Consider the following 72089-nt stretch of genomic DNA (forward strand, 5'->3'; position numbering starts at 1 on the left):
AGTACAAAAGTCACAATGACTATTGCCAATGAAATTACAAAGTCCTCTATCTGAGATTGTTACAATACAATTCCATAAACATGATGTCTCTCACTCAAAGTACATTCCTTGAACATCCTTTTGCATAAAATTTTCTAATCTAGACATAGACTCTCAATATACAACTCCTAATATGGAACCATTTCCATATTTTCCATATGACAACTCATTCTTAATAGAATCTTATCTATTCATAATAATGTCGATATGGTCCATCCAATACTTTACTTCCAACTACTCACAAGCGACCAATCCTCGGCGAACTTTGGATCGTCATTTGATAGTTGTTTAATTATCTTAGTCAAAACCGATTCTTGTCCTTTTTCCCTCTAAATGCGCTAGACATTTGGAAAATTTTAGAATGGTTAAATATTATAACCCTTGCAATCGATCCTATACCCGAAGCGTATGGAACACGATGCATAATGTCTTACATAAAGATATGATACTTTATCAATCTTCTGTCATAATATTTAATGTGTCACGTTCTCACAATTCGAACTATGAAGAGGGATGCCATGATCATAATCGAAATTTGAGAACACACTATGTATCCTTGACTAAATTTATTAACATTCCACAACCTAAGCCTTTAGATTTGAAATGAAACATAATATTCTCTCCCTTAATTATAGCAAAACAACTTTTCAATCCTTACGACTTTGCAAGGTATAACTCTTGTTTTCTATAATTAATATTGCTAACTTGCAGTACTTGCCTTAATAATCATACAAGCACAACATTTATGCTCCCACTATCATGATGATTATTATCATATAAGCATAACACTTATGCTCCCACTAGCTTTGACATGTATTCAGAAAATAGCTTAACTTCCAGAAAAACAATACCTATTGAATTTCTTAAGTTTATATTTCTAATACCTAATGCTTTGATAATCCTTTTATCTAAGCTTCTCAAACTTATACACTTTTGCCTTAAATAGCTCACATGTGTGTCTAAACAATTCAGACTAATTGCCAAATCTCACAATTCGAATCATGGAAAGGGATACTGTAACCATAATTGAATTCGAGAATCCAATTTTCACAATCACTATCTTCTTAAAATCTCTCTTAGTGAAAGCATTTCCTCACAATCATTTTTATGAAGGAGGGAATCTTATGACACTTAGATTTTCATGGTGTATGTGTTCCTATCCATGTGAATTTGTCAAAACCAAAGTTTACGACAAATTCAAACTCATATGGACCAAACCTTCTCAATCTTGATTTCTTGCCTTATGGTAACACGAGTGCTCACCATGTCTTCCAAGTAGTTAAGAAGCTCACCCTTTCCTATCAATGTACTTTTCATTGATCAAGGTGCTTGCCTTTTATGCGTTCAAATGAGAACTCATAAAACTCATATGCATAATTAACTCGATTGGAACGGCACAGAAACAAGATAGTGTCAACACGATAGGTTGTAAACCTCAAGTCGTGTGCTAGTGATGTTTGATAAGGTTTATTTTGATTTGTTCTTGAACCCTTTCAAGACCATTAAGACTCCCACTGACTCCTTGACATATAAGATTCTCTTGTCAATAAACATTTCTTGACAAACAAATATTCAAGAGTTAGTGTAGCTTTTATCAAGAAAAAACACTTCACAAAATTGGTCCTCGTTGGTCTTTGTCCAAGACATCACAACTTACCAATTTCAAATGTGCAAGAATAAGAAAACCCTTTTCCAAATTCTACATTTGACGAATGTTATAAACCTTCTTAAGACTTGTCACTCATTGTCACAATCTTAACTCTAAGACTTGGTTTTGGAACGAAGTATGATTGACTTTTTGATTTAACCATTTCTTCGATTCTTGATTTCTCTTCTCAGACATACATTTGTACTAAGACTCACTTAGAGGATCAATTGAGATATGGTTCTTAATCATTAAGACCTATCATATAAAACATAATAAAAGATACTCTCTCTTCTTCTTAGAATAGAGAAACTTTTATCTTTCTGCCTACTTGATTCTTCTTATTCGTTCTGCTATTGATTTATACTCTTTTAATCAATTCAGAATTACACTTAATCTTATAAGTATAATCATATTTACTAAAACCTTTAGTAAATCATGATGAATATCTTTGTTACTCTTGTGGTGTACTTGATCAACACACAACTTTGTGTACTCGATCTCTTAGTCCTTCACTTGACACTTTGTCAACGAATTAGTCTAATTTCCAAATGTGAAAGTTTTTCATTCATCATACACGTTGCATGATTCCAAGTTTCTTTCCAATTGAAACTTTGGCGATAAGAAACTCTCCCTATTTGGTAAATTCTCGACATTTCCACAAATAACATAATTATGAATCAAATCCATCAATTTTTCATGCATTCCATTGTAAGGATAAATAAATAATATAAAACAAAATTTTATTTTATTGCGGAAAAATTTGTCCTTACAATGCAACTCATCGAAAAACTATGTTAATACATATTTCTTAGCAATCTTTTCTAACTCTAAGTAGTAGCTCAAGAATCCAATCTTCAAGCAATGCGATCGAAATCCATTTCTTCACGATTAGATTCTGCTCACTTCTTCCCTTAAGCTTCCTCTCCTTTTCTTTGATCCTATAAAACATCAATTGTAATCTTATCACATCATGTATTAAGAATCTAGAATAGGAACTTAAAAGAGTTAGTTAATGGATTTTACCTAAAGCAGAGCCATAAGTTTTGACTCTCCCATCTCTTAGATCTCTTAGGTAAATAGGGAAACTTCGTCTCCAATGCCCCTTCTCTTGGCAATAAAAGAAAATTGACTCTTTTGGAACAGCACATGGAACTACTTCAGACTTTGCCTTTTACTTATGATCAAACTTTTTGATCATGGCATGCCTTTCGTTGCCATTGCCTATATCCATAGAGGTCTCGAAGGCAGATTCACCAATCAATTTTGCTTTTCCAATGCGCCAAACCATCGTTGATTCAGCAGCAATAAGCATGTAGGTGAGATCTATAAGGGTCACATCGTAAAATCATCATACAGTACTCTCTTACGAACTCACTATACGAGTTAGGAAGTGACTGAAGAACCCAGTCAACAGCCAGCTCCTCACATACAACGGATCTAAACATTCTTAACCTATTAATGTGTGACTTCATCTCTAGGATGTGTGCACACACCGACTTTCCTTCTTCATGTTTACTTGCCAAAAGGGCTTGAGTGAGCTTGAACTTATCAAGCCTTCGAACTTGTGGGTTAGGGAGAATAATTGGAGGAGGTGGAGGAAGTGAAGCATGATCTCTTGTTCCTCGATCGAGTCGAGGAATATCATCTTCATGTGGAAAGCTTGTTCCACGGGATTTGGGAATACCATAGTTGTCATACTTTGACATCTAAAAAATGGGAGAAAACAAATTCAAGTTAGTTGATTATAATCCTCGATGTGACACCCAAATGAAACATCGAGGCTAGGATCCAACACAATACACTACAACCTAGAAAAGGGATGCCGTAATCTAGTTGCAGAATATTTGAAGGTAGGTAAATGACGATTTACCAATTTCCACCATGAAAAACGAAAAAGAAATTAAAGTTTTAAATATATTGAAAATTCCTAGATCTTTTGAGATTCATTGAACATTTCAATGGCATGTTTAAATCTCGATATGCCCCTCTAGTTTGTGACTGGGATACCGAGGATCACAAAGCGGGTGTGAATAACCATGCAAACTTACATGGTGCCCCCACATGTTACAGTCACCTATTCGATGTGTCGGTTAACCACACACGCTCCACCGAACTATGACAAACATTGAGTCACCTTTTCCTACCTTTGTTTAGAACCATTTAGTGTGCCGGTTAACCACACACACTCCACTAACGTCTTCGCAAGGGTACAAAGTGTAATTGCATCAATTCACTTTTGCCTAAAGTAACTAAGATTGGGAATTTGTAAAAGCATTTAGTTACTTTTGTACTTCATTATACTTATAATGGAAGGTTTCTGTCCTATCCTACCCATCCGACTAGCGACCCTCCACTAGTCAAGAGTGCGGTGGGTAAGAGTAGATACCCATTCAATCGCCATTTTATAGACAATTTCCTTAAACACCCCTTATAGACCAGCTTCGTGAATGAGACCTACTAACTGTAAGACTGACTTTTACTAATACATATATATAATATTAGACTTTTAATGTTATATATAGTATAAGGTGTATTTTACACTTTTTAAAATACTAGGTGGTCAAATTTAATAATTATACTTATAATTTAATTAAATTGTAAACCAAAACTTTATGGATTTATTAAATCTCTTTTAATTATACACCTTAATTAATTAATAAAACCATAAGGGTGTGATTTGAACTTTTCAAAACTATACTAGGGTTTTAGAATTTATCATTTCTAAATTAAACTTTTAACTTCCAAAACTTGAGGGAAAGTTTTGAAACATTTCAAAACATTAGGGTTTAACTTATTTAAATTTCAAAAACAAAACTTTTGAGTTCAAATTTAAAGTATAAAACCTAAAGGGGGGAAAATTGAAACTTTTTCACAAGATAATTCAAATCTAAATTACAAATAATCAAACTTTATCTAATAAAACAAATGATTATCTAAATTTTGACAATTATCTTCTATTTTGGTAAGGATAATCACCAAATATTGATAAAATTCGGATTTTATTACAAAAACATGTTTATGGTAATTATCCAAAGCTAAAACAGGAAGAAAATCGCGAAAACGAGCTGTCAGACCCTTTGACTCGTCGAGTTTGGACCTGGACTCGTCGAGTACAGCTGACTCGGCGAGTCAAACACTCAGAAGCAAAAAAATTCGATTTTCAGTGATAATTTCAATCAAATAAGCATCAATACAATAGAAACCAATCAAGGCTCTGATACCAATGATGGGTTTTAGCCATAAGAACATCTTATGTGCTCATGCAAACCATAATGCTTGGATCTAGGTTTCTCTATTGTACATGCAATGTATCCAAGACTTACAATCTTAGATCTAACATATTATAAACTAAAATTAGGGTTTAGAGAATTACCTTTGATTGTTATGTAGCAAAAACAATCTCAAATCCACCTTGTAATGACTTTAGAAAGCTTAGAGTCACAAATGTCACTCCTCTAATGGTTCACAAACACCAAGAGCAAGAGGATGAAGAACAAGGAGAGGGGAGGCTGCCCAAAACATGTGGAAACCCTAAGGAATAAGTTCACCACGTTTTTGAGTCTCAATGGTCCTTTAAATAGTGAGGCTATTAGGGTTATCTTAACAAGGAAACCCTAATTTGGATGCTTAGGCCCTAAGCAACCCATGGACTCCCTCCTTAGAGACCTAGGAAGATTTCTAATTGGTTTCCCCATAGAATTCGTCCACCCCTCTAATATGGAGTCCATTAGCCCAATATTCAACTATCACACAATTGACAGTTCTAGTCCCTTAAGTTTAATTAATGTCTTTTAGCCACAAACTTAATTCTTATTAATTCTTGACTAATATTAATTAAACAATATGATTTCTCCTTTAATATATTATTCTCATAATATATTAATAAATCATAATTAATCCTTTCTCTCCATAATTAATCCTATCAAGTTGCTTTGGTGAAGGTAACCCAAAAGGACCATGCACCATCGGGTCAAGTACATACCAAAATAGTTATGGACTTAGACACTAATCCAACAGTATTATCATAGGTTTATCTAGGATTTCTAAAAAATTGTAGTGCCTTTGACTCGTCTGACCAAGAAGAATGTGACCTTTCGGTGGGGTTCGGATCCACAGTTGGCCTTTAAGACCTTGAGATAGAAATTGTGTGAGGCCCTAATTCTTGTGTTGCCCGAGGGATTGGATGATTTTATGGTATAATGTGACGCTTCTATTTCGGGTTTGGGAGTTGTCCTCATGCAGGGGGGGACATGTGCTTGCATACACCTCGAGGAAACTGAAGCCTCATGAGGCGAATTACCCCACTCATGATTTGGAATTGGAGGTGGTGGTGTTTGCCCTCAAGATATGGAGGCATTACTTGTACGGGGCCCAATGTACTATTTACACTGATCATAACATTTTGAAGTATTTGATGGATCAGTCGAACTTGAATATATGGCAGAGGGGATGGTTAGACATGGTAAAAGCTACTTGTATGTTGGGCGTACTATCTTGTACATTGCATGTACCACCACAAAACCTTGTATATTGAGCGTACTGAGGTTATACATTGGGCGTACGCCTCTAGTGGGTGTTGGGCTTTTGAGCCATTTGGTCCCTACTTAGCCTTGGGCTTGGATCGATTAGGGTATTTGGGCCTTGGAAATTATTTTTAGCTAGGCAATGGGTGTCAAGGTTGGGCCTATTGGGCCTTATGGCACATTATTGTTTTGGACCTTGGATGTAGGCCCATTTAGGAAGAAAGACTTTTGGGCTTTAGTGGAGGAGTTTGAACTTAGGATTTTGGGCCCTTAGTTGGGTTTGTGTCATAATCCTAATTAGGGTAATTGTATATCTTTACAGTGTGAGATTTTGGATTGGTAGTCGAGTAGATTTCACTTTTAGTAGACCAGGTGAGTCTCTTCCCAGTATTACGGGTCGAAGGCACCAAGGTCAGCCCATTATTTGTTATGCAATATATTAATTGTTGTGTGTTGTATTTTATGACCGGGTTGAAATGCATCCCAAGGCGGAGGCCCAATATGATATGTCGGGTTAAAATATACCCCAGGACGGGGCCCACTATGTATTGTTGGGTTGGAAATAACCCCATGGCGGGAGCCCATATTTGTGTTGGGTTAGTACGAACCCCAAGGTTGGGCCCACTTGTATGCTTGGTATGTGTTATTTGGGAAACTCACTAAATTTTTTCTTACAGTTTATTTGGGTGTTTCAAGTACTTCCGGACTAAGGGGAAAGGCCCGACTTGATGGCGCAACATTCACTCTCCAACATTTTCCGCATTTTAGTATTATGAAAACTCTGATCTTTTGTTCTGACTTAATGTAATGGACTTCTTTTAAACAATTATGAATGAAATTCCTGATTTAAAATTGAAATTTTTTATTGTAACTTCTGGGTTGTTACACTAATTTAGCCGCTCATCAGTTGTTGGTTCCCTTCTCTCTCTCTCTCTCTCTCTCCCTCTGTTTCTCTGGTCAAAACCACCAATGCTACCTATTTCTCTGCTGAAGAAAATGGTAAAATCTTAACGAAAGAACACCATTTATGACGACTAAAGACTTACACACGCAGTAGGTCTCTCTCTCTCTCTCTCTCTCTCTCTCTCTCTCTCTCTGGTTTATGATCAGAAACCACCACATACCTCAATGGAGAATTACTTTAGGAACACATACAGAGGAGACATCGGGGTTCCAGACTCCGGTCAAGAGAAATTCCTCAGCATATGGAAAGGTCATCTTCTTAGGCTACCATTTTTTTCTTTTATCGCTCAAATTCTAGATGTCGTTCAGGAGTCGCTCAAAAGTTTCCTAATTTTTCCTTTCATATGATTTGTTATTGTGTTCTTTGCTACCAAAAATCTAGCCTCGAAAATCATGAATTGATGATATTTTGAAGAGCCAAAGCCAAAAAAGCGTGAATAATGAATAATGAAAGCATTGATATCATGTTAGCTTCATCTCCGCAACCCATCTCAGTATTGTCGATCTTTTTCTACCATTTATGGTAAAGATATCATCTCCTTATTTGTGAAATTGGAAACTTTCATGGTTTTAATCAAATTGTATGTGAACATGCTGTTGAACATCCCTTGGCTGAGAGCAGCCTCTTGCGCCAACTTCTTGATCACAATCCTCCTCGTGTATGTTTCCATAAAGGTTATTCTCATAATTTATCTTTTGTTGTGATGATTTTCTTCTGTTTTTGTTCTTCATGTTCATATGATTTGGGAATTTATGATTCCATTTTTGTTTAGATAATTTGTTATCATGTTAATGTTTGGACAAATTGTTTAATATAATTGAGCTTGATGTTTCTATTTTCGGGAAGAAGGATTATCAACAATGATAGATTATTCAATCGAATGGTGAGTTCTTTTCTTATTCAAAACTAACTGATATAACTGTCGATATGGTGTTATGTATGACATCTATTATGGTGGCGGTAGACTTTTTGATTCGAAAAAGGATTTGTTACTTCTTAAGCCACCTAACAAGTATTATAATAATCATAATAAAGTAATAATTTTATAGGTAAAGTGATAAAACAAATTTGAGTATCTTTGAAAGAAATTACTATTTGGCAATATAGATTAATTACTGGGTTCCATTTTCATTATTTTATTTTAGAGTTTAAAGTTATATTAACAAGACATTTGTACTCATTTACATTTGGAATGAAAACACATAAAGATAGTTGTTGACTAGATCAAACAGTGTGACAAAACATTTCCAATTCTGTAAAAGGAGCTTGTATAATACCAGTGTTCTAAAAGGCGCGCCATGGCGTGAGGCGTGGCTTCATAACGTTGTTGTTAGGCGTGACGCGTGGCAAGGCGTGATATGGCGCGTTATGGCGTGTTATGGCGCGTGTTTTTTCGTTTGAGACACAGTTTTTTGCTATTTGTTATGTCTTTTCAAATTGGAGATACAAGTATTGTGGTTTTTGTTAACTTTTTGTTATTAGTTATTGATTTAACACTTGTAAAAAGTAGTTATATTTAATATAAATTTATATTTATATGGTAATATAATTTTAAATTAATAAAAAATCGCCGCCTTCTTACATCACGCCTTGAAAAACGTCATGGTTCGTTAAGTTTGAGGCTTGGCCTTGCCACCACGCCACGCTTCATGCCATTTAGAACCTTGTATAATACCATCTAGGAGAATCATATATATATATATATATATATATATATATATATATATATATATATATATATATATATATATATATATATATATATATATATATATATATACACACACACACACACATGCCATGTTTTTTTATAATACAATGTTTTTTTATATTACCGTTGCCACCTTGAAAAATGTTCGTATATAATACTTTTTAAAATTTTCACAAATGTTTCTTATGGGGAATTATCGTCTCTTTCTAACGGACGTTATATATAAACACCATTGACATGCCAACTTTTGTTGAAAGAGGCCAATGATGGAAAAAAAATAATTATAAGGACTTTTTGAAAGAAACTTTTTAAACCAAAAGGACCATTCATGAAATTTTAAATTATATCAACTGTATTATATCTATAAAATATTAATCAAACTATATGACACAACAAGAAATATGGGTTAAAAAACCAGAGGGGCATTTGTTGCTTTTAGGAAGGAGTTCCCTATTTGTAACACTGTCCAATTATGATTTTTCATCACCAATATCAAATAAAAGTTTTTATATCTAGACAAGACTCTTGCATTCCCATCACATTACAATTTTCATCTCCAATCTTCCATTGAGTTGATTTAGGATCTAATCCTGACTCACATGGTTGATTACACACAATTACAAAGCAGCAAATGATACTAGTTAGTTGAATAACAAATTCCCAAAACAAACTTCATTTATATAAAAATCCAATTTACTACAGATTTCACATTCATAAGATGTACAACATAAACTTATATTCTCCTGTTAACCACTAGATGATGACTACAAGTTAAAGTGAGAAAATAGACCTCTAGGAAGAAGCTTTCTTCTTCTAGTAAGTAGTACCAGGTACTTAACCTTCTTCCCAATCAATTCCATCATCATCATCATCTTCGTCATCACCTGAAGGCTCAGCTGCTTCCACATTCAAGTCAACCTTGAAAGTCTCACCTGCAACAACAATGGCAATGACTTTGTTTTGTTTACTTAATTTGGGAAATTAAATTTTTCAAAGTAGGTTTTGACTGATATGTAGTTGTGAGAGTTGACCTAATGTTGTTTACTTACACTTGAGTAAATAATCTTACACCTTATAAAATACTAGTAAGAGTTTAGACTTCATAAAGCATCATGCATTAATTGATCATGCTCATCTTTTTAAAATGGTTTTCACAGCTTACTAGTATAATTTAAAAATCTACTTAATTATTTGAATTTTGAACAAGATAAGAAATAAATATATCCAAATGTTATTTTATTAATTTACCTGCTGCAGTTGGAGTCTCTTCCCATTCCACATCATCATCATCATCACGTTGGCGTTTTCTTGAATTTGAGGCCTCCACGTCAGCAGCAGGCAAATCTTGTTCCTTTTTGGTGCCTTCTTCTTGTTCTTTTTGCCTCTGAAGTAAAGCAGCATAATACGCTTTGAAATATTCATCCTACAATACAAAAGCATCATATCATCAGATTTTATTACAAAAAACACCATTTTATTATTTATTTATGTTATATACATACTGTTAAACCAAACCAAACCAACCTGAAGATTCTTGACATCATCCTCTTGATTAGTCAACTTCTTGTCGTCTTTGAAATCCATAGCAGCAGCTCCAGAAGCAGAAGAAGTTCCTCCTTCCATTTTTGATTCTTCCTGCTTTACACCTCCACGCTGTTCATTTGTAAGATTCATCCCTTCTTTAATCATCCATGGTGGCAACACTTTCATAGGTGCATTCTCAGGTTTTATATCCCCCTTTTCTTCAACACCAGAAAAAGCCACCTCAACCTGTATGTATTAACGTATTATGATGTGATTAATTACTAATCAAGGGCAAAATGGTCATAAAAAAAAGGTACCTTTGTCTCTCCAAGAAACGGCATAGGTGTCCCTCCCTGTCCGGATCTAGAAGCATCGTTGCCACCAGGATCATTATTAGATGCACGTGCAACAGCACTTGCACGTACTTCCCATGCTTGAAGAGTTCCATAATCAGGGGCTTCAAGGTCTTTTACTCTTCCAAGCTGATCTGTTAAAGGCTTCAATTCCACCTGTAATAATGTAATCACACACAGATGTAATGACTAATGGATCATTACAAACAACTCACATTCTCATGTTTTCTTGGCTCCAAGAAAAAAGAAGCATCTTGTTTCTTATTATGTATAATTACAGAAAGTCTATTGCCGTTAAATATATTTCATATCATTAAACAGCATGCTTTTCAAATAGTAAAGAAAAAGCTGATTTATCATTTGGAAAAAAAAAAAAAAGTTTTTTACAAAAATAAAAATTTAAATACCATGAAATCTTGAAATATAATTAGTATACATGGAATATAAATATATAACTAAATTGAAATTCTGTATTCTTTTAAAAACGTTTAGTGTTATGAAAGGTATATAAATAAAAGTAATTTATTTACCTCCAATTTTTGAAGTAAATCCCTTAATTTCTCACGACGTCGTCTTCTTGCATTATCATCACCATCTCCAATATCTTGTTGGGAAGCTAATTTGTCACTTTCTGCTACTAATTCGGTATCACAACTTTCACAATGAAAAGAGTCATCTTCAAATGAGATTAACCGAATAGCATCCAGAGCATTGTATCTGAAAAAAGGGTAGGTTAAGAATTAATATTTTTTACTCTTTTTTATTTTTTTACACATCTTTCGTTGAAAAATATTATCAAACCTTTTTCCACATTTTGGGCATACATATTCTTGGACTGTGTTCTTGTTGTCTAATTCATCTTTTAACTTTTTCTTCATCCGGTGCAATCTATACCTCACCACATCATGTATCTGCATTGCAAGTTGCAACAACAAACAGAATGGAATCAGAGAAAAAACTCTTGTTTATTTTTCGCCACATAGGAATGGAATGTGATTCTTCATTCTACAAGGGATGGGTGTTTTTGTCATTCAGTGATGGAATGGAATGATATATTACAATTACAAATTAATTTTACTTATACAACCTTTAATAAAAATAATATGTTTAAAAACAAAGCTTCATTTAGAATTTGTTTGGCTAATTTCTAAAAACAACTAAAAGTATTTTATTATTATGATTTTATCATAAGATTTCATGATAACACATTACATTTAACTTTTTTTGTAAGCAATCTTTTAGAGTAATAGATAATAAGCCTCTCAAAAAAAACTTCTTTTTGACTATTTCAAAAACAGATGAAATAAACTATTTTTATACGAAATGTATTCAACACCATCTTTATTTGATTAAAACGATTTTCATAAAATAATAAATTTTCTTTTAGAATTTCTAATTGTACATAACAAACAACATTTTTGATGATTTCATTATATTCCTTCAACCCAACCAAACATGATAACAGAATGTTATAACCTATTCCATTACCTTGTTCATTCCAATCCTTTGAAATTTCATTCCATCATACAACATAAACCCAAATTCTTGTAAAAGGAGAAACAATGTTTGGTAGTAGAAGAAAAACCTGTGCATAGTCAAGACAGCAATAAGAGTGAGTGTGAAGTTTAATTTTCTCTTCTCCTTCTCTTCCAGTAAGACTATCAGCAGTAGCAGCAACTGCAGCACTATAGGCTTTTGCACCCTTGGCAGTCTGTAATATTTTATATAATATAAAAGCTATTCATTAATATCCGACTACAGTTATATCTATAATATAATGTTTTAAACATATAATAAAAAATATATATATGAAACTAACCTCTTTTCTGTGATCCCTGGTTACCAGTTTTTCTTCTTCAAAAAACCGCAAAGTCCTCCGAAGTTGTTTTAAATGCAATTTCAAATCTTTTGCTAAATCTTCTTCGCGTACCCATTGGCGTCTAGGTGACAAAAGATAAATGCAAAACTATTAGACAAAATGTATAAAACTATATTTTAACTATACTTCCCATAAAGAAGGGAGTGGGGATTGCTAGACAATGTATAAACAAAAATAAATGTTGTAAAAAAGGGTTTATTATATTTAGTTGAAGGGATTGTATAAGGTTATAGAATATGATTAAGCTGTTGGCTTCTATTGTATTGGCCAAGTCCAACACATTATTTTTGGCCTCCCTTATATTCAATTCAATAAAATTACCAAACCTTGACATAAGAGCATTTACAATGCATGCTTCAATGGATGGGTTGAATGAGGTGGAACGCCAAGTTGGCATATAATGGATTTGGAGTTTAATGGCTATTCAACCGTTGAATTGAAAAAAGAGGGATCACTTTCTTAATTATTTTACATAAATAAATTTCATTAAACTCTGTATGAATTAAATGGCAAAGTTGTATGGAAGTGAAATGTTGATATGGCAATCCATTAAACTTTGCAGAATGCAGAGTTAGAATGAATTGTGGATGCCCTAAGGAGCAACAACATAAAAAGAATATTTTTTGGATCCAAACCAAATATATATATATATATATATATATATATATATATATATATATATATATATATATACACACACACACACACACACAAACAGGGATCATTTTTTCCATATACTCAAATCTAATCAATCCACTAGCTATTTTGGTTATGTTTTTGCATATTGGAAATCTTGAATATTATTTATGTTACCATTAAGTTGTCCAAAACACTAAAGCAAGCCCAATTGACAGATATTTTGTCCATATAAGTATGAGAAATTAAATATCCTCCTACTTTTTCTTCCTACTTATCTTCCTACCCATGTAAAATGATGACATGTGTCATATTTGGATAAGATTAATGATATTTTAATACACTTGTCATCATATTAAATTGGTAGGAAGATATGTAGGAATAAAAAGTAGGAGGATATTTAATTTCTCTATAAGTATTGACCATATTTTCATCTTTGACCCAGATTTTGAACCGAGATATGTCCCTTGGTTAGATAATTTTTTCCAATCACAGAAAGGTGAAATGATGAGACGAGATTGGTTAACTCAATTCCTAGCAAATGGATCTAAAATATTTAAAAGACCAAAATGGTGGACTTCTGTCGCCCTTTGGGCAGCAGCTGGTTATGTTCTCTCAGAAGAGGCATGCTTTTCCACTGCTGCCCTCTATCTTGATAAATCTTATTCCAAATTTATGACTTTTTGTGGCAGTGGTATATTAGTCTTTTGGCTTCAAGAAGTCAAGTTGATTTGACAAAAAATTATTCATTCAGTACTGAAAGTGAATGGTTATCTAATATAGGCTAGTATTAATAAATAAATAAATAAATAATTTAAAAAAAAAAAAAACTATCTTTAAAAGTCTATACAGGATTTGATCTCATTTTACTTACCGGATTTTCTTGTTCTTTTCAGTATGCTGTTGTGGGATGAGAAAGTCCTGCAATCCTGTTTGCGAAATCTAGATTCTAGAAGATTCACAGGACTAATTCGTAAAGGAAAGTATAGGTTCTAAATTCAGACAGGTCAGGAATCAGTTACACCCTGTTTGTCCAATGAGATAACTACCTAATTCGTCTTGAGAGATATAACAAAATTAAGCCACACCCTAATGTACTCTCCATCCTACTAAATAGTCAGAGTTGGGCATATCTAGTCAATGAATCAACCATTATCAAAACTAAAACCAAAATGCAGAAGTTATTTCACGAATAGAAAAGCGTACTCTTTGATTGGTGGTATTTCTTCCCAGCATGTTTAGATTATAAAAGATGATGTATTTCATATTTCTAACCTTAAACTAAAAATTGTTTGAAATCCCTACACTTCTATTCATATGCAGACAAGAAACTACACAAAATGTTATTGATTGCCATTTGTAATTGTACTTTTCTCTTAGAAGCATCATCCAAATTTGTGTTTTAGAATAAATGATTTTCAAATCAAAATATGGGTAAAGAATTCCCATATAAGTTTTTCATCACTTCCCTAATTGCCACTGCTGAACCTATTTGCATAACTGCTAACCCTGATTAAATAATTAAACATATTAAGGATTCAGAAAAGTTAGGATGCTGCTATCGGTTTATATCATTTAGTGTTTCAAGACTGTGTGAGGATACACAATATGTGATCATGGATCCAGTTTAAAAGAACTGGATGGATATACATATAGAGAGTTGAGCAAATTCATCGTTTACAATTGAGCCAAAGCAAAAAGTTGGAAGATTCCACAACCAACTACTTTTCACACCCACATGCACGAATTCACTGCTTAATTATCATTTGTATATAATTGCTATGAACTGAAAACCAAATTACCTCGTGAGAGCATCAAGAACTACAACAGCAATTCCCCTATTATCACTCCTCCCTGATTTCGGTTGATTATCTCCTTTTGCAGTAATATCATCATAAAATGCCCTTGCCGCCAACTTCACCAATCTAAATCCATCATAATTATAAACTAATCAAACCCAAATTGATGAAAATTTAAAGAAATTACAGAACTAAAACTAAAAAATCGCTTTATACGAATAAATAAGATATTTACTTGTTAAATGGCTCTATGCTCATGTTTTGATTATCCGAATACAAAACACCTAGAGTTTACGCTTTAGCTATTGACTTGAATCTGGTAATCACTGAACTTAGTAGAGGAATTCAGCAGCAATCTGATGATTCGGTGATCCTACTTGAACGATTGGATGATTCATAAACCTGATCACTTCAAGCAACATAAATTTAAAATTCAATTAGAATAAACAGTAATTAACATAGTGTTCCTACAAGCAATTCAAATAATAGGAATAAGTATACACTATAACTTTGGCCTATGTATTCTCATGTTATAACACCTCCAGGTTCAAATCCCTGCACAGTTGCAGAGCTTTAAATAAGAGTCGAAAATATAATTGGTAATATTGGATGATTATCATATCAACTCAAGTCATTTTCTCATATTATAACCAGTTTTAAGCCAAGTAACCAACAACAACAAACAATTAAAAATTGAATTAGGGTCTATTAATAAAGATGAACAAAATTAGGTTATACCTACTTGAGAGGCGAGCGTGAGCCAATGAGTGCAGAAAGATCGAAGAGGACAATAGCAAGAGGCCGATACAGATAGAGTCACAGGGATCGACGAGGAAAAGATCGAAGAGCAGCGAGAGGCCGAGGCTAATGAAGAGAAAATCGAAGAGAGGTGAGATCGTAATCGGACCAATCGGCCATGGTTTATGTTTATCCCCCTTTTAAGCGGACCAACTGGGCCAAATTTTGAGTTTGGTTCTCGACCCATAATAACGCCTACGAGATACGTACTCGATCCGAAATATATTAGGCTAAGGGCATGGATACCACAAACCTAGAACTTTGAGTAAATTACACGGATGGTCACTATGGTTAATGGTTACTTGCACGCTTGGTCCCTAAGAAGTTTTTTTAACTCGGACCATCCCTAAAACCTAAATTTGTTACCCGCCCAGTCCCTAAATTAACTTTGTCATCTATTTTGCTGTTATTAACCCCCATGTGAGTAGCACGTTGGGGGCATTTTTGTCCTTCCATGTTTATAGCCACTTAAAGACCTACCCAACCTTCTTTTTATCAATTTCTTCTTTCTCGTTCTTCTCGGTGCACTGGTGCACCGACTTCATCAGTAAGCTCCAAATAATAACATGCCTGAATGTTGATTTTTTATATAAATAGCAAACTTGAAAATCTTTTAATAATAAACTTCAATACCATGACATGTATCCGAGTCGTGAAGGAGGAAAGGGGTAAGAAAATGAAAAATGAACCTTGTTATTTGGTGTACAGCAAAAATGGGTCTGAAGGGTAAATTTGTTTTAATAGCATCATTCTCCTTTGATTCTAACATAGGTTCAAATCGGGCACCTACACTGAAAAATCCTTCTTTACTATTGTCAATCCAAGTTGGAACTTTCACCTGTTATGAAAAAATCAACAATGAACAAAAGATTAGTTAAAACTCATAAAGTCATATTCACCTGTTATACAAAGAGTTAACAACAGATAAGATATAAAATCAAGTTTTTAACATGTCTTAAAACTAGCTTCAGGGACTAACTTGATTTGGACTGAATAATTCCTTCCAACTAAGCAATCCTTATAAGTTTTACATCATAAATCAAGTTTGCATATTGCAAGCTTCTAAAAGATGTACAATACACTGAATTGGAAAATTTCACACAAAGAATTCCTAAATTTTTACTCCGTCAAATGCTAGAATCCAAATTGACAAAACCTCATATCTTTCTTTACTTCTTTCTCTCCCTCTCTCTCCAACCAAGAAGGAACTTTGAAAGCAGTTGTCTTCGAATTCCTAATGTTCGCCTCTGTATCCACACAACAAAATCCTTGTGCATATTCCTCTTCCTAAATCGATCCCCAGGTGCAAGGCTGCCTTTGTATGGATGAATCCTCTCTAAATCTTAAGACACATTGTCATTATGAATCGTGAATCGTTTCCAAATCCTAGAAATCGATGACAATGTTCATTGTTTCCACAACCTAGAGAATCGCTGACGTTTATTGTTTTCGCACCATAGAAATCATCGATGTTGTTTATCGTTTCCGTAGACTCCTCCATCATATCAGCGTTCTTCATCGTCTCCACACCAAAAAAATCACACCCGTCATTAGCGTTTCCGTAGATTCCGAAAATCGATCTGTGCGTTTACTTTTTCTTGTGACAGACTTGTTGTTCGATTTCAAGGTGAAGAAGCAAGTTGCGATGTGGCAGATGATTCAGGAGAAGTGAAGAAAGAAGAAGAAGGGTAAGGACGTGAGGGCGTTGGGTGGCGGTGATTTCTTTTATCTCTTTCTCTCTCCCTATATTAAATATAAAAGTAAGGGTAGATATGTCTTTTCACCATAGTTTAACAGCAAAACAAACGAAAAGTTAACTTAGGGACCGGGCGGGTAACAAATTTAGGTTTTAGGGATGGTCCGAGTTAAAAAAACTTCTTAGGGACCAAGCGTGCAAGTAACCATTAACCATAGGGACCATCCGTGTAATTTATCTCTAGAACTTTTGAAGTCAAATCAATGCCCCCATCACCTTCTTTATTAACCTCCTATCAAGTACCAACCGAGTGACCCTTAAAAATGATTACCAACCCACTAACCCTTAAAAATATTACCACTCGACGTCTTTTTTTTTATATTTTTGAACAATATTAGATTAAATTAAAAAATAATTCAAATAAAACACACACTAAAAGCATTAAATTAAAATACATTGCATTAATTTTTAAACACAAAACTTAAATCCTAAAATATTTAAAAAACAACGATAAAAAAAATCCTAAATTACTTATTTTTCCTAAAATACTTAAACGACAAAAAAAATCTTAAATTACTTATTTATCCTAATTTATTTAAAAAAAACACACACGAACTAAAACATAAATATTAGGACCTAATCGTCATATTTAGCACGGACACGTTGTTGGATTTTCAGAAATGTGGCTAGATTTTCAAGGTCGAGATCTGGTTGAGGTTTGGTGTTTATGATTTGAAGATCAGTGAGAGCGAGTTTTTGGCGACGACCTTCCTCTGCTGATTGGTATTTTTTTTCTAGAAAACTTAAAGTTTTATCTATGGATTCCACAAGCCCGTCGTCGCTAGTTGCGGTTGCTTTCCCGCTTGAAGACGCCGCCCGTTTTGCTTTGTCCCTACTCGGTGGTCGACGGAGTTGGACTTCAGGCGGACCCTCTTCCTCGGCACCATCAACGTCATCATTGAGGTCTAGCCTAAAACCCGCGTCCAATTCAGAAGTTCTTGTTCTTTTGTTGGAGCCGGTGGTCGGGTCTGAATGCGATGTCTCTGGATTAAGGACCCATTTTGGACCTTGACGGCACACTTCCCACGCTTTTTGGTGACCAAATGGTTTACCGTTGTTGGTCAGTTTGAATTGGTAGCACGCGGTAGATAAAACGTTGAAATCGTTGGAACCACTTTTATGCATATTTTTTAGATTTTCAAATATGTCATTAAACTTTGTGCAAATCGCGCGAAGATCACGCCATTTTCCGTTGACCGCGTCGTAGGACCGATTCGTTTTTCTTCCAAGAAGCGCATGAAAGTGGTCCACAACATGATTCCAAAAACTTTCTCCAGATTGCGCATTGCGTCTCCTCGAATCACAAGATATGAAAATCCAAGCTTTTGCTAAAGCTTCTTCTTCTTCTTCTTCAGTCCAAGTTGTTGCTTTCTTTTTTCCCTTTTACTCTTGCTTGCCTTCTTCGAGATGATTGTGGTCTTTCTTGGACCATCTCATCGTCGTTGTCGAGGTTGACGGTTTGGGATTGAGTTAATGGGACTTGAGATGATTGAGTTTGGAATTGTGGAGAAGCTTGTTGTTGAAAAAGCTTGGAATTGGGGAATGAATTGAGGTTGGGTAAATTGTTGTTGTGGTGGTTGTTGTTTGAAGAATTGTGGGTTTTAGGGAATGTTAGTGAATAAAGGTTGTTGTTGGATTGGAGAATTCAACAATTGCATATAAGCTTGATAATCACTAGGAGTGTTTGGGGTGTTTGGAGTGGGTGAGGTATTTTGGTTAGGATCCATTTTTTTGAAGATAATTGAAAGAAAGTAGGAGAATTTTTTTTTAATTGGAAGTATAAGTGTGACAGTGTAGGTGAAAGTGTAGCGTATATATATATATATATATATATATATATATATATATATATATATATATATAAAGATGTTATTTAAATTTAATTGTATTTTTTTTTTGTTTAATCCATACCCGGTCAAAAGATTCGTTCAACGCTGCTTTTTCCTTTCATTTCATTAGTTGTCCTCTTCCGTGAAGGGTGTCACTCCACAAGTCACCTACGCACACATAGGGCGGTGTTCACGCGTAGGTGAGCTTGTCACCTCAGCCCCACGCGTAGCTTTCCCGCCTCGATACCGTTTAGCCTTATTTACACCGAAAATAAAGGATTAAATACAACTAATGCAAGTGCTTTAAAATATGAGCATATGCTTAAAAGGATTGTACTCTTGAAATAAAACTAATGAAAATGCATGTAATGAGCTCAAATATAGAAAATTGATTTGTTAATGTTGCTAAGGGGTTCTTTGTCAGTATCTGAATTTTAAGAAGTCTAAGTTTTTAAGAGAGTCTGAAATTTTAAGAGTTGAATGTTTAACATGTTGTTTGGTTAGACCTGTGAATTGTTGTGTTGTATTATAAAAATGATCATGTTACCCTTTTGTTTTATTTTTTTATTGAATTCTAATGTTTGTTTATAAAATAACCTAATCAAATTCTTGAATAATTATAAAAATATATACATAAACACCATATAAGATCCAAATTTAGCATAAATTGTAACATCCCGGAATATCAAGAGTAAAGTTGAAGGGCTAAAAGAGTAAATTGGGAAGGGGAACTCGTCGAGTCCATGGGTGGACTCGGCGAGTAGGGTCGCGACTTTGATCGCGTGTTAAGTGGCCGACTCGGCGAGTAGGCGCTGAGTGGAGAAAACCCTAAATCCGGAGGATGAGCCCTATTTAAAGGACATTATACCCTCTCCCCAGCCTCTTTACCCCTTGTAGAAGTCCAGAAAGCCCTGAGGCGTGATTGTGAGGGATTAGAGTGCAATTGGAGCTTGGAGAAGTGGTTGTTGAAGAAATCTTGAAGGAGAAGAGACTTGAATCAAAGGGCTTTGCAAGGATCCGGATTAATCTTCTCTTGTAGCTTCCTTTTGAGGTATTATTTCATTGTTTGAGCTGCTATTATCTAGATTCATCATTTTTGGAGGTGTTAGAGATCATATCCTTTGGTGTATTGGAGTTTAGAGGTTAGATCTGAGGTTGCTACCTCAGATCTGGAATGGAAAAGGGTTAGAATGCATAAAAGTCCCTGCTTTTGAGTGATTGGTGGAGCTATCTTGTCCCAAGCCCAAACCCTAGAGTGAAAATGCCTAGATCTCCTTGGATTCACGTAAAGTTTGCCACTTTACGTGATGGATGGCCTTAGGAAGGGTAGATCTATGGTTTGGATCATCTGCATGGCTTGGAAAGCCTCGGTATGGATTCAGACCCGGTGGTACTCGGCGAGTCACATGGATAGACTCGGCGAGTTGCTTGAAGATAGGTTGGAACTCGGCGAGTTGAAAGAACAACTTGGCGAGTTGGATGAAGATGGCCGGGAACTCGGCGAGTTGGAAGAACAACTCGGCGAGTAGGTTGAAGATAGCCCTAGACTCGACGAGTCTGTTCTTGGACTCGGCGAGTCTTGTCGAAGAGTCCCAATCTTTTCTGGTTGAGCCGAGAATCGGTAAGTCAAGGGATGACTCGGTGAGTTGTGTGCGAGTGGACTCAGAGTTGTTGGACTCGGCGAGTCTCGGGTGACTCGGCGAGTTGGGTCGTGGATTGAAGGAAATTCTGAGCATGGGGACTCGGCGAGTCATCGGGTTGACTCGGCGAGTAGAGTCAGTCAGGGGTTGACTTTGACTTTGACCAAGGGTTGACCAATTGATTTCCAGGGGCATTTTGGTAATGGTTGGATATTGTTTTGAGTTCAGTGCTTTGGTGGTTGTCCAGTGGTGGAGATCATATCAGTGATCGGAGCAGCTTGGGTTATTTGTTCAGTCGGCAGTTTTGAGGTGAGTTATCCTCACTATATCGACAGGGTCTAAGGCACTAAGGCCGGCCCTTTTATCGGATTGAGATCCGGGTATTGTTGTTATGATATTGCTTTGATATGTTTGCATCCTGGTAGTTAGGGTGGTATATGTTAGAGACCTGGTTAAGGTCGGTTCCCTGATATGTAGAGTGATGCTATGCTAGTGACCAGTTAGATCGGTATCCTGGTTAGGATGATGATATGTTATGTGATCTGTTTGATCGGCTTGTTGACTGTGAATTCTAATATGATTGTATGTTTATGTGCACATGGTTGTTGGATTGGAGTTGGGTTGAGGCGGGTCCTGCTTTGTGTTGTAGGCCAAGATACCAAGGGCGGACCGGTTGTCCCGTAGGCCCAGCGAGCGGTCCGGATAAGCTGTAGGCCCCAAGAGGGCGGACCAGACGTGCCGAGGCTCGGAGAGTGGACCAGGCCGACTGAAGCTGTAGACTCGGAGAGTGGACTAGGTGGATTGAAGGTCCAGTGCGGGCAGACCAATCACACTGTAGACTCGATGTATATGGCTAGATTCGGAGGGTGGACCAGGTGGACTGTTGGCCGGTGCGGCGGACCAGTCACCCAGTAGACCCGAAGTGCATGGTTGTTCTGTGATCGGATATGATATGGCATGTTATGCGTGTATGGTATATGTGGTTGGTATTTTGGGGATATCTCACTAAGCTTTCGGGCTTACAGTTGTGGTTTAATGTTTTTCAGGTTCTTCAGGAGACCGTGGCAAGACGAAGGCGTGATCGTACCGCTCCTCATGCTTATGTTGTGATGTGATTCTGGGAATACTTTAAATAAATTGTATTGAAAACCTTTTTGTAATAATTTAATGAAATCATGTTGTTTTTGAAAAATTTAAATTGGTTGGAATTTTTCGGTCGTTACAAGTTGGTATCAGAGCCTTGGTTTGAGCGAATTGGAGGAACACTCGTGTGACTCCAGTCTCAAATCGAGGAGAGTTTTCAAAAGAGAATTTAAAATGGTTTTCAAAATAAGTAAAGGAGGACGCGGAGGTACGATCAGCCGGAGCCAGTAAGTAACCCCAAAATACCATACATGATATTTGTTTTTGAGCTTTGATAGAACAGCATGCTAGTGCTAGGCTAGGGATCTTCAGGATTTCATGATAATGCTGTCTGATTTGCGATGCCTGTAGCCTAGGGTTTCCTTGTGGGAGATTTCCAGTGTTTCTCTAGTGGTGAGGGTTGAGCGCTTGTTTGTATGTTTTCTCTAGGGCGTGGTGGTAGTACTTCATACAAATATGGGTAGGTATGGAAGGTAGTATGGGCTCGTACTACTGAAAGCACAGGACCCATACGCGTATCAAGGAAACCATGACCCCTAGGTTTGGGATGAGAGTTGGTTCCCGGGTTAGTGGGAAGTATTTAAGATTTTGTGGTGTTTTCCAGTATGGAGATTCCGAGGCATGCTGGGAGTGGATCCGGGTCAGGATCAGGAGCAGGAGAGGGAGTTTCGGGCGGGTCAGTACCGCCCGAGGTTATTGGTCAGATGAGCACGTGCGAGTTGGATGCGAGGATTCGTGAGATCCTGCATGATGAGGTTGCTGCGTTGTTCCGGGCCGAGTTGCCGGAACTGTTTGGGTCGATCAAGACCGCCATGGTTGAGTATTTTGATGAGCGTTATGCAGCTCTCACAGAGACGGCTGCCGCGGCGGCTACAACGGCTGTAGCAGCGGCAAGGGGAGGAGCTGGTCGTGGTTTTCAGTATCGGGACTTCGATAATACGAAGCCTCCCACCTTTGATGGAGTTCAGGACCCGATTGTTGTTATGAGATGGTTATCGGACGTGGAGGGGTGTTTCTTCATGTGTTCATGCACTGCTGATCAGAGGGTGAGGTGTGCTCTGAAACTGTTGAGGCTCGGGGCGAAGGATTGGTGGAGATTGACCACGGGGTCATATTCGGATATGCAGAGGGCTGCGGTTTCATGGGATCAGTTCAGAGAGATGTTCAGCACTCATTATGTTCCACGAGTTGAGAGGGAGAGATTGGCTCAGGAATTCCTTGAGCTGAAGCAGGATTCGGAGTCGGTGACTGAGATCACCAGGATGTTCACTGAGAGGGCAATGTTCTGCCCTGAGTTCGCTTCAGAGCAGGCTCAGATGTCTCGATATCTGAGCATGCTCAAGAGGGATATCAGACAGTTTGTGTCTACGTAGAGGTGCGAGACTTTGTTGGAGTTGCAGGAGGCCGCCAGGCGACGTGAGTTAGAGATTGAGTTGCAGTTACGTGAGCTGAGGCAGGCTCCGGTGCAGTCGCAGCCGGCGCCGAAACGGTCTAAGACTGTTGATTCTAGGGTGGGAGATCAGATCAGCCACGCTTGTGGGAAGTGTGGGAGGGGTCACATCGGAGTTTGTAGGTCCGGTGGTGCATGCCGCAAGTGCGGAAAGAAGGGGCACTATGCGAGGGATTGTCGGCAGTCAGCGCCGGTTCGGGATTTGAGGATTTGTTATCATTGTCATCAGGTTGGACACTTGAAGGTCAACTATCCACAACTTGTTGTAGGACCGGTGTAGGCTCCAGCACCGGCCACTTTGAGGATCACGGGTGGAGGTCAGGGTGGAACGGAGCCCCCAAGGGCTCGGGGTCGTGCTTTTCAGCTTACAACAGAGGAGGTCAGAGCAGTGCCGGATGCAGCTGCGGGTATGTTTCTTTCTTGATGTCTTGTTATCTTGTGATTATTGTGGAGTGTTGTTTATATGCTAGTCTCTTTGTGTGGTTTTCGGTGTGGTATTCGTTGTTCTTTGAGAGTTATGGTATGATTATGGGTTAGTGATGAGAATTTCATTGGTTATCATTCGTGAGGTTTATTAGTGGGAATCCGGCGTTGGTCTGAATGTCGGATAGCATCTGCCTTCTGAAGAGCGGTTAACTGTAGATTGAGTTTCTTTTGAGCGGGATGATCAGTGTGGAAGTGTGATTTTTGCGAAGGTTGTTTATGCTTGCGGGACGCAGTTCGCGTGTAAGTGTTTGTGTTATGTAGGGTGTGAGGGAGGTCGGTGATGGCGACCGGTGGTTGTTAATCAATACTTTTAAGTATGGGAGAATTGGATAATTCTCTGGAAGATCGATGAGCATTAGAGGTTGTTTAGCTGTTGGGATTCAGCAGTGTTCTGTCAGCCAAGAGCGTAGGCTGGTATGAGTAAGTGACAGACATGCGGGGCGAGATACAGACCTATGGCATTTGATTGTGGAGGGCCTGGGATCAGGCCGAGATTGAGTTGTGTGATGGGGATAGAGTTCGGAACCCCTAGAGGGCTAGAATAGTATGCATGGGAGGATTTCCCGGAGAGATAACTAGGAGTGATGAATGCCGGTTGAGCGGTCCGGATAGACTGAAGGCCGGTAGGCGTACCAGTCATGCCAAGAAGGCTCGGAGAACGGTCCAGCCAAACTGAAGGCACTGTAGGGCGGTCCAGATTGGTTGAAGGTTCTGAGAGTAGTCCAGATTGACTAAAGGCCTGGTAAGGCGGTCCATTTATGCTGAAGACTCTGCAGGTATTGATAGACCGGTTCGAGGAAAGGATTTTGTTTGTTGCGATTTGTTAGCATTAGAAGGTCTGGCCCCGGGTATTGATCTTGATGAGTGGAGATAGTGCATGGAGTCGAGAGTCCCTGCGAACAGATTCAGAGCATGTGTGTTGCATGGATAGCGGTTATGTTATAAGGAAGTGGTGTAGCATTGGGCGAGCACCGTGGCACTTGTCGTAGTGACAATGCGGCCAAGTGGATTCCCTTGGTAAGGGAAAGGAGATAGAGGAATGTAACTCCGAGAGGGAATGTAAATTCACGGAAGTGGAAGCAGTAGTGCAGATTTGTGATCGTTGTGTCCCAATTATGGTCCTTGAGCAGCCTGATTGCGGCAGTGGCATGGTATCACATCCGGATGGGATGTTTGCTAAGGTCGTGGAAGGGATTCCGCGGGTGTAGAGCCAAGAGGCTCGGAAGGGGTGCAGGGATGGAGTCTTGGACTCCCATATTGATTTTAATCAAGGAGTGTGTAAGTAGTGGTGGTTCATCCTGGGGATGGTTGGAGGTGTCGTCAGTGTGACAGGTTTTTCCCAACCTGAGAGTGCTAGGACTAGTTCAGCATGTGCATGTGATTGCAAGAGGATAACTCATGGGAGTTGCTCTGAAGAATGTGTCTTTCTGTCAGCATGGAATGGATAGAGTTGGACTCGGATCGGGAATCCGGTGGTGAATGGTTATTTCTAGCTCATATGGGTCGAGTGATGGTTGTGATTTGGAGCAGTGTTGCATCATGGGTAGTACTCAGTTGTTAAGTGTGGTTATCATAGGGTAAAGCTGGTGGCCGGCTTGAGACGGTGGTCAGTACACCGCAAGAAAGGAGAAAGTGAGTTCGAGTTTCGATGGTTGTGCCTTGAGGAACCTGGTCTGGTTAATGCCAGGTGGTGCGTTGCGGGAATAGCTCATAAGTCGAGTTGCTGCAGGCTTCGAGGACGAAGCCTAATTTAAGTGAGGGAGAATTGTAACATCCTGGAATATCAAAAGTAAAGTTAACGGGCTAAAATAGTAAATTGGGAAGGGGAACTCGACGAGTCCATGGGTGGACTCGGCGAGTAGGGTCGCGGCTTTGGTCGCGTGTTAAGTGGCCGACTCGGCGAGTCAGCAGATGGACTCGGCGAGTAGGCGCTGAGTGGAGAAAACCCTAAATCCGGAGGATGAGCCCTATTTAAAGGACGTTATACCCTCTCCCCAGCCTCTTTACCCCCTGTAGAAGTCCAGAAAGCCCTGAGGTGTGATTGTGAGGGATTAGAGTGCAATTGGAGCTTGGAGAAGTGGTTGTTGAAGAAATCTTGAAGGAGAAGAGACTTGAATCAAAGGGCTTTGCAAGGATCTGGATTAATCTTCTCTTGGAGCTTCTTTTTGAGGTATTATTTCATTGTTTGAGCTGCTATTATCTAGATTCATCATTTTTGGAGGTGTTAGAGATCATATCCTTTGGTGTATTGGAGTTTAGAGGTTAGATCTGAGGTTGCTACCTCAGATCTGGAATGGAAAAGGGTTTGAATGCATAAAAGTCCTTGCTTCTGAGTGATTGGTGGAGCTATCTTGTCCCAAGCCCAAACCCTAGAGTGAAAATGCCTAGATCTCCTTGGATTCACGTAAAGTTTGTCACTTTACGTGATGGATGGCCTTAGGAAGGGTAGATCTATGGTTTGGATCATCTGCATGGCTTGGAAAGCCTCGGTATGGATTCAGACCCGGTGGTACTCGGCGAGTCACATGGGTAGACTCGGCGAGTTGCTTGAAGATAGGCTGGAACTCGGCGAGTTGAAAGAACAACTTGGCGAGTTGGATGAAGATGGCCGGGAACTCGGCGAGTTGGAAGAACAACTCGGCGAGTAGGTTGAAGATAGCCCTAGACTCGACGAGTCTGTTCTTGGACTCGGCGAGTCTTGTCGAAGAGTCCCAATCTTTTCTGGTTGAGCCGAGAATCGGTAAGTCAAGGGATGACTCGGTGAGTTGTGTGTGATTGGACTCAAAGTTGTTGGACTCGGCGAGTCTCGGGGTGACTCGGCGAGTTCGGTCGTGGATTGAAGGAAATTCTGAGCATGGGGACTCAGTGAGTCATCGGGTTGACTCGGCGAGTAAAGTCAGTCAGGGGTTGACTTTGACTTTGACCAAGGGTTGACCAATTGATTTCCAGGGGCATTTTGGTAATGGTTGGATATTGTTTTGAGTTCAGTGCTTTGGTGGTTGTCCAGTGGTGGAGATCATATCAGTGATCGGAGCAGCTTGGGTTATCTGTTCAGTCGACAGTTTTGAGGTGAGTTATCCTCACTATATCGACAGGGTCTAAGGCACCAAGGCCGACCCTTTTATCGGATTGAGATCCGGGTATTGTTGTTATGATATTGCTTTGATATGTTTGCATCTGGTAGTTAGGGTGGTATATGTTAGAGACCTGGTTAAGGTCGGTTCCCTGATATGTAGAGTGATGTTATGCTAGTGACCGGTTAGGTCGGTATCCTGGTTAGGATGATGATATGTTATGTGATCTGTTTGATCGGCTTGTTGACTGTGAATTCTTATATGATTGTATGTTTATGTGCACATGGTTGTTGGACTGGAGTTGGGTTGAGGCGGGTCCTGCTTTGTGCTGTAGGCCAAGATACCCAGGGCGGACCGGTTGTCCCGAAGGCCCAGTGAGTGGTCCGGATAGGCTGTAGGCCCCAAGAGGGCGGACCAGACGTGTCGAGGCTCGGAGAGTGGACCAGGCCGACTGAAGGCCCGGTGCGGGCGGACCAGTCATACTGTAGACTCGGAGAGTGGACCAGGTGGATTGAAGGTCCGGTGCGGGCGGACCAATCACACTGCAGACTCGATGTATATTGCTAGATTCGGAGGGTGGACCAGGTGGACTGTTGGCCGGTGCGGCGGACCAGTCACCCAGTAGACCCGAAGTGCATGGTTGTTCTGTGATCGGATATGATATGACATGGTATGCGTGTATGGTATATGTGGTTGGTATTTTGGGGATATCTCATTAAGCTTTCAGGCTTACAGTTGTGGTTTAATGTTTTTCAGGTTCTTCAGGAGACCGTGGCAAGGCGAAGGCGTGATCGTACCGCTCCTCGTGCTTATGTTGTGATGTGATTCTGGGAATACTCTAAATAAATTGAATTGAAAACCTTTTTGTAATAATTTAATGAAATCGTGTTGTTTTTGAAAAATTTAAATTGGTTGGAATTTTTCGGTCGTTACATAAATCAAAATTAAACACAAATCCAAATCAAACATAAATCTTTTTAAATCCACAAAATCATACTAAAATCTAAATAAAATACTACAAATTTTATTTGACCCTAATTGATTCTCAATCTGGTCACGCAAATTAGTCATGTATTCGTTGCATTGTGAACCTCATTCCATATCCTTTACGTTTTTGGCTATCATTCTCCCCCTCCCTTGTGCTTGACCATTGTTCTCCCCGAACGCCATAAATATCTTATCATGAATATTGCATTTCCTTATGAAATTATGGACTGCAAAACAAGAAACGACTATGTCTCTCTGCACTGAAAAAATAAAATGAGCCATTTGCTTTAGGATTGGGTATCTCGCATTCAAAACACCGTAAGCGCGTTCAATAACATTTCTGAGTTGTGCATGTGCATGATTGAATTTTTCTTCCTTAGTTAATGCACGTCATCGTCGAAAATCGGATAACCAATACCTCATGTTGCGGTAAGGAGTCATAAATTCACAAGTGTTGGTGTATGCAACATCGCAAAGGTAATATTTATCTATACACATGAGTGAAGGAAGTATTGTATATAGAAATTCAAAATCGTATTTCATAATATATTTAAAAAGAATTACAAACCTGGAGGAGGGAATAGAAAGCCTGAAGTCGGGTTAAATGCAAATTCTTTCAAAACTCGTGAATCATGTGTTATGCCCTCCCAACCTACCTATATGAATGTGAATATCATATCCAAATCACAAATTCCTAAAACATTTTGAAAGCATTCACATTTCCCCTTCCCCTGTAGCGAGTTTGTTGATCAAGTGTCCTTCCAATTCTATTGGATGCTAGATTCAACTAGTAGCAACATAGTAAAAAGAAAAATGCAATTTCTTCGTATGGATTGATAAGCAATCTGTTAATTTGAAAATACATAACAGTTATATTAACAACATATAACATATACAAATTCATACAAAACATCAAACCATTCATGTCATATACAAATCTAGTTCAAACTAAACATTAAGTAATTCAAAACATCTAGTTATCTAAAACATGAAGTCGTTCAAAACATCCAGTTGTCCAAAAAACCATCAAATTATTCAAAACATTTATTTAACGAAACATTCCATAATGTGCTCCAATGGTCTTGGTCCGGTTCTCACAAATAGTTGGATTAATGGTTAACCACACATGCCTCTTATCCATACATTTACCAAAAAAAGCAACAACAATAGTGTATCTTGGAACGTTTTCTCTGCACCTTCAACCTTCCAACTAATCTTATCCTTCTTTTCTCCCATTTCTTTGATCAAATCAACAAACAAATTCATGTTTTAGCAACAATTTAAGCATTGCAAATGTACATTTTCAGCAACAATTTAAGCAATACAAAGGCAAATGTCATTTTCAACAACAATTTAAGCATTGCAAATGCTAGATTCAACACATTTTATATATTTTTTTTTTAGAAAGGGACATATATGTTTTAAAATATAAATTAATGTTTTTTTTTGCCGCATGTCACACTCTCGTTAAATTGTCAAATGTCATTTTGTGGTTATTTAGAATTAATTTTTTTCCACATGTCATTTTGTGAGTTTTTGTTATTTTAATAAATTCCACATAATACGTTAATGTAATAATTACAATAAATATAGTAATAAATGAATATCAATTTCATTAATGAACTTACTTTCTTATTTCAAAATTCTCAAATTAAAACTCATTAGTTTATTTTGTTTATTTATTTAAATTTAAGAGATAAAAAAAATCAATTTTAATAAATCATTATTTTTCTTATTTCTTTTATAAATTCAAAGTTCTTAAATATTTAAACATTTATATTTAATTTTTTAATTAACCCATTTAATATATGGATCTTACACCTAGTTTTTATAAAACAAGAAACTCAAACTCTTTTACAAATGCAAAGGAAAACAAAAACAATAACATTTGACTCTTTTACAAAATAAAATGACACAGAATCAAGCAAGATGTCTTATTGTGTTCACACTCACATCTAACTCACATCCATTTCAACACCCACACTCACATTTCATAGAAAAGTAAAACAAAAACAGTAAAAATTCTCATATTGCCCCTAATCTGGAAATTATTACAGGTTCACAAGATCACACCATTTTCTATACATGTTAAAATGGAACAAAACAGATTAGGTAGATTGCATCACGGGAAAGGAAAAACAAAAACAGGAGATGACCATTTTGCCCTTGGTGTAGGCATTTATCAAAACAGTTAATATAACATGTTAAAGGGACATAATGTAATTACAATTCAATAACAAAAAAAAAAAGACTAAATTCCAAGTTTCAAAAATCATCACAAAAGACTAGAGTTTTGTCCCACTCCGGATCCTAAATATAGTATTCCAAATTAACATGGTTGTCCTAGTGGCTTTCTTGGTTTGAGCTTTGCACAAATAATAGATACATCAATCGCTATCCCGCCAACCACGTGAGACTGATTTTTCAAATTAGTTGCAAAAGTTATGAAAATATTACATTTAATATGAACATAAAATACATATAGATAAAATTATTTCTTACTATGATCAATATCAATTAAGTTTCAGGCACTCCATCATCTTGAGTTATAGAAACTCCTTCATCAAATTGAGATTCAGGGAATTGCATCATAGAACGATCGCATTTGGCAAACCTCAATTGGTATCCATTATCCATCACATAATTTGTTAGACAAAGCTTAAACTGTTATGGGCTTTTGTATTTTTCCCCCAAGTGTGGTTTCATAACTGTCGGTTAAAGATTCCTGTAACACCCAAAGTTTTGAAGGCTAAGAAAGGAAAGAAAACCCTAAGTTTAGGGGGTCGACTCGGCGAGTCCAAGGAGGGACTCGGCGAGCCCGAGCAGGATCCGGGTCGAGGAGTAAGTGACCAACTCGGCGAGTCGGCCAAGTGGACTCGGCGAGTCTGGTCTGTGCAAGGAAAAACCTAAATTCGGGACTTGGAGCCTATTTAAGAGCCTCATTCTCTCCCCTAGGGTTCCTTTACTGCCTCTTTCACCCAGAACATTAAACCCTAGTCGCCATATCCTCTTTTTGAGCCATTTGTTGCCTTGGAAGGTGCATTAAAGCTTGGAAAAGGAAGAAGGAACTTGGAGGAGCAAGAAGGGACTATAGATCTGGGATTGTGAGTTCATTCTGAGCATTTGGAGGTAATAAACTAGTTCCTGGACCCTTTTTGCACCTAGATCTATGTGTGGTTGTTAGGGCTTTTTAGCCATAATGTTATTATTTTGAGTTAGAAGCCAGATCTGAAGTCGCTACTTCAAATCTAAGCATATTATGGTCTTGAGAAGCATAAAGTAGCAGCCCTTGAGTTGATTATGGAGCCTCCTTGCCTTAAACCCTAGTTTATGGTGTATTTTGCCTAGATCTCATTCTCTACACGTAAAGTTTGCAACTTTACGTGAGGAATAGGCTTGGGAAGGGTAGATCTACAGATTTGAGTCCCTACATGACTCAAAAGTCCTCTGCATGTATGAAGGACCGGATGGACTTAACGAGTCCTTTGAGTGGACTCGACGAGTAGCTTGAAGATGAGGAGGAACTCGACGAGTGGGATGAACAGCTCGTCGAGTCGGATGAAGTTGGGCATGAACTTGGCGAGTTAGAAGAACAACTCGGCGAGTTGGATGAAGATTTCCTTGTACTCGACGAGTCTGTTCTTGGACTCAGCGAGTCAGGTCGCGGAACCCCCAAACCCTTCGAGTCGAGACTCGAATCAGTGAGTCGAATGGAGACTCGAGGAGTTGGACAGGTCAGGACTCGGAAATCGGTAGACTCGGCGAGTCATGGACTGACTCGGCGAGTAGAGTCGCGAGTGGAAGGACTCTGAACTTATGAACTCGGCAAGTCAGTAGGGTGACTCGACGAGTAGGGTTGACCTGGAAGGTTGACTTTGACCAGGACTTTGACTTTGACCAGAGTTGACTTGGTAGTCTTTCGGGGGTCAGTTAGACTCAGTGTTGCATTGTTATTGGTAGCTCGAGGAGCGGGTGGAGTCGGAGTTCAGAGAGTTGCCGGGCAGCAGCTAGTAGGATCATCAGCAAGTTCATCCAGTGCAGGTGAGTTTCCCTTTGTATGAATGGGTCTACGGCCACAATGCCGGCCCATGTAGTTATGAGTAGAAGACCCGAGGGTTAGCCCTAGGCACAGTATGCTAGTATGATATACGAGACGAGGTCCAATGATAGAGGGCGGGTGCCCAAGGAATGGTTTATGTGATAGTTTATACTTGTTGTCTGTGTGATACCTGTATATGCCTGGTAGGGAGGTGAGTGTGGGCGAGGTCCCGTATCTCACCAATAGCAGAGTGTGGATGGTGTTCCACATCTCAGTAGCAGCAGATCAGGGGCGAGGCCCAAGTTAGGGAAGGAGTGAGGGTGGGCTGGGCCTGTACCTCACTATCAGCAGGAGTATGGACGGGGTTCCATGACTCATCAGTAGCAGGACAAGGGCGGGGCCCAGAGATAGGCGAGGCCTTAGAACAAGATCCGTTAGTATGTGTTGAGCTTCTGTGATGTGATGTGATAGGTTTATGTGCTATTATATGTTAGTGGACGAGGCTCTGTGACAGGCGAGGCCTAAGCAAAACAGATCTGTATCCGAGCGGGGCTCGAAGCCAGGCGGGGTCGTTGTAGCGGGCGAGGCCCGAGGTAGGGGGCGAGGCCCAGGATAGCGGGCGTGGCCCAATATGTGCAGTATGTGGTTATGCATGGTATGTGGTATGGTGGGGAACTCACTAAGCTTCGTGCTTACGGTTTTCAGTTTTGGTTTCAGGTACTTCCGGTAGCGGAAGGAAGAGCTCGGGGTGATCGCATGACACACACCATAGTTTAGACCGCCTGGGAATGTTTACTCTGATAACGAACATGTATTTTGGAAACTAATACTCTGTTTATGTTTTGAAATGATGAATTTGCTTAAAGTAATGTTTTATTAAAAGAAATTTTTAAGTCTTGAATTTTGGGACGTTACAATTCCTTAAAGAATAAATGCTAAAAAAAGGTAAATAACACATGCTATATATATATATATATATATATATATATATATATATATATATATATATATATATATATATATATATATATATATATATATATATATATATATATATATATATATATATATATATATACATATATTATAGAAGACGGCAAACCATAATTTCAAGTAAATTACCTTTTTTCTTGTGATTAACGCACAAATTTTACCGCTAATTCCACGAAGCTTTCCCTCCTTCACATTGGACAAACATTTTTTTTTTCTCAAAACGGTCGATTGGAAGTGAAAAGTAGGGTCAATGTACTGAAGTCATATTACACGTACACTAATGAGAGCGGGTAACCTAGGGTTACCGGATAAACTAGATATCTTACATGTTTGGGAAATAATAATGGTTAAATCGTACAAAAATATAAGACAGAACTTCAAAAATTGTCCATGTGCTTTTCGAAAATTTGAAGTTTAGTGCCTAATTTTTAAAAACCTCACAAATGGTCCCTGTGGTTTCAAAACTTATAACAAATGGTCATTTTCGTTAACTCCGTTAGCTTTTGACCGTTAAGTGAAGGGCAATTCTGTCATTTTACTACCACATAGACCATTTATGAAGTTTTGCCTTATTTAAAAAAAAGAAAAAAATATAATTATTTAATATTACAGGATCCAACTCTCTCTCTCTCTCTCTCTCTCTATATATATATATATATATATATATATATATATATATATATATATATATATATATATATATATATATATATTCCCTTCCATTTTTTCTTCACCACCGGCCAAGAAGAGGCTGCTTACCATCGGAGTTGCCTCACCTTTCCCAGCCTCCTCCGCCCTCCTCCTTTGAATCTGTGATGCCGACAAGAGTAGAAAGCGGGCAAGACACGTCGACCACAATCGACTTCCTCCATCATCGTCCGCCTCCATCCCGACGGTGTAGTACCCTAGCTCACCCCTAATTTTTCCCTTCGTGATTACGACCAACCCCAACCTCCCATACCACCCCTTCGAGCTCACCACCGTCGCGTAGCACCCTCCGTTCCCACAGTCCCATTGTTGGGTTAAATACCGAGGAATAAATGAACTCGCCGGAAAAGCGGGATCGCCGGTCTCGGCAACAGATCTTCCACCCCAAACCTTTTCTGCTTCATGCATGTTTTTCCCTTCTCGAATTGATGAAGACGATGACCCCCAGTCCATCGTTTGTAAGCTCATAGATCATGATCACGAATTTGAGATCTTCATTGCTCCGCCTAACACGATCGATCATCGGTCACTTAGCTGTGAGCACACCGAAAGCATCATAAGTCGTTGGGCTCGAGAGAGCAAATTACTTCGTTAAGCCGCATATTTTCTCAAAAATCAACATTATTCCTCCTGATATCAACAAGAATGATTCACGTCAATTAGGGTTCAAGCGACTGCTATCGGATTGGGGACTCTAAAGCCCGAATCAGGACTTGAAAGATGGAACATGAAAAAAATGGGGAAGAAAATGAAGAGATTGAAGGTGAAGAGGATGATAACTACAAGCATTTAATTGAGAAACTAAGCTTGATCTACACTAGCACTCCAAGGAATTTCACCATCATGGACAATATACTTCTATAAGAAAAATCACATTTAAATTTGATTAATCATCCTTTGTGAGCTGTAGAACTCTTTGCACAAATGGCTGTACAAGTGTTGTAATTTGATTTTTGAAACACAAAACTCTAATTTGACTTTTGATTTAGAAGATGAAGATGAAAAATAAGAAACGGGATTTTATGTGTGTGTTTGGGTGTATGTTTGAGAGAGAGAGAGACCCATTAAAATTAAATAATTATATAATTATATATATATATATATATATATATATATATATATATATATATATATATATATATATATAAGGCAAAACTTCATAAATAGTCGATATGGTAGTGAAATGACAGAAATACCCTTCACTTAACGGTCAAAAGCTAACGGAATTAACGAAAATGACCATTTGTTAAAAGTTTTGAAACTATAGAGACCATCTGTGAGATTTTTAAAAACTAAGGAAAACCACAGTAACCATTTTTGAAGTTTTATCAAAATATAATATAAATGTTTTTTTAAGCAGTGAACTATTGTTATACATAGTGTTTTTTTTTTTTTTTTCCTGTGGTTTTGCCTATCTAAAAACAAAAAGAAGCAAAAGGTTTGGTCCATTTTCAAAAGTTGAAACCCAATCCAACTAAAGCATCAACATTTGGCCCAAATCATGGTGATGCCACCGGCCCACCGGCGATGGAAATATTTTTCTATGACCCGAAACACGACATACCGTCCCCAACCACTTCGGATTAACCGTGGATTGGAATCGTAAATATTTCTAAGAACATGCATACACGCAAGACGCCATTAAAGAGAAAAACAGGAAGAATTATGAAGCAATAGGAGCTACGGAGCTCGTAAACCTTCAAATCTTGCGTTATGTTTGCTAAATTATTTCACAAAACTCCGCAGCAACCATCACAACAGGAGGTAATTTTCACCCTAGATTTCAGATTCGATATATGGCTTGTTAGCGAATTTAATTGCTTCATCAGTTGCATATTTCCGTGTCTTAGTCTCTGATCAGCTCAAAATTTAGTCTCTTTCGTTTTGTGGAGCTTGATCTTGTTACGATTTGTTTAATTATTGAGAAACAACAGGAAATTGAAACAGAAAGCCATTGAAATTGATAGATGGAGTTGTTTAATGCTCATCAGTAGTTTATGGATAAAATCTCGGCATGAAATGTAAAAATGATGTCTGCCTAATTCAATGTAGTTCGTTAACAAACCTTACATATGTACATGAACACAAGGGTTTAGGAGCAAAATTGCATTAGGTAAAACTACACAACCAGCTTCTGAAACCATTTAGCATTAGGAACATGTGTTTATAGACAATATAATCTCTGGCCAACTACTGCAAGTCATATCTTATTTCTAAGTTTTTCTAATACCATTTCTTCTAATTGGTTGCTACAGTATTTACTCTTATCATATGTTGTGTTGTTTGTAGCAAAATAGCATACTTGCCAATGCGTTTTTGCTATACTGGGCCTTCAAATCTATCAAACTATCTTCTGTTTTGATAATCTATTCTACAAATTGCTTTAATTTTGAAAATCTACACATGCTTTTTTTGCAGGATGATGATCCACGATTGAAAGACTTTGAACCACGTGTTGTTGTTCATTATGGGATCCCAACTACTGCATCAATCCTGGCCTTTGACCCCCTTCAGCAGTTACTAGCTATAGGAACACTGTGAGTACAATATTCATCTTTTCAATAGTGAGCAACACTCTTGGCTTCTATACACCCATAAAATATTATTCTATTACTGTTACTAGTATTTGCTTGATTTCTTTTTTGTTTTTCTGGTACTGTAGGGATGGCAGGATAAAGGTGATTGGTGGTGATAACATTGAATGCCTTTTAATATCTCCAAAGCCAGTACCCTTGAAAAACCTAGAGGTTCTTGAGCTTCTCTACACCCATAATATATTTAATTTGTGTTGATATTGGTGGTTTGAATTTTATTGTCTACATAACAACACTCTGGTGCTTTATTTTTCTTTATTGTCCTTTAGATATAGTGATATACTGGATTCAGAAATTAATAAATCACATAGACTTAGATATTGTAGGCATTACAGAGAGCATGAATGATGTCTATATTTGGTGCATTTAGCTTAGGGCATATTACAGAAAACCATTATATATTGGACAGTTTTACGTTTTAAACACTTATACTTTATTTTTTTCAATCAAACCATAAAAGTTTCAGACATTTTTCCAATTTAACCATTTTGACTTGATATACAGGTCATAATGGGTAGTATACTAAATTGCCGGTGAAACCCAACATAACAAAATTACCAGTGAAACCTAATATAACAGGTCAGAATTGTTAATTTGGAAAAACTCTTGAAAAATTATGGTTTGATTGGAAAAAATAAAGTATTAGTGATCAAACCACAAAACTGTTCAAAATATAATGGTTTTTCTGTAACTTGCCCTTTGGATTATCATTCACTACTTTGTTATGTTTCATGTTGTTCTACATGCAATATATCTTTTCGAACATAGAAATAATGTCACCTCTTGTTTCACAAACATTCTTCTGTTTTCTTACAGTTCATACAAAACCAAGGGTTTCTTGTCAGTGTCTCAAATGAAAATGAAGTACAGGTATAATATCCATATGTCCATTTAATTTCATCTCTTATACCCTTACTAAAGTGCTTATGATTTTGAAAGGTTTGGGATCTAGAACGGAGGCAGTTGGCTGCTAATTTACAATGGGGATCCAATATAAGTGCATTCTCTGTAATTTGTAGCACCAATTACATGTGAGTTTCCCAAAAAGTTAACTTCTTACATTTCAAATTTTCAATATACTGTAAAAAGATCATAGGAATGTTCATGATTAATTGACTACTATTGCAAACAGGTATGTTGGAGATGAGTATGGATATTTGTCTGTGTTGAAGTATGACATTGAAGAAGGGAATATCCAACCCATGTCCTATCAGATTCCTCCAGATCTCATAGCTGGTAATGCAATTTATCACTAGTGACTTCTACTAATTGATAGTTGGTAACTTTTTTATATAAATCATATAATTAATTATTACTACTTTCCATTTTGGTAGATGGAGGTGGGGTTCAAATACCTGAGCATCAGTCTGTTGTGGGACTTCTTGCCCAACCGTGTTCCACTGGGAAGAGGTATGGAAAATAATTAATCTTTCTCTTTTTGGCTTATCAATGCAATTCATTACCTATTTTCTTTCTTTATGATCTGTAGTTCAATCTGTCACAATTTACAGTAGTTTTCTTCATCTGCAGAGTGCTGATTGCATATCAAAATGGGTTGATAATTTTATGGGATGTTTCTGAAGATAAAGCTTTACTCATCAGAGGCTATAAAGATCTCCAACTGAAGGACGAAATAGTAATTCGTTCTAACAACGACATCAAGCGTGAAAGTATAAATTATAAATCAGATGAAGAGCAGATAGAAAAGGAAATAAGTGCTCTCTGTTGGGTTTCTCCAGATGGGTCAATACTCGCTGTTGGTTATGTAGATGGAGATATTATATTATGGAATTTATCCACTAACAATCAGAAAACAAATAAAAATACAAAAAATGCTGTTAAGTTAAAATTCTCTTCAAGTGATAAAAGACTCCCAGTTATTGTTCTTCATTGGTGTCCAAATAGTCAACGTAACGGATCCGGTCAACTCTTTGTCTATGGAGGCGATGATATTGGATCTGAAGAAGTCCTAACAGTAACATTTCTTTCAAACCACTTTACTAAATACTACTCCATGTCCCTGATTTTTTTCTTTTCTTTTCTAATTATTTTATATTCTGGGTTTTGCAGATTTTGAATCTTGATTTGTCATCAGGGATAGAAGCTTTGAAGTTTATTAAACGTTTTGACCTAACACTTGATGGCTCTTATGCTGATATAGAATTGGTACCAAATGTTGGTGCAACAGAAAGTAATTGCACTTCACTCTTTGTGTTGACCAACCCAGGTCAACTCCATGTGTATGATGATGAATGTTTGACCGGATTAACATCTGGTCCATCTGTAAAACCAGTTCAATGCCCTGTAACAATACCAACTGTTGAACCGAATATGACTATTTCAAAGCTATGTTCTGTACCCAAAGATGGGGATTTTCAAAGAGTTCTCAATGAGGTTGTCATTTGTAGATAAATAACTACTAGGATTGTATTTTTTTATTTGTGCTAACTTTTGTTTTTATTAACTTCATGTTTGAAGACAGTTTTGGCTGTGAAAAGTGAATTAGCATCACCTAAGACTCCAGGGAGTGGAAAGTGGCCTGTGACTGGTGGCTTTCAAAGTCAACTATCTTCAGATGAAAATATTGGAGTTGAGAGGATATATATTGCAGGTTATCAAGATGGCTCTGTTAGAATATGGAATGCCACATTTCCAGTTTTCTCCCTGATTTTTACACTTGAGTTGCAGGTGAGTGCCATGGGTATGGTTAAGAATGTCATAAATCATTCAATCTTTTGATTAAAAACATGTGTCCTTAGGTGGAAGATACTGAAGGAACCGAAGTCCCAGGTGCAAGTGAACCAATATCAGCCTTGGATTTTAACTCAAAGACATCAAGTTTAGCTGTTGGCAATAATTGTGGTCTGGTATAAACTTTTTTCTCAATTACCATTTCCTCCTATCTATGCAACTGCAAAGTATCTGACTATCATTAGTCAGTTTGTTTGAAATAGATCTTGAGGTATTATCTTTTTAAAAGATGGTATAGTATTTATTTATTCCATGTTCTATATATACAGGTTAATCTACTCAAGTTAGTTGGAGAAACCAAAGAAACGAATGTTCCCCTTGTGACAGAAACCGAACGTCAAGGTCCTTTTTGTAAATTCATACATCTATTATCTTCCCAACAGTTTGAAGTTAATAACATAATTGAATATCATAACAGAAATTGATTTGCACCATGGGAATGGATGGCAATCAACAGCTGTCATTTCTGTTCTAAATTCACCTATACGAACCCTTCAATATACATTTTCTGGAGCTAAAATTATTGTTGGACATGAATGCGGTAAGGTAAGCATCATAATAACAACAGTATTTAGAATTTTTTTTTTATTTGATTAAAAATCATTTCTAACTCATTTTTTACATATCAGGCTGCTGTACTTGATGTTCAATCATCATCAGTACTGTTTCTTACTGACTGTTTAGTCGACCCTAGCTCTCCAATTGTTTCTCTTGCCATGAAAACATATTTACAAACTGACACTAATGTTCCGGAACAATCTGGAAACACATCTACAAGTGGTCCAGAAACAGAAGTGGCTTTCTTATTGACCAAAGATTCACACATCATCTTTTTGGATAGTAATAATGGTAACAAGATCTGTTGCTCTTCAGTAAACCCTAAAGAATCAACTGCAATCTCGGTATACATTTTAGGCAAGTTTCATTCCTTAGACTACTAATAAATGTAAAGGTTTATGTAATGATTTAGCAACCAACTATTTCGTTATATTTTCATTTAGTCACTAATATATTTTAATGTCTAGTGTTATTCAAAATGTACCATTATAAAATGACTAAGTGAAACATACAAATTAGTTGGTTGCTAATTCATGACAAACTGTAAATGTAGTTAAATAATTTATATATGATTGTTTTTTTAAACATTTAAAACTTGTCGTTGTTTCTAATGGAACATGTTTGCATGCAGATGAAAGTTTTTCTGTCCCAGAATTACCTGAAGAGAATCCTGCAAACACATCCCAGGAAACTACAAATGAAAAAGAGTCTTTAAAGTCAACAGAGCCAGAAAGTGAGTCAACAGAAGCTGAAGAAAAAACCTCGAGTCAACCCATTGAACCATGGAAGAATTTTGTAGATTCACTCATTTTAATTTGCTGTGAGGATTCACTGCTTTTATACTCAACCAAGTCTCTACTTCAGGTGCCCCACTTCGTTCTATATCATCTTCAGTTTTTTTTTTTTTTTTTTTTTTTTTTTTAATATAATTTATGTTGCTGTTTTTTATTATATATATATATATATATATATATATATATATATATATATATATATATATATATATATATATATATATCTTCTATCAGGAGAAGCCAAACTTCATCTGCAAAATTGATTTGGAGAAACAATGTCGCTGGACTACAATTTTCAAGAAAAATGAAGTGGAATCTGGAGTGGTTTTAGTGTATTCGACTGGAATTGTTGAAATCAGGTGAAGTATTCTTTCTCACTTTTCTGTAAGGGGCATATTTGTAATTTTAACTTATTTTGCTGCAGGTCATTGCCAGATCTTAAAGTGGTGGCAGAAACTTCTCTAATGTCCATTCTCAGATGGAACTTTAAAACTAAAATGGAGAACACAATGAGCTCTTTTGGTAATGGCCATATTGCAATGGTTAGCATTTTACCCATCTAATTTTTATTACCTGTTTTTTATTAATTGTTTCTTCAATTTTTTGAAAATTTGGTCACTTTTAAGATTTGCTTCTCCATTAGGTGTACGGGTGTGAATCTTCTGTTTTGTCTCTTTTCTCCTCTGAAAATGACTTCAGGTCTCTCTCTCTCTCTCTCTCTCACACACACACACACATACTGATTGATGGGTTTTGGTATATGATATTTAGGATACCGGAGGGTTTACCTCGCCTTCATGATAAAGTTGTGGCAGAAGCTAAAGAGGCTGCATATAAATTCGCTCTTAGCCAGAGAAAACAGGTTGAAATAGAATTGTTATGTGATTTTGTATATTGGTATTTTGTTTGATGAAACTGCTTACATATTTATGTGACCTGTCTTGCTTACAGAATGCACCAACGGGATTACTTGGTGGTATCATTAAGGGAATAAAGAGAGATAAGGGAAATGAAACTGAAAATATAGAGGAAACTCGAGATGTTCTTGTTCCTAAGCTTGAAACCTTGTTTTCAAGAACACCATTTTCAGTTTCAGATTTGGATTTGGATTTAGATTTAGATTTGGGAGATCATGAGCTCGATATGCCAACCAAATTAGGTTCTTAGTTTTTAATTATTTATCGTTCTCACCTCATAATTTTTATTTAACTAATTTTTTTTTTCTATAGTTGTTGAAAGAATAGAGGCTGAACCTAAATCTCCTTCGCCACCATCTCCGGCTCCAGCTAAAACTGAGAAAAGTATGATTCAAATCCTGAAGAATATATTATTCTTATTTATTTATTTTTTAATTTTAAGAAAAGAATTAATAATGTTTCGTTGTGGCATGTAGACAAGCAAGTGGAGAGAGATAGATTACTTGAAGGTGGCTCAGAACCAAAAGCTAGGACAACAGACGAAATCAAAGCTAAATATCGAAAAACGGTAGTCTAATTTAAAAAAGTAAAATTTTGTTACTAATTAAAAGAATATTATTTTGTAACCTTGTTGAATTTTGATTATTTAGGATATAGCGGGTGCAGCTGCTGCAGCTCAAGAAGCAAAAGACAAGCTTCTAGAGCGACAGATGAAACTTGAGGTATCGATTTAGTTTATTTAATTTTTCTATGCTCGTCCCCTCTTGATTTTTCAATGTTCTCCATTTTCTACTTTCTACTTTCAGCTTTATTGCTACTATTGGCTTTCCAAATTCCAAGTATATGCTTTATGCTTTAAGCCCCCCGATTCTTATAGGATTTTGGGTTTAAATAATTTCAAACATATAGTATCTGAATGTGTATTGTCATACTGTATTATTATATGTATGTTTTTTGAGCAATAATATAATGATGGAAGACTAGTTGTAGCTAATGATTCATCTAAAATGGCACCACCATTACTTATCTTAGTGCCTGCTGCTGCTGCTGGTGGTGGTAATTTTAGGTCCAAGAATTTTATGTTGGATAATAGATAATAATGTCTGATATTTGGTAATTTTAATCCACTCAGTTTACTTTTTTAATCATTTAATGTGATGTGGTAATCAATCTTACATTTTATTTGACAGAAATTAAAAGAAAATGCGGAAGAACTGGAAAGTGGGTCCGAGAATTTTGCATCAATGGCAGAACAACTTGCAAAGCAAATGGAAAATAGAAAGTGGTGGCAGCTTTGATTTCAATAACTCCACCCATTCATTCATTTCTCATCATTTTTTTTATCAAATAATTAATGTGTCTACACAGTTTATATTATACTATATGCATATCGTGTTCAGTTGCATTATTTTTGTATTTGTTCTTTCCAGTTATAGAAATTACATTATTTGTAAACAAAACATGGACCCACTAAACTATAAACAAAAGAAATAGTCTTACAGTGTGTTGCGTATTTCACTTATTTAGGTAACACATCATGGAGGCAAAGTTTATTACGTTTAATAATTTGCTCTAGGTATTAAATATTTGATTTAAATGAGGGAAATACGATCATTGGTTCTTTTAAATATTGTTTATTAAACATTAATAAATGTTTTATGAGTTGTTATACATATGTTTATTAGAAATTTATGAATGAATTCAATGTACGTCATATACGTTGACTGAAGACCAGACTACATCCAGCCTTTGGTCTTGGTCTATGGTTTGGATAATCAAGATTCAAATTTTGGAAATTGGAAGGGTATATGGAATTCGTAACTAATAAGTATCACAAAAAATTGTTCCATTGAAATTTACCAGCCTCCGTGCTCTTGATGATTGTCTCGGATTAAAATAAAAAAGAATCGTAAAAATAGTTAAACTGAATGAAGAGTTCTAACAAAACAAACATTTTTTTATACAAAATGAATATTTATTTTGCAGTGAATTATTATGAAATGATTTTAGGCTGAAAAATATATATTTTAATGGTTCACTTCTCTCACACCAAAAAAAAAAAAAAAAAAAAAAATCATATATTTTGAAATATATGAAAAATCTCGAATCTCTCAAGATATAAATATGTATACCCAATATATAATTTGTTTTTCAAGAAAAGTATTTAATTCTTTTTATTTTTTATCTTTTTTTGTGAAAGAGCATTAAAAAACACATTTTGCAATAAAAAGTCATCTCACAGTAACCATTATGAAATAGGTGATTAGTTGGTGTAAGATCATTATTTAAAATATGCGAGTTTATTTATAATAACATCATTTATAATATACTTTTCCAAAGAATATTATTTATTTTGTTTCTTATTCTTTTGAACAACTAAGATAATTTATTTTGTTGCTATTCACAAAGTTTTAAAAAGTTCGTCATAGTTCCGCTATGACATGTCATCTCTCCAATGATTGTGTCTGCGGTCAAGCTTTACCAAAATGTCGTTTTAACAAATATTGTGTGCTTAAATGTACCAATGAGAATTCAAGAAATAATAAATAATTAAATAAACCATTAAGGGGTATTTTGGACCTTTTGTACTTTTAATTAAGGAGATCATAATTGAAATCCTACAATTATGGAAATAAAGTAAATATATTTGACCTAGTCCTTCACCTTCGTTTCCTGCCATCATTTTCGTCTGCTGTCATCAATCTAAACCATTTCAATCAGCCTTCATCTTCCAGATTTTCGTTTCAGTTTGAACATCGATGGATGTTTGATTAGAGATAGCTTCAACACGAATCTTGAAGAGGAAAGGGTTCGATTTGAAGATAGGGGTATAACCAAATAATGTAAAACCAATTAAACACCAATCAGGGTAAGGTTTGATTCTTATCTCCTTCGTAGCCGACATTCTATTCACTACATCAGTTGAACAATTTGATTTTCAATTGTTTTTCAAGTTTCTATTAATTCTCAGGTTCAATTTTTCTTGCATCTTTAGCTTGTACTCAATAATTAACTTGAACATGTTAGGCTTGATGTAATTTCCCAAATAAAGTTAACCCGATTCCAAATCTTTTATAATAATATGTTTGTCAACTTATTTCTATTGCTGATCTTGTATATTGTAGGTATACCTTTAGAATTTGGTCTTCAAAATTCTGCCTTTAAAGTGTTTGTGAAAAGTCTTCAACGAATGAGAGTGAAAATGCAGACTTTTATACCTTTTTGTGAAAGGAGCAGAGAAAACTTGAAGTAAGCCCACGATTGCATGCGACAATGGGAAGATGTTGACATATCTTTTACTGATGCACATGTAAGTCTTTGTTATTATTCACTGATTCTTTTTCTACATAGAATGTTGTGAATGGAGTAACATATGATTGATTTGTATGATATTTGTGAATAGCCTGTTAATAAACACGCCATGTTGGGGGTGTTTTTCTTTCTCCATCGGAGAATAAGGCTGTAATATGTTTTTGAAGTCTGTAAATATAGCTTGCTCAAGGCTTGTTTTCATGTTAGTAAGAATGTCATTCAGTTTGGATTTAGAATGTAAAAAACAATAAACAGGTGTAAAATAGCGATTCTGATAGAATATTCAAAACCATTCTGCAAGAATAGTTTATTCTGTAAGAATATTTATTGTTGTATTCTGATAGAATTGTAGTTAATTGTTTATATGTTTAATGTACATTTGTTACAAGTGTATCACTACAAAATATTTTGCAATAAATTTGTGATAGAAATGGCTTGAAGAATGGTTGAAGACATGATGGGAAATGCTTGAAGAATGAATTAAAGAATGATCACACTCATACAATGTAATTAAGAATGTTGTTATTTTTTAGGAATTACACTTGTTATTTTTTCAGAATGTTGTTATTATTCAATGAATCACAATCATACGATGTAATTATTTGGTATATTATTAGTTCAAGAATCGATTTTGTGTATTCTTTTAGAATGTATTTAGTAATTTATGATTGACATTCTGTCATTCTGACAGAATAAAATCGAAAATATATTTACTAGTTCATGGTTGACATTCTATCATTCGGACAGAATAAAATCGAAAAATATATTTACTAGTTTATGTTTGGCATTCTATCATTCTGACAGAATAAAATCGGTTTTTTAAATTTGAATTAGTTTAAAATATTCAGATTTTTTAAAATAAAAGAATTAATTATCCCTAAAAATTCGAAAATTTCCTTTTTTAATATAGGTTAATTGACTAAAATGCCCTTATGCTGAAATTAGTGTGATTATATGGTACATGTTATCATATTCTAATATCAAAGACCCTCAGATCATGACCTTTGATTCTATTCCATCCGGTGGTCCAGATCTGTGCATTCTGACACACAATAGTTAGGAGAAACAATATAACCTAACCCTATATATATATATATATATATATATATATATATATAATAATAATAATAATAATAATAATAATAATAATAATAATAGTTGAAATTACATTAATTATATACAAAATCATCGTGTTAAGTCACGCTTTACAAACGACGTGGCTCGCCAATGCTCGGAAAAACTTGAGGCTTAACATTGTTGCCAAGTCATGCCTTAAATTATTTATAATATTGGCTATTCATCAACCAATCAATATTCTTTAGCCACATATCTATTTGTTGTGATATTACATTTTATTCCTTTATATTATTAACATTTTCATTATGTCCCCTTAATCACAAATTATATTTAAGGGAATTTGAGTAATCTAACCCTTATAAGTGACTTTTTAGACATAAATGATCAATTTTTTTTAATAAAAAATAACCACATTTTCCGGAACACCTTGTTCCGGAGAGCTCTTCGAAATTCCGAAGTACGGTTCCGGACCATGGTTTTGGAATACAGTTTCCTAGGGTTTTTTCATGTGTAACATATGGTTTCTCTTTTAGCGTAAGTTTTGGTTTTATATAATGTATAACTTTGTTTTTATAAAATGTTTAAGTTTTGCTTTTATAAAATGTATACCTTTTGGTTTTATCAAATATAAAATGCAATTAGAATCAACAAACAAATAATAAATACATAAATTAAATAAGAGCAAATTACACGAATGGTCCCTATGGTATAGGATAATTTGTGCATTTGGTCCCTAACTTATTTTTTTTAACTCGGAAGGTCCCTACTGTTTGTTTTTGTTACGCGCTTGGTCCCTGTCTTACTTAAAAAGACTATTTTTCCCTTGATTTTTTTAATTTATTTAATTAAACACACCTCCAACCCTACCCCTCTCACCTTACATTACCTACCCTACCATTTTTCCGTATTTAAATAATAGTTTTTTTTAAGGTAAGACAGGGACCAAGTGCGTAACAAAAACAAATAGTAGGGACCAAGCGCGTAAAAAAACCATATAGTTGGGACCTTCCGAGTTAAAAAAATAAGTTAGGGACCAAGCGTGCAAATTACCACAAACCATAGGGACCATTCGTGTAATTTACTCATTAAATAAATGATGCGTCTGTAGGTGGTATTACAAATACAATGTTTAAATTATTTTTGTCTTTGTATCCCAAAAAATTTCCGCTAGTCGTTTTCAATAACCCAAAGCCCATGGACCGTTTTACCTTCTGTAGAAATTGATTTCCCAGTGATCAACAACTCCAGGAACCAACACAAAAACACCCCACAATCCCCTCTGTTTTCAATTTGTTGTGGTACGTTTGGGGTCTTTTCCAGGGTCGTCTTAAAGCTCTCAAGTGGGATTGACTCAGTTGGTTCGGTACACTAGTAGTTGATTCTTAGTAAAAGTTTGTGGATGTTGGTCGTCATACCTATAAACCAATCCTCATTTCCCGAAAAGTAGCCTCCCTTTCAATGACTATCATATATAGTCATTTTGAATGTCTTAATATCCAAAGTACTCAAAAATCAATGAGCTTGTGGTATGTTGATTGGGATGTAAAGCTACAAAAAAGTTTAGAAATAATTAATTAGTATATTGTAACAACTGTGATTTGAGGTAATGCTAATTATTTATTTTTGTAATTTATTGTTGGACTATGAGGGTAATGATGGACTAATTGAGTTGGGCCTTTTGATTTGGGCCGTTAGTGAGTGGGACGACTGAAGACGTACGTTGGGCGTAAGCTTGGCGTACGCAGGGCGTAGTAGAAACATTGGATGCGGGGGCGGAGGTGCGTATGCGTAGCGTACCAAGGAGTACGCGCAGCATATGCGAGCAGACTTAAAACCATAATTTTTAGGGTTTAAGCCATATAAATACCTCATTATGTCTGAAACCCTAGCCTCTTTACCAGCCACCTTGACTCAGAAACCCTCGAAAGCCTTACACTCTTGATCTTGTGAAGCTATTTTGGTAGTTTGAAGCTTGGAAGGAGAAAGGAGAGGTTGGTAAAGGAAGAACCTGAGTAGCTTGAGCTCAAGGATCTGAGATATCATCATCATCTAGCACTCTTTTTAGGTAAAAAGTTCACAACTTGCCTCATGTATGCTTAGATCTATAGTAAAAGGTGTTTTGGACCTTTTTGGTCCCAAGAATGAATTTTTTGTTGGATTAGTGTCCAAGCCCGTAACTATATTTGGTAAGTACTTGACCCGATTGTGCATGGTCCTTTTGGGTTGCCTTCACCAAAGCAACATGATAGGATGATTTATAAATAAAGAGGTTATTATGATTTATTAATATATTATATGATTAATATATTAAAGGAGAAATCATATAGTTTAATTAATATTAGACAAGAATTAATTAAGAATTAATTATGTGGCTAAAAGAGATTAATTAAATAAAGGGGACTAGAACTGTCAATTGTGTGATAGTTGGTTTTGGGATGTGGATCCTTATGGATCATAGGGTGGATGAAATTAAGGTGTATGGACTCCTTGAATTCGTCCAAGCCCTAATCTAGAAGGATCCTTGGACTGCTTAAGGCCTAAGTAATCCAATTAGGGTTTCAGGCTGTAACCCTAACAACTCAAGTATTTAAAGGACCCAGGGCTACAGAAATTGGCTACCAGAAACCCTAAGGAGTTCCTAGAGCCGATTTTGTGCCTACAACCTCTCTCCAAATAATCCTCTTGCTTCTTGGTGTTTGTAAGCCATTAGAGGAGTGGCATTTGTGACTCTAAACTCCAAGGATAACAAGATTCAAGCTTTCAAGAAGAGGTAATCATCTAGATCTCTTGTGTATTGTCAATTTCGAATTGTATATCATAGATCTAGGGTTTGCAAGTCCTGGATGAAAAGCATGTTCATTAGAGAAACCTAGATCCAAGCATTAGGGTTTGTATGTGCACATAGGAATGTTCTTATGGCTCAAACCCATCATTTTTATGGTCCAAATCCGTTTCTAGGCTTAGGGTTGCCACCCTTAGTGCTATATGAGTCCCAAGAACAAAAAAAGTTTCCATCTTGAAGGTCTTATTGTAGCTATGTATGAGTTTTAGTCATTTCCATGGAAGTTAGTTGCCATATTTCAAGTTTGGGTCAATTTGGTGGTCTGCAAGCCACCAAGTAATCGACTTTATGGGTGAAGACATGTTAGTGGACTCAGATATGTGTTTTAAGCTTAAGGTCTTAAGAATTTTTGAAGAATATGGCTTAACAGAGAAGTACACTGGGTGTACAAGCCATGCAGCCTGTACGCTTAGCGTATAGAGGAGTACGGCCCGTGTACTCACTGATTTTGGGCTTCACATCATTTGGGCCTTGGTTTGGTCTATCTTTGGATTTCTTAGTTATTGGGCCTTGGTGGGCCATCATGTAACATCCCAAGACCAGGTATATCTCATTAAACCTTAATTTATTGTAGTTGTCAAGTTTGGCCCTTTATTTGAGAAAAGGTGGTAGCTGAGTACGCAGGGCGTACGCATGTGTAGCTCAGCGTACTCATGTGCGTATTTTGGAAGCGGAAGCCACCTAGTACACTGGCCGTACTTGGCTAAGAGTGAAAACCCTAATTGTGGGGTGTGTCCCTATTTAAGGAACATGATAGCCTCATTTTTGGCCACCATTTCAAGTCATCAACTCCCTTCAAAACCCTAATTTCCGTTCTCTTAGCTTGAGTGGCCATTTTAAGCTTTTGAGTGTTCTTGTGGGAATCTTAGAGTGAAGAAGGAGCTTTGAAGAGAATAGAATTGAAGCCCAAGCTTTGGATCTGAGTTTCCCTGTGGTCGATGCATCATTTGAAGGTATCAAGCTCAAAGCTTTCTCATTGTATTGATTTGAAGGTTTAAGTCCCAAAGCTTGAAGCTTTATGAGTTTCTTGAACTCCAGAGCCTCATACCTGTCCCTTAAAGTGTCTTTAGTGGAGCGGACTCATAAAAATGGGATCTTGGATGTCAGGATCTCCCCATGCATGATATATGAGCATTTTTGTGAGTAGGGAGTGAGAGTTTATGGGTTTTAGACTTTTCAGCCATGCAAAGGCTTAAAGTCACAAACTTTATGGAGTATTAGCCCTTAGGGAGTCAAGATCTGAGATTATGGCTATGGTCTTAACGGATTAAGACCAGGAGAGTGGGAAAAGTAAGTCTGGGATGTATGTTGAGCGTATTCCCAGATACACGCTGCGTAGCACCAAAGATCCTCGATGCATGCATGGCGAAGTAGTACGCCCAACGTAAAGGGTTGTACACCCAACTTACGCGCTTGCTGTTGACTTTTGTTGACTTTTAGGGTTTGGTCAAACAGTGGACTATATAGGCCATGGAAGGGTAAAATGGTCTTTTATCCTTTTGAGAATTAGTAGTGGGTTTAGCCTAACATCTTGAGGGTCATTTATTAATTAGAGATAATTATGGTTTGAGTACGAGACATAATCGCTTTACTTACGAGGTGAGTCTTTTCATTATACTTACCTGAGTGGTAATACTGAGTGGCTGAAGGGTCTTATTTGAGTTATCGATCGGAGGGTCCTATGTGCTTATATTGAGTTATATGATATTATGCATTTTGTCTTTGTGATATATGCTATATTATTCTATGCTTACTGAGATAGGACCGGAGGGTCCAACCCGAGCAGTTAGACCAGAGGGTCCTCACTGAAATACAGGACTGGAGGGTCCAACCCAAGCTGTGAGACCGGAGGGTCCTCACTGAGACACATGACCGGAGGGTCCACACCGAGCTGTGAGACCAGAGGGTCCTTATTGAGATGCATGACCGAAGGGTCCATGCCGAGCTATAGCCATGAGAGGCTTATTATTTGTGTATGTGGTATTTTGGGGAACTCACTAAGCTTTGTGCTTACTGTGTTGTGTGTTATGTGTTTCAGGTACTTCTCAGGATCGTGGGAAGGCATTGGCTTGATTGTACACATTTGATCGAGACTATGTTTGAGGATTCTGGGCTACTATCAGTTGTTTTGAGTGATTTGTGTTTTTGACTTATGATACATTGGGTTTTTAGAAAAGCGACATTGAGTTTTATGTATTTTTGAAATGAAAAAAAAATTGTTTGAAAATTTACGGTGTTACAAGTTGGTATCAGAGCCTTGGTTTGAGGGATTCAGATGTACTCTCGGGTATGTCTGGACTCAAACTGAGGAATTGAGAAATTTTTTATAAAGAGAAATGATTTTTCTAAAATAAGTAAGAGCTTTAAAGAGAAAACGAGATGGAGCAATGTGTACAATCAACCAGAGCCCGAACGGTGATTTCCCAAAATACCATTATTTGTTTATATTATGAGATATTAGAGCTACATGCTAGAGAGTAGGCTAGGTACTTCAGAAATTAGGGCAAGAGTTTCCTAATTCATTATGCCTTAGCCTAGGGTAAGCTATTGATTGATTTTATTTGCTAGTTGCTCTGTATGTGTACTGAGTAGGGAGAAACATAGCAGGAATCTTTAGAGAGAGTTTTGACTAATCTAAGAGAGATACCTAGATGAGAATTGAGGAACCTACCGAGAGAGTAGTTGAGATCCGTGAGGGATAGAGTACTGCAAATTAGGATCCTAGGAAGAGGACTTGAGATGACTACAGGTTGGTGTGGAAGGTAGTATTTGTGACAACCCGATATTTCAACTCTTTGTAATGACCTAAAAAGTCAAGTATTGTAACCACTTTTGAGTTAATTAAATTAACTTTGAAAATAAAATGTCCAAAAAGTTTCTATTTTAATTACCTACTATGTTTGATGTCATTAAACCGTGATCGTACGTAAAAAGAACGCCCAAATCCGACTTTGTATATTGAAGTTATGATTTTTCCAAGTTCGGCTTAGCAGCAGACAGCTAAAAACTCGAATCGGAGATCGAGCGACTTTTGGCCGGAATGACCTAAACGAGAATCGAAGGTCTCGACAATGGTATTTCAGCGGTAAAAAGTCTGGCAAAAACTGACGTCAGATAAAGAAGTTATGAATTTCTAACGAAATTCTCTTAACGCGACATTTTAAAAATAAATAATAAAAATAATTTCAAAATTTGCTGACGGAATCTAAACGAAAGTTGTAGAGCGTAGTCTCACCTACGCGTGGATATAAAGAACATCGAAAATGGAGTTCGTATGAAGAAGATATGAATTTTAGAAGTTTATTAATTAAATAAAATATAAATTTAATTATTAATCCTTGGTATTATTCGAAGGGGAGTCAGCAAGCCTATCCGAGTTACGCCCAGCGTACAGGCGTACGCCCCGCGTACTCAAGGGCTAGGCTTCGGATCGTCCACGTCTCGCCCTATGCGAAGCTAGTAGCCCGTCCCATCCGAGTCCGAGGCAGTCGAGGATCCGGTCATGCGTGACGCACGCGTACGTCCAGTGTACCCGTGTACGCCCAGCGTACCGAGGCGGTTCCCAGCCCCTATAAAAGGGATGCGAGGGTTCCGAAGAAAATTGCCTTTCTCTCTCATTTCTCTTGCGTTGTTGCCTCGTTTTCCGTGTCCGTGCTAACCCGAAGCCCCGGTCATTTTGCTCAAGTTCCGAAGGTCGTTTGTGCTCCCGAGATTCCCGAGAAAATCCATTTTCCCAAGAAGAAATTCTGCCCGGTTTTCATCTCGCCTTTCTTCGATCTTTCAAGTGAGTTCATACCCCTTAATTAACCCTTTTAAATATTCTAAATGCTTTTATATGCTTTCAGGGGGGGGGGGGGGAATACAAGTAAAACAAACGATTATTATCGGGTGTTATATATAAAGTTTTATTATACACTTTTATTAAATAGAATCATATGTGATTTATAAACTTTATAGGGAACTCTCGTATATAAAATATATTACAATAACATTCTATCTTTTGAAATATAAATTGTTGTCATGCATGTATAAACTAAACATTTTGCTTAGATTATACGTATACGTGTCTATCTTAGACACTTTAAAAATCTATACTTTCATATCAAGTGATTCATTTTCTAGGGATTTCTAAACAAATGAGACACACTTTTAGAAAGCTATAATAGGTATAGTTTTACGAGAATATTACTAGCTTTTACATACTAGAAACACAATTTTCAAGAAGTCACTTTCATATACAAGAACAAACGAAACATTTTAACACGTAAATCTGTTTTTATACTACGATTTGTGAGACATTAACTTCACGTACGTTCGAGTACACATTTCAAGTCCTGTATTATATACCAGAATCCCTTGGAGAGGGAGCATGATGTTTGTGTATAGATCTATACGGGCTTGACAACCCCCGCCTTGACTGTTAGCTACAGTCCACCATTTGGGGTGACAAACGTCATAACATTCCAACGCCTGAAGAACGTTGTGTATAGGCGTTCCGAGTCAATAGTATGGTTATAAAACTCACATGAGGTATTAAAAATACATTGATTTACGAGGTTTTCAAACATATTGGTTATTTTACACGTACATACATTTTCTAGAAACAAACATTTGTCTTGTTAGAAGGCTACATTTATGTTAGTAGAAAATATGGGATTTTCTAGAAACAAACAAACAAAAACAAAACATTTCATTTTCATACAAAAATTGTCATTTAATACTTATGAAACTCACCAGCTTAAATACTGATCTACTCTTTCAAAACTACTTGTATGTCCCAGGGATTCAGTAATTACAGGTATCAAAACAGCTTTGAAGAAGGGACGATGCGTCGTCAATTTAAATTCATATTTTGGCATCATATTGTAATTGGTTTTGAACATGTACTTTTAACAATGTAAACTTTCAATTATATATATGATGGTTGTATTGCTTTCTTTACTATCCATTCCTTTGCTATGCTACCACATGAAGTCATCCGCCCCCGAATGTTTCCGCCGTTCTGGTTTGGGGGTGTGACAGTATTGGGCCCGTACTACTGAAAACACTAGATCTGTATGAGACCCAAGTAAAAATCTGTAACACCCCCAAACCAAAGATGGCAGAAAAGTCCGGGGGTGGAGGACTTCATGTATAGTATCACAACAACGAGTATAATAGTGTTCAAAGTAAATACAACCATCATAAATAAAATTGAAAAAGTTTCACCATAATACGTGTTTACATGTTTCAAATTAATTACACTATGATGACAAAATGAAATGTTCGACGATTTAACGTCCCATCCTCAAAAGCTGTCGATTTCCTATTTCGCTGGTTTCCTAAGAATACAAGTAGTTTTGAAAGAGTGTCAACAATTAAGTTGGGGAGTTCATAATCTTTTGGAAGTAGAGTTTGAAAACCTTTGTTTGTAATGGTAATGTATGCTTCAAGAAAAATCCTTTATTTTCCTTATAAAAAGTTATGTAGCCTTAAATCCCAAGGCCGAGAGTATGTGCGTGTTTTATACTTATAATGTTTATAATAGTGATGTATTTCCAAAGAAAACCCAATATTTTCCTTATAAAAGTTATGTAGTCTTAAATCCAAAGACTGAGAATATGTAGTTTTAGATAAATAAAACCCCTTTTTAAAGTAGAATTTTCCTGTAAACTTGAAAGATTGTTAACTCCCTATGTGAGTCGTTATAACCATACTATACAACGAGAATTTAACCTGCAACAATGTTTTCCAGATGCTAAGATCCTATGACTCTTGTCACCCGTAGACCTATAGGTCCGGCTGTAGCTAGCAGCGAGGTGTGGGGTGTCAATCCCAATATAGATCTATACATAATTATCACGCTCTCCCTACAAGAGACTCTGGTTATAACTTACAGGAATTTGAACCCGTACTCGAAGAGTACGATGGAAGAATAGTTTCACAACTTAAGTTAACTAGTTTACATATAGTTTGAGTATAAAACCTCTTCCGTGGTGGAAGTGAAATCACTTTTTATGTAATAAATTCGTGATATGAAAACCATAAACTATTACTAGTATAGTTTAACATGTAGTATATGAAAAACCCGTTTGATTTGAGAGTAAACCTTCTTCATGTAGTATGCATTTATTTGTAAAATCCAATACTATACCTATCGTAGTTTATATGTGTTCGAAATGAATGAAAAACCTTATCATGAATGACTAATTTCTGTTTATGATGATAAACTAACAATAATTACATTCAAAATTTAGAAACTTATTGTTATGCACTTTGCTCAACATGTTACAAAGTGTTATGAAAGTTGTAAGCTGTTAACTAGTTTTTAACCTTTCTGCACCGTTTTAGAAAAATCTTAGAAAAACTATACGAAGTTGAAAACTGAATCCGTAAACTCTGAGAGTTTAAAAAATGTGTCTAGTTTGTTCATAAATTTTATTATGATTTTTAGAAGTCTCTAACTGGTGTGAAAATGTTCATATTCACAGACTGGTCCGAATCCGTAGCTACAGTGATAGGCAGTTTTGTAAAAATCACCATAAGTTGTAGAAAAATCGTGTGAATATGTGCAAGCAGTCATTTTAAAGGTATAAACATGAACTATTTGTATCTAATACAATTTTGAAACTAAAAATTTTAAGATGTTCAAAACAGTCTGTGAATGAACATTAACTTTTCTGTTGAAAGCTGATGTTTGAGTTTAGTTAAATTGTTGGTGTTTTAACTTGTATTATCCCCCCTAAAACTTAATACAAACATGAAAATGTGGGGGTTTGAACTCACCTTGAGTGATTTCAGGAGATGGATGATGAAGAAAAGAAGTCTCCAAGTCAAGAACACTTGGGAGATGCTTGAAGATTTGAAGATCTAGCAACAAATATGACGATATTTGTGTGAGAAATCCATTAATTGAGTGAAGAAGTGTATGATAATCAAGTGTAGAATGAATTTACTTACCAAGAGTGGATGGGAAGTTCAAAACTTCTTGGAGAATCTCAAAATCTTGGAGAGAAATGAGAGAGAAAAATGTGTAGCTTAATGTGTGAGTGAAAGAGAGTTAGGAGATTTGAGAAGGATATGGACTCTTTTGTTGTGTGGGGTTTAGTGAAACTTGTTGAGGAATGCTTAAGGGTACAATGAGTGGACAAGGCTGATGTGAATAATGACTGAGGGTGTCATGGAGCGGGTATGGGAGGTTGCTTGTGTCATAACTTTATGGCAAAGTCAACACTCTATCACCAAATCTTACCCACTAGATATTATTCTTAAACTAAGATTTTCCCCCCAAAATGATTAAAATATGATTATATAGGGTCTCATATGTCAAAATACGAATTTGGGTGAAAATCCCGCGTTAAAATCATGAAAAACGAGCTTAAAACGAAGTCGGGGTCGAAAACCGGGAAAAAGCTACGAACATCCGAAGTCTGGGCCGGAGGTTCGGTCCTTGGTGCTTAGAACCGAAGGGAGTGTTCGGCTGATGGTCTCGCATGCGCAGCCGTCGGAGAGAACTGAAGGCGAATAGAGTAAGGCGAAGGCGAAGGGTAGTTCGGGTTCGGTCTATGCTAGGCTTGGTCTCATACAGGTTCGGTCCTCCTAGTTCGGTTCTTCAGCTGTTCGGTCCAGGGACTTCTTGGGGTTTCACTTCTTAGGGTTTCGCCTCTAAGAGGTTCGGCTCTAAGTTAGGGACTGTTAAGAGTCGGGATGCCCCAAATGATTTTAAAAAGTTGAGGGAGGTTATGAGAGAGATTTCACATGCTTGGAGAGATTTGGGAGAGATTTCACATGCTTGGAAAGATTTTGGAGAGATTTCACATACTTGGAGAGATTTCACATGCTTGGAGAGATTTAACATGCTTGGAAAGATTTTGGAGAGATTTCACATACTTGGAGAGATTTAGGAGAGATTTTAAGTAGAGAGAGATAGAGCGAGAAAGATTTAGAGAGACTTTATTTGCGACTTTTGTGAGTGTTTTACTTTGAAATGTGGGGTTTGTAAGCCCCGTTTTGCCTTTTTTATGAGCGTTATACGCCCCCGAAGGGTATGTATGAATGTTTTATATAGTTGTTCCATCAGTTACACTGATTAGGGTTTAGATTTTCTGAACACGTGACACTTCTAAGTGATACTTTGTATTAATGTAGCAAGTTGTACAACGTTTGAACATAATGTAAACCCTAATATACGAGGGTTAGCTAGATTGACTCGTTTGACTTGTTGACTTTGTTTGACTTTGACTTGACCGGAAAATTGACGGTTGTCACAAAATCTTAGGATGCTAAGGAACGTATAGGGGTGGGTAATCGAGTGTGTTGTGTATTGAGATAGTGTATGATGATTTTGTGTTATGTGTTTCAGAGACACTATGGTGATTACCTGCAACAACCCCGGGGGCCGTGGTGCTAGTGACGAGGAGATCCGCAGGATCATTCAAGAGTAGGTGTTCGTAGTTATCCGAGAGGCCATACCAGAGATGTTTGGGTCTATTAAGACCACGTTGATTGAGACATTCGATGAGCGATACACTGTTGTTACGGAGGCTGCTGCTGCTGCAGCCATCACGACCATAGCTGCAGTTAGGCCACAGAGAGGTGACTCGTTGTTGTTTTGTGAGTTCAACAACACGAAGCCACCAAAGTTTGATGGGATGCAGGATCCGATCACTTCCATGAGATGGATCTCCGACATTGAAGGGTGCTTTTATACGTGTTAATGCCCAGATCATCTGAGAGTCCAGTTCGTGCTGAACCAGCTTCGCTTGGGAGCGAAGGACTGGTGGAAGTTTGTGACGACTAATTTTACCCCTGCATATCATGTTGCAGTGACTTGAGAGAGGTTCACCAAGTTGTTTCGAGATGAGAATGTTCCCCAGGTGGAGAGGGGACATTTGGCACAGGAGTTTTTGTCTCTCAAGCAGAAGACAAAGTCAGTGACTGCGATTACGAGGATGTTCCATGAGAGAGTGTTGTTCTACCCTGAGCATGTGTCCACTGAGCAGGCACATATGAGTCGGTATTTGAGAATCTTAAGGAGAGACATTTAGGATTTCGTGGCGAACTCATCTTATCGAAAATTGGTTGAGTTGCAGACCAGTGTCAAGAGGAGAGAGATTGACCTGGAGATTCAAACCAGGGAGGAGGGAGAGCAGCAGGGGAGAGATAGGAGCCCGATACAGTTGCAGTCGGTGGCTAAGCGGGTTAAGCCCGCTAATTCGAGAGTTGGAGGCCAGAAGGGCCGCACTTATAACAAGTGCGGCAAGAGCCACGAGAGGCCTTGCCGAAAAGGGATTTGCTATAAATGTGGCAAGGAGAGGCATATGGCGAGGGACTGCCCCAAGGGATTTTCTGTTTGCTTTCATTGCAACCAGACGGGCCATCAGAAGGCCGAGTGTCCCAAACTTACTCAGGGATCAGCCCAGGATGCTGCTCCTGATGCTTTACGTGTTACTGATGGCCAACCGCGGAAGGCCGAGCCTCCGAGGGATCGTGGGAGAGCATTTCAGTTGACCGCAGAGGAGGTCTGTGTCGCACCTGATGTCGTTGCTGGTATGTATCTCCTTATTTATATTATTTTGAGATTTGTTGTGCTTATATTGTGCTGTATATAGGTACATTTATTGTGAGTTCTGTGCCTGCTTTGGTGTTATTTGACTCGGGTGACGAGTCGATCTTTTGTGTCTTTATCCTTTAGTCGTCACATTAGTGTCAGACGTGAGGCGTTGAGTCGACCACTTAGGGTTTCTATAGCCGACGAGTATGCAGTTTTTGCCACCAATGTATTCCAGGGGTGTGCATTGGCGATTTTTGGTGTTGAGTTCCCGATAAATCTGGTACCGATAACGATGGGTGATGTCTGTGTCATAGTTGGCATGGATTGGTTGAGCCAGTTTGGAGCTTTGATTGACTGTGAGCATCAGATGGTGACCATACGAGACCCTAGTGGGGGAGTTCTTACTGTGTATGGCGAGGGGACCAGATCAAGATCAGCTTTATGTTCTGCTGCAGGGGCGAGTCAGAGTTTACAGCAGGGATGTATGGGCTATTTAGCATATGTGATGGATATAAGGGTTGCCACTGAGAGGCCGAGTTCTATCTCTGATGTTCCGGTTGTATGTGAGTTCCCAGATGTTTTCCACGAGGAGTTACCGGGTGTGCCTCCCGAGAGGCAGGTGGAGTTCCGGATCGATTTAGTTTCGGGTGCGGCGCCTATTGCCAAGGCACCTTATCGCCTTGCGCCTGAGATGTAGGAGTTATCCTCGCAGCTCCAGACGCTGCTGGGGGAGGGTTTTATCAGACCGATTAGCTCACCATAGGGAGCGCCGATCCTTTTTTTCAAGAAGAAGGATTGTTCACACCGGATGTGTATCGACAACCGGGAGTTGAACAAGTTAACGGTCAAGAACCGTTATCCACTACCGAGGATCGATGATTTATTCGATCAGTTTCAGGGGGCATCTTGGTTTTCAAAGATTGATTTGAGATCTGGGTATCATCATATGAGATTTTGCGAGGAGGATATCCAGAAGACGACCTTTAGGACTCGTTATGGGCATTATGAGTTTGTGGTGATGCCTTTCGGACTCACAAACGCATCGACAACATTCATGGATCTCATGAACCGGGTGTGTAGGCCCATGTTGGATCGGTCGGTGATCTTGTTCATTTAACACACACAGATTAGGGCTGCACATAATAAATAACAATTATTAAAAATTAAAATCCTGGAATGGGTTAATTTATAGTCATGTGTGCTACATACTCTATAATATAAGTTCCATATTAAGAAAAATAGGAAAAATAACTAAATCCTCCATAAATCGTAAAAATGAGTGCACCAAAACATATATATTATTATATATTTAATAAGTACACATCGTCCCGATCCTGAAAATATAAATTTCGTAGAAATCTGACTCCTTATGAATTAGATATGACGTTTTATAAGATAAAAGTCAGTCGTGCACAAGGAATGTGTGATGCAAAAAGCTACAAATAAAATTGTTGACCTTTAGCTAAAGTCACCGAAAGGAAAATCGTAGTACTCTTTAAGATAGGAATTTTGAGAAAAAGAATGTCAAAAACGGTGTCCGTACAAGAGAGTTATGATTTTAACAAAATCATTTAATTTTATAAAAATATGGATGAAAAATAAAATAAGAATTAGTTTTTGGGGTCTAAAGGAAGGTTGTAGATCTCATCGAGAGCTTTTCGGGGATATAAAGAATGTCAAAAACGGATTTCGTATGAAGAAATTATAGAATTTACAAAATTTGCATTTTGCGTCGCACGTGGTGCGCAACGCGTGCTTCTAAAATGTTAAAACGCGGTCCACAGAGAGACCGACACGTGGCACAAAGCAGATGGGGAGACATAACTTTAAAATATGCGACGTTACATACTCTAGACTATCAAATATGTAATGCCCGTGTTTCTAGGCTAGGCATTAATGTTGATGTAATAGTCTAGGTTAACCTTTGTAACTCATGTTGAAATAATAAGAATGTATTATTTGAGTATTTATGTGTTTTATGCTTAATTGTGTGGCTTAAATGAATTAAGAATAAAAATAAGCGTAATAATGAAATATTAGATAAGACAAATATCTATGAAGGAAGTTGTAGTGGTCGTGACAAGGGTTCCGGATATATAAAGAATACCGAAATCCACGTTATAACGAAGAAGTTATGACCTGTCGAAGTTTCGCGACAGAACCGATACGACACTGCGCGATGTAAATAGTGAATTTACGATAGAGCGATATTTAGCCTTAGTGGTTTAAACAAAAGTCGTAGAATACGTTAAACTGAGAGTGTGCATAAAAATAACGTCGAAATCTGACTTCGTATGATGAAATTATGATTTTTCGAAGTTTCGACTTAGTAGTATGCAACCCAAAGTTCGAATATGAGATCGAGTGGTTTCTAGCCAGAACAATCTAAACGAGAATCTAAGATCTCGTTGATAGTAGTCCAACGGTAAAAAGACAGACGAAAACGGACGTCAGATGAAGAAGTTATGAATTTCTAACAGAGTTTTCCTGTCCCGACCTACTAAAAATAATATAATAAAAATAAAGTCAAAATTAGCCGAAGGAGTCTAAACGAGAGTTGTAGAGCATAATCTCACCTACGCGTGGATATAAAGAACGTCTAAAATGGAGATCGTATGCAAGAATTATGATTTTTTGAAGTTCGAGGCACGCATCCCAAAGAGGGAACACCCCGCGTTCAATTGGGGAACGCCCCGTGTTCAGTGCTTGGCTCTGGATTGGCCACGTCGATGATGACTCAACGGATAAGGGATAGGATCGGAACCCCGCTCCTACACACCGCGTTCGAAGGGAACGCCCTGCGTTTGAGACCAACTCCAACCTTATAAATAGATGTCGTGGGCTGCCGAGTTTTAGTGCTCAAATTCTTCTCTCTCACTCGTTATTGCCTCATTTTACATGCAAGTTATACCCCAAAGCCCCGGTATCATTCCCGAGACCCGAAGCAAGTCCCGAAGCCCCGAGGAACCCGAGAAGTAAATTTTCCAAGCTAAAACTCTGCCCGCGAGAAGCCCGGTTTTCAAGAAAGCATCTCGGTTTCACTGAAGAATACTACTCTTAGAGCCGTAGTGTTGTCCGATCATCTTCTAATCAAGTGAGTATATATTCCTTTTCTTCTAACACATAAATACGAAGTATTCTCCACAAAATACGTGTTATGTGTTTGTATATTTTTTGCTTATTTGAAATCATTGTTGAATGAATGATTTGTATAGGTTTTAAACTATATATAAATGTATATACTTTTATCTACAAATATGTTGGGTAGAACATGGGTAGATAGATGATGTGTGATGAAATAAAATTATGAGAGGCCTCGATGTTGTTGTTGATTTAGTCATCTAGCGGAGTATGGATGACGACCACGAACTCTTTCTAGACGGTCCAGTGGAACGCTGACAGGTTCATAACCTGTAGGTGTTGTGAACGATGTGTTCACCGGTTTACTCTATCCCCCTCATGGTTGGCTTTAGGACATCTATTGTTGAGGAAACCCCTTTGCAGTAATGTCCATCCCGATGAAAAATCCTAGACTAGGTCCCTTGTGATAGTTGTTGTTTTAAGGACGTAAAGTGAGGATAACGAGAATGAGTAATCGGGTTATTATTGGTTGGTGAAAATTAAATATAATTATTTATTGTGGGTTGAAAACCCTATATGGTCACTAGGCTCCCAATCCTGACCTACTCAGTTTTAGTTGTATTACAGGTAGTGGCGTGAGAGCATAAGTTGGACAACTTGTGAAGATATTTTGTTTATAGGCCAATAATTGTGTATAATTGTTGTAAGGCTTATAATATGTCGTTTATGCTTTTGTGTCTGTATCGGAACATGACATCCCGAGTTTTTTTATATATAAAAGTACATTTCTTTAAGGAATGCTTTGATAAATTTTATTTATTATATTTTGTTTTGGGAACAAATTCCGCAACTCTTGTAAATCAAAGGATTACTCTGAAAAATATTTTAAAAGCATAAATTAAATCGGTCTTTTTTGGCCGTAATTTTGGGCATGTCACAGAGTATACTGTCTGGAAATATCAATTTAAACACCTCACTAAATCCAGTCTAAACATCATCATCGTAAGTAGATTTATCAGTATAATGACTTGAAATCACTGATAAATCTTCTTTATAGGTTCATAATAATGACTATGACTATAAATATAAGGTACACTGAAAGAATGAGAGTGTAGCTTAACTTACATATATTTCTAAGAAAAAAGTCCGGAAATTGCACTAGCAGAGCTTTTACTCGCTAGCTACTACTACTTCAAGTTCGTAGGGCCTCGCCGAAGACTAAAACTAAGGGAAAACGGGCTAAAAGTCGAAGGGACTCAAGAGAAATGAAATGGGGGCTGAAGCTCTATTTATAGCCAAATTTGGGGCGTGTGACGTGCTAAAGGGGTACATATCGTGCATTTTAAGGCTATGTCTCCCCAACCACTTTGTTCCATGTGTTAGACTCTCCGTGGTCTGTGTTTTCACCTTCTAGAAGTGCGCGTCGTGCACTGCGCGGGGCGCAAATCGCAGATTTTGTAAATTCCATAACTTCTTCATACGGACTCCGTTTTTTGATGTTCTTTTTTGTACGCGTATCCCTAGATGAGTACTACAACTTTCCTTTAGGCTCTATCGGCTAATTCTGACTTTATTTTTATCCCTTATTTTTATATGATTTAATGATTTTGCAAAAATCATAACTCTCTCATACGAACTCCGATTTCGGTGTTCCTTTTACAAAATTTCTATCTTATAGAGTACTAAGGCTTTTATTTTGGTGACTTTATCTAAAATTCCACCATTCTCTTCGTACCTTTTAACATCACACATTCTTTGTGCGTTGCTGACTTTTATATCCTTATAAAAATCATATCTAATTCATACCGAATCAGATTTCTACGAAATTTATATTTTCGAGATCGGGACGACGTGTACTTTCTATATATATATATATATATATATATATATATGTGTGTGTGTGTGTGTGTGTGTGTGTTTCAACGCACATATGTTTATGATTTACGAACGATTCTGTTGATTTTTCCTATCTTTCTTACTATGAAACTTATATTATATAGTCTACACCGCACATGATTGTAGATTATTCTAATCAAGGATTTTAATTATAATAATGACTACTTATTATATCTTAATTGTCTAGCCCGAATTTGCGGGCGTTACAAGTACTTCTCGAATGTGGATCTAATAGACGTGAACAACGAGTTTCAAAACCGGAAGAACGTGAAAAGGAGGGTTGATGAGTATGCAACCACATTCACCGAGAAGATAAAGCTATTCCTCTACTTGGTGCCTACTAAACTCTCGAAGATAGAAATGTTTTCTAATTGGTTGCCGACGGACTTTGGTCCAACGGTGAAAATGGCAACTACTTTGAAGACAAACGTAAGAGTAACCAAGAATGTGGAGACCCAACTTCGGGAGAAGAGTCTGGAGAAATCTGTGGATGGAGAGAAGAGGAAGGTCGAAGGATCTTCTAAATCCAATAAAAAGAGTAGATTTTCAAAATCTAATGACGAGGAACTTGAAAGTACCGGCAATGCACAATGGTGTGACAAGTGCCAAAGGAAGCACTTTGGGGGATGCACCGAAAAAGTGACCTATTTCAAGTGTGGGAAGACTGTGTTGGATTAGGTGTCTAAGTCAATAACTAAATTAGTATAATCTTGAATTATTAGCAAAATCCTTTTGGGTTGCCCTCAAACTTACTAATTGAAAATGATGACTTTTAGAAAGAGAGATTGATTTATTAACTTATTATGTGATTAATAAATTAATGATTTTTCAAATATGTTATGAAAATAATATATTAATTATAAATTATATTATTTAATTAATAATTAATCAAAAATTAATTAGAATTAATTTTAGGATTAATTGGATTAATTAAAAGTGCAGATACTGTTTGGTTATTTATTGAAAGTTGAAGCAGGAAGACTCTAGAACCTCATGGGATGGAGTGGAAGAAAATTGGCTAGGAATAGCCTATAATTTTCGTCCATGGGGGTTAGGATGAGAAGATAAGGCAACTTGATTATTATATTAATTAATCTCGGCCTTATCCCATAAACCTTAGTTTTGGCCCCAAGTTTCCTTCCGCTATATAAACACCTACCTAGCCTCATTATTTCGCCTAATCCTTTCTTATAAGCAAGGCTGAAATTTTGAGCCCCCTCTCCTCCTTCTCTTTAAGCCTCCTCGTTACTAGATTTGGGTGTGAACCATCAGAGGCACGAGATTTCTGGTGCTAGCTTCCAAGTGATTTCAAGAAGGATTGTTTGATTATTTACTACTACAATCACAAAGGTGTGTAATTCTTATAATTTCGAAAATACCTAGGATTATAGAGTTCTTGTTATTCAATAGAATGTTATTTCAATAGAGTTATGACTAGATCTAATAAGTTACATGTACCCTTAAGTGTATAAGGATTTATCCATGTTATTGCATGTAAAAACCATCAGACTGGTCACTATGCCAACAAATGCAAGGCCAAACAGGATGTCTGCTTCGAGTGTGGAGAAGCAGGGCATTTCCACAAGGACTGCCCAAAGAAAATATGAGAGGAAAGGCCAAATATTTCGTGGAAGCCAAAGGCAAGGGCATATCATATGATCCTTGACGAAACAACAATAGGTCGGGAATAGAGAGCGGCCTATCTGGAGTTTAGGATATGTGGGAGTAAGTGGGTAGTAATGGAATAAGCGAGCTAATGTAATAGACATGTAGAATAAATAAATCTTGTAACCGTTTTTGGAGATAATGCAATTTCCTAAATTATATTATGTGTTGTCTGTGTGATTTCCTTTTTATGATAACTTAGCGGAGTGCAAGACAATACTTGGGACGAGTGTAAGTAGGTGTGAAAGGTAGTATAGACCTATACTACTGGAAGCACATAACTCACACTTGGATCAGGGAAAGTCATGGAGTTACTAAGACACTAGTAGTTGAGCTATTTTGTTCATTTTCGTCATTATCTTTGTTTCAGTATTGACTATGAAAATAAATATTCCGAACTTAGTGGTCATGTCAAATCGAGTCCGGCTAAGATATATTTGTAAAATAACAGACTTAGTTATGAGAACCATATTCGACATACTGTTCGACTTTAGTCAAATATCGAAGAAAGAAAGGATCGAGACAATTGACAGATAGATTGCAAATCATCATTAGAGTTTAAAAGTCGATAGCTAGAGATTGCTACCAGCTATAATGAGATTATATCACATTAGAATACGAAGGAATGTGTCTTTCATGCTAGAGTCTGACTCAAAGAGACCTGAGTCTAACCGTCGCGTCATACGATGAGAGGTCATTAGAATATGACTCATCGGTCTGTTACGGTACTCAAAGTAAGAACCTTAATTTAGGTTAAGTCTACTCTAGGAAGAGCAGTAGTCTCCAATGAAGATCAAATTTAGAAGGAAGAGCAAATATAGAATTTAGCACTAACGTCAAGAAGTTTCGGAGTTAGAAACTCAACAGAAAAGACATAAGAGTTACAATTATCAACTAGGATGGAAATGTAAAGAGCGGCTTCATTATACAAGCCTTGTTTTGTCGATGATTCTAGGACGTAATGATCCTAAGGGGGAGATAATTGTAACACCTGCAGATTCGGGTTGCACATAATAAGTAATAATTATTAAAAATTAAAATCTTTGAATGGGATAATTTATAGTCATGCGCACTACAAATTATATAATATAAGTTTCATATTAAGAAAAATAGGAAAAATAAATTGAATCATCCATAAATCGTAAAAATGAGTGCCCCCCATCCCCCCACACACACATTGTGCCGAAAAAAATTTCCAAAAAATTTCATTGCACCAAAAACTTTGAGGGGTAGCACCGGCTACCCTGAACATATACATAGGTCCATCGTTGTCCTTTAAATGGCAAAATAAAGAACAAATTTGTAACAAATATAAGATGGTATTGATATAACATAAAAAACAATATGTTAAAATTGTCATAAATCCCTCGGGTAACTATTTGTTTGGGGAAGTGATAATTATTTGTTAGGGGAAGTAGTGACATACCGGCTAAAAACCATGAATAAAAGTTGTTTGAAAATAGATTAGATTTAATGCTTCAAAAAAATCGTTTAAAAACGACAAAGAGTAAAAAAAAATTATAAAAATAAAAAACGTAAAAATAGTCAACTTGAAGAGTTTTTGAAGGGTGTTGCTAATAAGACACATCTTAGACATCTCATAGTCATTTTTATAAAAAAGTCAATTTATAATTAACTATTTATAATCTGTTTTTTTGAAAAATAATGTAATTTCAATAAATAATAATATTTCAAAAATTAATTAGGTGTCTGTATCATAAATATGATGTCTTTTTGGCCAACCCTACATACAATATTCCTTGATAATATGAGAAGAATGAAAGTTAAAAATTTTAAACTCCTCTAAGAAAAATTCAGACGTGTCTCGAAAGAAGAAGCCAAAAACACTATTTTCCTAGAGTAAATTACACGATTCGTCCCTGGTATAAATGTCAAATTGCACGTTTAATCCCTATTTTTTTTTTTAAATTAACTCGGGCTGTCCTTTATATCGTTAAAAGTTGCAAGTTTCGTCCCTGATAGACATAAAATGACTATAATGCCCTTTTGGTTTCTTTTTCATCTATCTTTCAGATTTCTAATTATTAGAAAAAATGTTTTATTTAAACTTGTGGGTCCACCCCACATCCTTTTACCATTTCCATCTTCTGTCCTCTAAATCCCTAAACACAACCCTGTCGACATTGACCTGCATCTCCATTGGAAACAATCTCCATCTCCGTCGGAAACCGTTCGTCTCTCATTATCAATAACAACCGATCTAGACCAGCCACACCATCAAGCATCTCTCATATAACCCTTACCCTCACGACTCACTCCTCCCTCTTCGTCGGTAACTGTCGGAGTAAATCACTCAAAACTTGAACCTTAAAATCAAAACTGAAATCACTCATAAGTGAGTCAGATTCAAGCAAATCATGATCGTTCAAGAACCTAAAGCTCAAAAATGAACTCACTCATTACAAAAACTGAAAGCAAACATGAAGCTCAAAATTAAAACTGAAATCAAACTTGATACTCAAAATGAAACCTAAATTCCAACTTGGAACTCAAAATGTAAGCTGAAATCAAACATAAAATTAAACCCGAAATCAAACCTAAAAATCGAGACAGAGAGAATGGGATGGGAAGAAGATAGGCGGAAAGGAGAATGGTGGCGCTGGTGGTTTTATTCACTTGTTACAGAAACTTTCGGGAAGAAGACGAGGTTTTAGAGGTTGGACATTTCCGACAGTGGATGATGCTGTGAGAACTGAGAAAAGAAGAAGGGGGAGAAGCGCCTGTTCGTTTGATTTTGATAGGGAAATGTTGAAAAGGGTAAGGTAAAAAAAGGTGTGGGCCTACATTTATTTGTTTTTCAATAAAAACTCAAAATCAATAAACATTTAAAAAATAAATAGAAAAGAAATAGGAAAGAGCAATATAGTCATTTCAATCACGCCAGGGACGAAGCGTGCAACTTTTAACGACATAAATGACGGTCTGAGTTAATTTTAAAAAATATGGAATAAACGTGCAATTTGACACTTACACCAGGAACGAATCGTGTAATTTACTCATTTTAGAGAGTGGACGAAGAAAGGCTGTGGCGGCAGTGGACGGCGGTCGTAACGACGGCAATCAGAAGCATGAATTCTGCCCCTGGTCAACGGAATCATGAGGTTCCGTTTCCACCTTTTGAATTTGATCTTATTATCTACGATTGACTTTACTTCCCATTTTATAATAGTTCATAAAAAATGATTGTTTTACTTTTTAGTACTTGTTTGCTTAAATACTTCAACAAATATTTTGTTTTACTTTTTAGTACTTGTTTGCTTAAATACTTCAACAAATATTTTGTAAATTAAATTAATATTTTAAATTAGGTATAAAATTCATATATTACATATAGGTTAATTAAAATAAATAAATATTAAGGTCTAAATATTTAAAAATTTTGGATTTATAAGAAAATAAAAAAATCATGAATTATTAAAATTGATTTTTTTATCTTTTAAATTTAAATAAATAAACAAAATAACCTAATAAGCTTTAATTTGAGAATCTTGATGTAAGAAGGTATGTCCATTAATAAAATTGATATTCATTTAATATTGCATATATTGTAATTATTACATTAAAATATTATGTGAAATTTATTAAAATAGAAAAACTCATAAAATGACATGTGGAAAATAAATTAATTCAAAATAACCACAAATGATATTTGACAAATTGAATGAGAGTGTGATATGTAGCAAAAAAAAAAAAAAAAAAAAAAACCTTCGTTTACTAGAATGGATTTTGTATAATGATTTAAGTTTAACAAATAGCACGATATTTTTAAATTTTATGTAAAAATAAAACCTTATGTTTTTAGTAGTCCAAAAAGAATAGATGTTGTATTTTTATAAAATAATAATAGTTTGTTTAATCATGGTAAAATATGATTATTATTTTATATTATTTAAAAATATCGTAAAAAGGTTCTCAATTTCATCTATTAACAAATATATTAGGCCAACCGGTATACAGACCATGACCCTGTCGTGATCTACGTGGCCACGGACAACATTTGTACACACCACCGCAATGAGTCATGGTCACTTGTTTTCGTGATGGTTCGTGTTGCATATAATGAATAGCAATGCCCAATGAGGGATCTTCTTTCTTTTGAACATTGGAATAGCCGTTCCAACGACTAAATTTTGAAAACAATCTTTTTTTCCTTTTTTTTATATTTTTTTATACATAAAAATTTTACCTATAAATACCTAACTATACAACCTCATTTTTTACATTATTCTTTTCTTTCTCTATCATAAAATTACACAAAACTATATAACCCCTCGTCAATTTGCTTCAAACTGGTCCCTATCCAAAAAACACTACTTTTCCAACAATAATATTAACATTTCCCGGCCTACCAACAACAATTCCAACAATTCCAACCACAACAATAACAACCACCACTTTCACAACCCCCTCATTCGCCAAATTTTGTTTCGGAAATGCAACCTTCATCACCACCACCTCAACCACAAAAAAAAAACACCATCCCGAACCAATACACAAGAAAGGGTACCATGGATAAAATAGGAAGAAGAGAATTTAGCGAATGCGTGGTTGTCGATTTTCCAAGACCCAATTGAAGGAGATACACAAGCATTTACTTGTTTTTGGGAGAAAGTTCAAACCAAATTTTATGAGATAACAGGAAGTGAAAGTTGAAATCACAACCAAATTAGCTCAAAGTGGCACCATATTAGACTAAAATGCACGGATTACAGAGAGATTTACAACAACCTCCAAAAAATACACAAAAGCAGGTCAACCGATTTCGTTATCGTTAAGGCGGCCTTTGATCAATTTGAAAAAAGTCAAAAACAACGCCAACCTGCAAATTTTTTCCATCTGTGAAATTGTGGCTAAAATTGAAAGATGCTCCAAAATCGAAAGAGTAAACAAAAGGAACTTCACAAACTTCTTCCGGTTCAAAGCCATCAAGAAACCACGATGCAACTTCCCAACAATCGGACATCAATCGAACACACATCGACATCAACGATGACCCGATTGATCCAAGTGATCTTGAAGACGACCAATCTATTCGTCGGCCCGTTGGAAGAAATAAAGCAAAAAAACGGGTTCGTCGGCTTCAAGTTCTAGTGTTATCGATCATTTGGAGAGAAATTTGATCGATATGTCTACATTCAAGAAACCAAGGCGGATATGTTGAGTCGGGTTGAATAAAAAATAATAGACGCACAAACAACACTTCAAACAAAAACCGATATGGAGATTTTGAAGTTGAAAGCGGATGATTTTGAAGGCGAAGATTTGAAGATATTTTTGACGATGAAAGAATTCATTTGAGCTCAATATAGGAACAAGGTGTAGTTTTTTTTAGTTATGTTTGCCTTTCTTAGTTTTTCTAATGTTGCGCTTTTTTTAATTAATGTAATTTTTTATGTAATATAGTATTTTAAATTAATTAAAAACTAGTTTAAAAAAATATGTGTTCATTGTATTTTTAAACTAAATTTAATTTAAAAAAATGAGTTGAATGGTGTGGTAGTGGTATAGTATCCCATAATTTAGTGATAAATGTATGTAATGATGTGACACCTACCACTATAATGGTAATGGTATGTATTATACATGGTCTTAGAGCATCTCCAATGAAAGCTTTTTTTTTATAACTTATTACTATACATTTTTTTCTTTGACCACTTATTACCATTAGAGTAGATAGCTTTTTTGCTTTTTTTATTTTGACCACTCAATATATATTGAGTGGTCAATTTACTTTCACAACTAATACATTTTACCCCTTATACATTAACCATATTTCAATTTACCTCTTTAGTTTTAATTTAGTTTTGAATATTTTTTATTTCTTTACTAATTTACTAATTAATTATTTCTAAACTATTTAATAACATCTTATTTATAAATACAACTTTTATAACGATAATATATTATTTTTAATGTTTTTAAAATATTATTTGTGTTTAAAATAGACTAATTAAATGAGGAAATTTTATAAAACATTTTAGAAAGATGGGGATAAATTAGTTAAATTTATGAAAAAAGCTATGTAAATAAGTTTAACCATTGGAGCATTCATTTATTTAGAGTTCAAAATTAAAAGAATGATGTTGTCACTTGTTTTAAGTCATAGCTAACTTAACCATTGGAGATGCTCTTACGTTATTAACATTAAGTATGGTTTAAGAATTATTTTTCTTACATGAATTTGGATTTTGTATATGTGTTTGATGGTAGTATTTTTTGTTGAAGTTATATACATAGACCATAGTCATATGTATTTACTTTATCTGAAAAATAAATGTAATAATTTTTTTCGTACTGACAAAAGAAATTAAGTAAATAAAGTGATTACATTACTTTTGAAATCCTTTACTTAAAGTAAATTACACAAATCGGTCTTTGTGTACGCATCAAAAGGCACGTTCATTCTGTTTTTCAAAAATTTAATTTGGATCATCTCTCGTTTGGTTTAAACTTGTATGTTTCATCTTTAAAAGACGATTTTGTTGCAGTTTTAGTCAGTGTCAAGTCTGAAATGACCATAATACCCTTGTATATTTTTTAATTAATCTAATATTTTTTGTTATTATTTATAATTTTAAAAAGGAAATGGGCCCACTATCTATACCCCACCCCATCCAAACCGACCCACTTCTTTGAACTTTTAGGTGTGAACTATGCTGGCAACCCTTAGACACCATTTTCAACCACCTACCACCGCCCTTGAACTACCTCCATGGATACCCTCACTCTCACCCTCGCCTATCAAAATCTTTAAATCCAAAAACCCCCCAACAATCCCAACAAAACCTAGAAAAATCTCAACAATTTATAAATCTTTGTAAATCCATACCTAAGTCAAGGTCCAATTTGGAAGCATATCAAAACTCCTGAAGGTTGTGCATCTTCATGATTAGAGACAAATCAAGTTCTGATTTGGAACCTAGGTAAACGGAGAAGAAAATGGAGGGTTATCAATCATAGTATGATTTCCATTTCATCAGTTCATGGTGTGACATCCCCATTTTCACGGCCAGAAAAGACCAATTTGTTTATGCTTTGTTTTAAAATCAGAGTAATCGTTTAAAGAAAAC

The 72089-nt window shown here is 36.5% G+C and overlaps 3 protein-coding genes across 9 annotated transcripts; 1 reads left to right on the plus strand and 2 right to left on the minus strand.

The window, feature by feature from the left end:
• Positions 1–9542: 9542 nt before the first annotated feature.
• Positions 9543–16034, minus strand: LOC111919700 (transcription initiation factor IIE subunit alpha). 6 transcript variants are annotated; one of them, XM_023915282.3, is made up of 12 exons: positions 15819–16034; positions 15578–15631; positions 15312–15485; positions 15080–15202; positions 12582–12702; positions 12348–12473; positions 11564–11673; positions 11293–11479; positions 10727–10918; positions 10410–10655; positions 10134–10308; positions 9543–9817 (listed from the first exon to the last, which is right to left on the minus strand). In XM_023915282.3, exons 3-12 carry the CDS (start codon positions 15332–15334, stop codon positions 9720–9722), a joined length of 1401 nt encoding a protein of 466 aa, XP_023771050.1. In that variant the 5' UTR covers positions 15335–15485; positions 15578–15631; positions 15819–16034; the 3' UTR covers positions 9543–9719. The 6 variants fall into 6 exon arrangements, with proteins under 6 accessions (XP_023771050.1, XP_023771048.1, XP_023771051.1 ...); XM_023915280.3 differs by having other exon boundaries at positions 15815–16034; XM_023915283.3 differs by lacking the exon at positions 15578–15631 and having other exon boundaries at positions 15312–15478.
• Positions 16035–18206: 2172 nt separating this feature from the next.
• On the minus strand, positions 18207–18755 carry LOC128127653 (uncharacterized). The gene has a single exon (XM_052766311.1). It carries the CDS (start codon positions 18753–18755, stop codon positions 18207–18209), a length of 549 nt encoding a protein of 182 aa, XP_052622271.1.
• Positions 18756–35454: 16699 nt separating this feature from the next.
• LOC111919775 (uncharacterized) lies at positions 35455–43097 on the plus strand. 2 transcript variants are annotated; one of them, XM_052766015.1, is made up of 24 exons: positions 35455–35743; positions 36398–36516; positions 36642–36726; positions 37390–37443; positions 37513–37604; positions 37706–37809; positions 37908–37983; positions 38104–38548; positions 38644–38967; positions 39052–39261; positions 39333–39440; positions 39594–39666; positions 39743–39870; positions 39954–40239; positions 40514–40746; positions 40911–41035; positions 41101–41218; positions 41320–41375; positions 41448–41538; positions 41628–41835; positions 41906–41977; positions 42070–42161; positions 42244–42315; positions 42784–43097. In XM_052766015.1, exons 1-24 carry the CDS (start codon positions 35693–35695, stop codon positions 42889–42891), a joined length of 3330 nt encoding a protein of 1109 aa, XP_052621975.1. In that variant the 5' UTR covers positions 35455–35692; the 3' UTR covers positions 42892–43097. The 2 variants fall into 2 exon arrangements, with proteins under 2 accessions (XP_052621975.1, XP_052621976.1); XM_052766016.1 differs by lacking the exons at positions 35455–35743; positions 36398–36516 and adding an exon at positions 37078–37152.
• The last annotated feature ends 28992 nt before the right edge of the window (positions 43098–72089 follow it).

This window comes from Lactuca sativa, chromosome 8 (genome assembly GCF_002870075.4).
Source record: "Lactuca sativa cultivar Salinas chromosome 8, Lsat_Salinas_v11, whole genome shotgun sequence".
Classification (NCBI taxonomy): Eukaryota; Viridiplantae; Streptophyta; class Magnoliopsida; order Asterales; family Asteraceae; genus Lactuca; species Lactuca sativa.

Coding starts and splice junctions, on each gene's coding strand:
- LOC111919775 (XM_052766015.1), top strand. CDS start 35,693: ATGTTTGCTAAATTATTTCACAAAACTCCGCAGCAACCATCACAACAG. Junction 37,810..37,907: donor TCCTCCAGATCTCATAGCTG/GTAATGCAATTT, acceptor CCATTTTGGTAG/ATGGAGGTGGGGTTCAAATA. Junction 42,316..42,783: donor AGCGACAGATGAAACTTGAG/GTATCGATTTAG, acceptor TTTATTTGACAG/AAATTAAAAGAAAATGCGGA.
- LOC111919700 (XM_023915283.3), bottom strand. CDS start 15,334: ATGAGCATAGAGCCATTTAACAA. Junction 12,703..15,079: donor GTTCTTGATGCTCTCACGAG/GTAATTTGGTTT, acceptor TTTGTCACCTAG/ACGCCAATGGGTACGCGAAG. Junction 10,656..10,726: donor CGTTTCTTGGAGAGACAAAG/GTACCTTTTTTT, acceptor TAATACATACAG/GTTGAGGTGGCTTTTTCTGG.
- LOC128127653 (XM_052766311.1), bottom strand. CDS start 18,755: ATGCATAAAAGTGGTTCCAACGATTTCAACGTTTTATCTACCGCGTGC.